Source organism: Silurus aristotelis (genome assembly GCF_946808225.1).
Source record: "Silurus aristotelis genome assembly, chromosome: 21".
Classification (NCBI taxonomy): Eukaryota; Metazoa; Chordata; class Actinopteri; order Siluriformes; family Siluridae; genus Silurus; species Silurus aristotelis.
The window spans coordinates 21,675,225-21,746,127 of NC_139594.1; positions in this window are offsets into that span (position 1 = coordinate 21,675,225).

Here is a 70,903-nt window from a genome sequence, read left to right on the forward strand (position 1 = left end):
ATCGGACTGACTGTCCGAATCCTCTTCCCTAAAAGGGGACCAATCGTTTGGTGGATCTGTCATGGTGGAAGTTGTTCTGGAAGATTTTGGTACTGGTTGGGTGGACAAATCTGGTAGGGAGTGTGCCTCGGCCTCAGCGTGCACAGAGACCTGCACCGCTATGGCACCGCCCGCTGTGTCAGGTGGTAGAGAAGAAGCAGCAAGGACATTTTGCGTCTCTGCTTCCTCTCTCGCTTCCTCCACCTCAGTAGTGGGTGTAGGGATCTTCCATTTGTCACCTATCAGTGTGTGAGCATCCTGTATTGATTTGTATCTCAGTCTTTTACCAATCCCACGTTTTGCCCATAACACAGCAGTGTTAAAGCATTCTTCCCAGCCCTGGGAAGGATAGTGCTGCAGCTTGGCCATTTCTTCCACCAATGTGTCCTCATAGTGGTTTTTAAGGATCAACATGGTGGTATAGGCCCAGTTTTTAGCATTGCCTTCTATAAGGGCTTGTGTTGTGGGATTTGGCAGAGCTGGTTTAATGACCTCGGATAGATTTTTCTCCATCTTGGTCAATGCAGGAGGTTGTTCATGGCTCACATTATTTTTGTGGTGTACCAGTTTAATTATTTTAAACAAGGTACGGGTTTTTGTAACAAAATCTGGGTCATCTGATTGCTTTTGAGCAACATTTTTTTGTCTCTGTTGTGTGCTCGTTTTTTGCTGTTGTGGACGAGTTGTCCATGATTGATTTGTTTTTTGTGGGATCCCTGTGACAGGTCCCCAACGGACCTGAGGTTCAAAAAATTGTGGTCTGAAAGACCGGTGATGTGATGCAGAACGGTAAGTATTTGGTGCCCTCGTGTGGCCTGAAAATTTAACTGCATCTGCATAGAAGAGGGCCCTTTGTTCCTGTGCATGACGTAGGTTCTGGTTATTGCCATATTTAACCACGTCTGCATAAGAGAATGGCCTCTCTCCTTGTGGATGGTGTCCCGTACGGTGGTGAGGACGGTGCATAGCTGTGTTTCGGACAGCACGCCTGCGTCCACGGGTGACAACCATCCAACCATCTCTGTCTGGCAGAATCATATTTTCCGAAAAGCTTTTCTTTTCTATTGCTTTTTAAACAAAATATTTATTTGGGATGTTTTTTGTGTATTGAAATAAAATAAAATACAGAACTGAAATCAAGAATCTTTTTTTTTTTTTAATTTTTCAAAAATAATTCTCTCTGAGAATTTGAAAATAAAATCAAGCAGTTGCCTGATTTTAAATAAAAATAATAAAATGTGCTTTTAAAGAAATATTTTCCTGAAAATAAATTCTCTCTGAGAGCTTGAAAATAAACTGAGCAGTTGCCTCAGTTTAAATGAGAAAAATAAAATTAAATAAAACAAAATAGAAATATTCTCAAAATATTTTTTTCAAAAGATTCAAAAGAAAATGGAACAAGCCGTTGCAACGTTTCGGTTCCCTTAGAACCTTCTTCAGGCAGGCTTGTTCAGAGTATTTGCAAAAAATATTCTTTCTTTGAAATTAAAATAGATTCAGGATCAAAATAAAGCTTGAGTGTGTCTCTAATCGAGCTGGAAGAAGTGGGGAAGATTCAGTCCTCTGAGCAGCCTCTTATATAGTGTAAAGAGGCGGGTCCAATTCAAATGAGCCAATGAGAACCATTTCCCAGCTCAATTTCAAAAAGAAATAGTTCTCAGCCAATAGAATACACCTGTATTTCAGTGTATTGAGAAAAGGCATTTTTTGAAATTTGATGAGGATTAATGAATTAAATGAATTATTTAATAATAATTAAATTAATAATTAATGATTTAAAGAATTTTGCATGACCCTAGGTTTTTAACAGGCATGAGGCACGGGCCGGTTAGGGTTGGGGTTAAGGTTAGCGGTTAGGTTTAGGGTTAAGGTTAGGGTTAGGGTTAGGGTTAGGGTTAGGGTTAAGGTTAGCGGTTAGGTTTAGGGTTAAGGTTAGGATTAAGGGTTAGGGATAGAAATTGGGGGTTAGGATTTAGGATTAGGGTTAGAAATTAGGGTTAGGGATAGAAATTAGGGTTAAGGTTAGGTTTTAGGTTTAGGGCTAGAAATTAGGGTTAGGGTTAGGATTTAGGGTTAGGATTAGGATTTATGGTTAGGGCTAGAAATTAGAGTTAGGGTTAGAGTTAAGGGTTAAGGTTAGGTTTTAGGGTTAGGGTTAGAAATTAGGGTTAGGATTAGGATTTAGGGTTAGGGATAGAAATTAGGGTTAAGGTTAGATTTAGGGTTAGGGATAGAAATTAGGGTTAGGGTTAGGGATGGAAATTAGGGTTAAGGTTAGGTTTTAGAGTTAGGGATAGAAATTAGGGTTAGGGTTGGGGTTAGGTTTTAGGGATAGGATTTAGGGTTAGGGCTAGAAATTAGGATTAGGGTTAGGGATAGAAATTAGGGTTAAGGTTAGGTTTTAGGGTTAGGGTTAGGGATAGAAATTAAGGTTAAGTTTAGGGTTAGGGTTGGGGTTAGGTTTTGGGGTTAGGGTTAGAAGTTAGGGTTAGGTTTTAGGGTTAGGCCTAGAAATTAGGGTTAGGGTTAGGGATAGAAATAAAGGTTAAGGTTAGGTTTTAGGGTTAGGGATAGAAATTAGGGTTAGGTTTAGGGTTAGGGTTGGGTTTAGGTTTTGGGGTTAGGATTAGGATGTAGGGTTATGGTTAGAAATTAGGGTTAGGGATAGAAATTAGGGTTAAGGTTAGGATTAGGTTAAGGTTAGGTTTGGGGTTAAGGTTAGCGGGTAGGGTTAGGATTTAGGGTTACGGTTAGGGTTAAGGTTAGGGTTGGGGTTAGGTTTAGGGTTAAGGTTAGGATTAAGGGTTAGGGATAGAAATTAGGGTTAGGATTTAGGGTTAGGGTTAAGGTTAGGGTTGGGGTTAGGTTTAGGGTTAAGGTTAGGATTAAGGGTTAGGGATAAAAATTAGGGTTAGGGTTAGGATTTAGGGTTAGGGTTAGAAATTAGGGTTAGGGATAGAAATTAGGGTTGAGGTTAGGTTTTAGGGTTAGGGTTAGGGATGGAAATTAGGGTAAAGGTTAGGTTTTAGGGTTAGGGATAGAGGTTAGGGTTAGGATTAGGATTTAGGGTTAGGGCTAGAAATTAGGGTTAGGGTTAGGGATAGGAATTAGGGTTAAGGTTAGCTTTTAGGGTTAGGGATAGAAGTTAGGGTTAGGGATAGAAATTAGGGTTAAGGTTAGGTTTTAGAGTAAGGGATAGAAATTAGGGTTAGGGTTGGGGTTAGGTTTTAGGGATAGGACTTAGGGTTAGGGCTAGAAATTAGGATTAGGGTTAGGGATAGAAATTAGGGTTAAGGTTAGGTTTTAGGGTTAGGGTTAGGGACAGAAATTAGGGTTAAGGTTAGGTTTTAGGGTTAGGGTTAGGGATAGAAATTAGGGTTAAGTTCAGGGTTAGGGTTGGGGTTAGGTTTTGGGGTTAGGGTTAGAAGTTAGGGTTAGGTTTTAGGGTTAGGCCTAGAAATTAGGGTTAGGGTTAGGGATAGAAATAAAGGTTAAGGTTAGGTTTTAGGGTTAGGGATAGAAATTAGGGTTAGGTTTAGGGTTAGGGTTGGGTTTAGGTTTTGGGGTTAGGATTAGGATGTAGGGTTATGGTTAGAAATTAGGGTTAGGGATAGAAATTAGGGTTAAGGTTAGGATTAGGTTAAGGTTAGGGTTAGGGTTGTGGTTAGGGATACAATTCAGGGTTAGGGTTAGGTTTTAGAATTAGGGTTAGGTTTAGGTTAAGGTTAGGGCTTAGGGTTAGGGATAGGAATTAGGGTTAGGATTTAGGGTTAGGGATAGAAATTAGGGTTAGGGTTAGGTTTAGAGTCAGAGGAAGGTGCTAACCTGTTTGCACAGGCCATCAATGCCCCCTAAGAATATTTTATTCACCTCTCATTGAGGCCTTGGGGATAAACAGTACTTAGTTTCTGAATCCAAATTCTCTCTGCTCTTTTCCTCAGGGGTACAGACCATTGTGGGTTTGCCTGTAGGACCATGACCCTGAGAGCTTCCCATCCATGCTCCCGGAAGTGTTTGACCAGGTAAGTATCCATTTGTTTTTCTTTTAATATGTTGTGTTTGTGTTGTGTCATCCTGATCAAGATGGTGTTGCCCGTCTCTCCAACATATTGGGCTCCACATTGATTACAGGAAATGAGGTAGACACAATTTTTGCTGTGCACTGTACTTGAGCGATGAGTGGTGAAGACTTCCTTGGTAAATTTGTTTTGAATATGTTGTTTTTGTTCCAGGTATTGTCCCTGATGTTTAGGTTTTCCCTGCTGAAGAGGATTAAGTTTGGCTCTGACCAAATAGTTTTGTAGGTTTTTGCTTTTCCTGAAAGCTGCAATGACTTTGTGGTCTCTGAATCTTGGTGTTTGTCCCAATATTTGTATAAAATTGGACCTTATCTCCCTGATGAGCTTCACAGAGACAGAGGAATATGTCAGGACGAGCGGCACGCTGGTGCCTTCCGCCCGAGTTCCTATTGTGAGGTAGGATTTAAAAATCCTCCTCAAAAAGGACCTTTTATATCCCCTGTTCCTGAGTGCTCTAAAGAGGATTCGTGTCGCTTCCATGAAGTCCCGTTCTCGGGTACATATGCGACGAAACCTCAGGAGTTGTGATTTGACCAGGCCAGAGTAAGTGTGTTTAGGGTGAAAGCTTTCCTTGTGTAGCAGAGCGTGTGTGTCTGTTTCCTTAAAGAAAACCTTGATGTCCAATTTTCGTGTGGAGCTGAAATCCGGGCCCTTGTAAGTCGTGGTGTCCAAAAAATCCACCGAGAGCTGGCCGATGGAGGATTTCAGTTTTATGGATGGGTTATGGTTGTTAAGTGTTGTTAAAAACTCATCAAACTCCCTCTCTGTGTGTGTCCAAACTCCCCATATATCATCAAGATATCTAAAATAATGAAGAGGCCGTTTATGGCACCGGGATAGGGCCGAGGTCTCCCATTCTGCCATAAATATGTTGGCGTAGGCCGGAGCAAACTTCTTCCCCATCGCTGTTCCCTTAATCTGAAGGAAGAATTCCCCATTGAACTCAAAGTCGTTCCTCTTTAGATTTATTTCTAACAACTGGATGAGTTCTTTATCAGGCCTGGATTTGTCCGGGTATTTTTGAAAAATATTTTTTACGGCCTGTATTCCTTCCTGGATGTCGATATTTGTGTAAAGGCTGTCAATGTCCATAGTGAACAGGACAGCCTCTTGGGGAATTTCAAGTGCTTTAACTTTTTGAATGAAGTCATATGTGTCTTTTAAATAGCTAGGGTGGCCCGTGGAAAGGGGATTTAAATAAAAGTCCAGGAATTCGGCCGTATAGTACGTTTCGCTTCCGCAATCCGATACTATAGGCCTTCCTGGAGGAATTTCGTGGGGTTTGCTCCATTTGGCCGGATCTTTATGTATTTTAGGGAGCATGTAGAATCTCCTGCTCCTGGGCTCTGTGTCCCCCAAGAGATAGGACTTCTGTTTGGCATTTATGTGCTTTTTTGTATACAGGATCTGAACTATTTCTTTGACTAGGGGTACGGTGTCTGGATAAATGGGTTTGTCTAATTTTTTATAATAAGTTCTATCCTGTAATTGTCTGTACCCTTCCCACAGATATTGCTCACGGTCCATAATAACCGTTGCACTGCCCTTGTCAGCTGGTTTGATGATAATGTTTTGGTTATTTTTTAGTTCTTCAAGAGCACTGATTTCCTCAGGAGTGAGGTTACGTTGTTCCCAATATGGTCTGCAGTGTCTCTTGAAGGATCTAAGGTCTGTATCAAACAATGTGAGAAGTTCAGTGGGCAGTTTATCCATGGGTGGGACCCAGTCCGATTTGGGTGTGAAAGGTGGGGGAGTTTGATCTGTGTCATTTTGAAAATAAGATGCCAATTTTAGTCTTCGGTGGTATTGTTGCAGATCATACCGCATTTGCCTCCCGCTATATTGTCTGTTAATTTTCCATGCTGGAATAAAAGTTAGGCCTCTATTAAGCAGGCTGAATTGTGGGTGAGTGATTTTGGTTTTCTTGGCCAAAACAACCACATTTTTGTTCCCCTCCTGTGCATGCAGGCTTATGGGGAGGTTTAATTTAAATATTGAAGCCAATGTTCCAGCATTTTTCCGGCTGTACTCCCTGTCCAGTGAATATTGTCACTCTCCGTGTGGAACTCTGATCTGGGCAGGGCCGGAATATGATTCAGGTTGGCAGTGATGTAACCACTCAGGATGTTTAATTGTGTTTGCTCTTTTGTTGGGAGCGTTCCTGAAAAGTTAAGTTCCGGAACCCAAATCCGAGCAAGCGGGAATTTTTCTTTCGCCGCTCTTACTGCCGCCTGCATTTGTTTAATGGCAGTGTCTTTGGCGTTTTGAGTCCGACTGTTAATGCCCAGCGCTAAAATAAGATGCTCTACATCATTCGAGACCAAGATTTTATTTATCACGGCCTCCATGTGTCTGAACGTGGCCCCAGGATAGCTTTCTATTTGGAGGTCTGGGTTCTTAAAGGGGGGAATCCTGGAGAGATTGGAATCCCCAATAATCAGCCATTTTTTTCGGACAGTTAGTTTCCACTCAATCATCTTTCTGGAAGTGTTTATGTGCCTGTTTGGAACACCCTCACTGGAGTCACATGGTGTTGCAGAAGGCACCCTGAGCTCCACGTTAATACGGGCCTGTGTGGCTGTTCTAAGGCTGCCGATTTTGTCTGGGCTTAGGGTCACCCTTTGTGAGCTGCCGTCATTATTCTGTTCGCACTCTCCCTGATCCTCGATAATAACGAGTTCCTCTTCCAATCTAACACAGGGATTGGAACTCGGGTGAGGAGTGCGTTGTGCTTTTGGGGAGGAGGGAGGATCTAGCGTGATATCGGACTGACTGTCCGAATCCTCTTCCCTAAAAGGGGACCAATCGTTTGGTGGATCTGTCATGGTGGAAGTTGTTCTGGAAGATTTTGGTACTGGTTGGGTGGACAAATCTGGTAGGGAGTGTGCCTCGGCCTCAGCGTGCACAGAGACCTGCACCGCTATGGCACCGCCCGCTGTGTCAGGTGGTAGAGAAGAAGCAGCAAGGACATTTTGCGTCTCTGCTTCCTCTCTCGCTTCCTCCACCTCAGTAGTGGGTGTAGGGATCTTCCATTTGTCACCTATCAGTGTGTGAGCATCCTGTATTGATTTGTATCTCAGTCTTTTACCAATCCCACGTTTTGCCCATAACACAGCAGTGTTAAAGCATTCTTCCCAGCCCTGGGAAGGATAGTGCTGCAGCTTGGCCATTTCTTCCACCAATGTGTCCTCATAGTGGTTTTTAAGGATCAACATGGTGGTATAGGCCCAGTTTTTAGCATTGCCTTCTATAAGGGCTTGTGTTGTGGGATTTGGCAGAGCTGGTTTAATGACCTCGGATAGATTTTTCTCCATCTTGGTCAATGCAGGAGGTTGTTCATGGCTCACATTATTTTTGTGGTGTACCAGTTTAATTATTTTAAACAAGGTACGGGTTTTTGTAACAAAATCTGGGTCATCTGATTGCTTTTGAGCAACATTTTTTTGTCTCTGTTGTGTGCTCGTTTTTTGCTGTTGTGGACGAGTTGTCCATGATTGATTTGTTTTTTGTGGGATCCCTGTGACAGGTCCCCAACGGACCTGAGGTTCAAAAAATTGTGGTCTGAAAGACCGGTGATGTGATGCAGAACGGTAAGTATTTGGTGCCCTCGTGTGGCCTGAAAATTTAACTGCATCTGCATAGAAGAGGGCCCTTTGTTCCTGTGCATGACGTAGGTTCTGGTTATTGCCATATTTAACCACGTCTGCATAAGAGAATGGCCTCTCTCCTTGTGGATGGTGTCCCGTACGGTGGTGAGGACGGTGCATAGCTGTGTTTCGGACAGCACGCCTGCGTCCACGGGTGACAACCATCCAACCATCTCTGTCTGGCAGAATCATATTTTCCGAAAAGCTTTTCTTTTCTATTGCTTTTTAAACAAAATATTTATTTGGGATGTTTTTTGTGTATTGAAATAAAATAAAATACAGAACTGAAATCAAGAATCTTTTTTTTTTTTTAATTTTTCAAAAATAATTCTCTCTGAGAATTTGAAAATAAAATCAAGCAGTTGCCTGATTTTAAATAAAAATAATAAAATGTGCTTTTAAAGAAATATTTTCCTGAAAATAAATTCTCTCTGAGAGCTTGAAAATAAACTGAGCAGTTGCCTCAGTTTAAATGAGAAAAATAAAATTAAATAAAACAAAATAGAAATATTCTCAAAATATTTTTTTCAAAAGATTCAAAAGAAAATGGAACAAGCCGTTGCAACGTTTCGGTTCCCTTAGAACCTTCTTCAGGCAGGCTTGTTCAGAGTATTTGCAAAAAATATTCTTTCTTTGAAAATAAAATAGATTCAGGATCAAAATAAAGCTTGAGTGTGTCTCTAATCGAGCTGGAAGAAGTGGGGAAGATTCAGTCCTCTGAGCAGCCTCTTATATAGTGTAAAGAGGCGGGTCCAATTCAAATGAGCCAATGAGAACCATTTCCCAGCTCAATTTCAAAAAGAAATAGTTCTCAGCCAATAGAATACACCTGTATTTCAGTGTATTGAGAAAAGGCATTTTTTGAAATTTGATGAGGATTAATGAATTAAATGAATTATTTAATAATAATTAAATTAATAATTAATGATTTAAAGAATTTTGCATGACCCTAGGTTTTTAACAGGCATGAGGCACGGGCCGGTTAGGGTTGGGGTTAAGGTTAGCGGTTAGGTTTAGGGTTAAGGTTAGGGTTAGGGTTAGGGTTAGGGTTAGGGTTAAGGTTAGCGGTTAGGTTTAGGGTTAAGGTTAGGATTAAGGGTTAGGGATAGAAATTGGGGGTTAGGATTTAGGATTAGGGTTAGAAATTAGGGTTAGGGATAGAAATTAGGGTTAAGGTTAGGTTTTAGGTTTAGGGCTAGAAATTAGGGTTAGGGTTAGGATTTAGGGTTAGGATTAGGATTTATGGTTAGGGCTAGAAATTAGAGTTAGGGTTAGAGTTAAGGGTTAAGGTTAGGTTTTAGGGTTAGGGTTAGAAATTAGGGTTAGGATTAGGATTTAGGGTTAGGGATAGAAATTAGGGTTAAGGTTAGATTTAGGGTTAGGGATAGAAATTAGGGTTAGGGTTAGGGATGGAAATTAGGGTTAAGGTTAGGTTTTAGAGTTAGGGATAGAAATTAGGGTTAGGGTTGGGGTTAGGTTTTAGGGATAGGATTTAGGGTTAGGGCTAGAAATTAGGATTAGGGTTAGGGATAGAAATTAGGGTTAAGGTTAGGTTTTAGGGTTAGGGTTAGGGATAGAAATTAAGGTTAAGTTTAGGGTTAGGGTTGGGGTTAGGTTTTGGGGTTAGGGTTAGAAGTTAGGGTTAGGTTTTAGGGTTAGGCCTAGAAATTAGGGTTAGGGTTAGGGATAGAAATAAAGGTTAAGGTTAGGTTTTAGGGTTAGGGATAGAAATTAGGGTTAGGTTTAGGGTTAGGGTTGGGTTTAGGTTTTGGGGTTAGGATTAGGATGTAGGGTTATGGTTAGAAATTAGGGTTAGGGATAGAAATTAGGGTTAAGGTTAGGATTAGGTTAAGGTTAGGGTTAGGGTTGTGGTTAGGGATACAGGGTTAGGGTTAGGGTTAGGGTTAGGGTTAAGGGTTAGGGTTAGGGTTAGGGTTAGGGTTAAGGGTTAGGGTTAGGGTTAGGTTTTAAAGTAAGGGATAGAAATTAGGGTTAGGGTTGGGGTTAGGTTTTAGGGATAGGACTTAGGGTTAGGGCTAGAAATTAGGATTAGGGTTAGGGATAGAAATTAGGGTTAAGGTTAGGTTTTAGGGTTAGGGTTAGGGACAGAAATTAGGGTTAAGGTTAGGTTTTAGGGTTAGGGTTAGGGATAGAAATTAGGGTTAAGTTCAGGGTTAGGGTTGGGGTTAGGTTTTGGGGTTAGGGTTAGAAGTTAGGGTTAGGTTTTAGGGTTAGGCCTAGAAATTAGGGTTAGGGTTAGGGATAGAAATAAAGGTTAAGGTTAGGTTTTAGGGTTAGGGATAGAAATTAGGGTTAGGTTTAGGGTTAGGGTTGGGTTTAGGTTTTGGGGTTAGGATTAGGATGTAGGGTTATGGTAAGAAATTAGGGTTAGGGATAGAAATTAGGGTTAAGGTTAGGATTAGGTTAAGGTTAGGGTTAGGGTTGTGGTTAGGGATACAATTCAGGGTTAGGGTTAGGTTTTAGAATTAGGGTTAGGTTTAGGTTTAGGTTAAGGTTAGGGCTTAGGGTTAGGGATAGGAATTAGGGTTAGGATTTAGGGTTAGGGATAGAAATTAGGGTTAGGGTTAGGTTTAGAGTCAGAGGAAGGTGCTAACCTGTTTGCACAGGCCATCAATGCCCCCTAAGAATATTTTATTCACCTCTCATTGAGGCCTTGGGGATAAACAGTACTTAGTTTCTGAATCCAAATTCTCTCTGCTCTTTTCCTCAGGGGTACAGACCATTGTGGGTTTGCCTGTAGGACCATGACCCTGAGAGCTTCCCATCCATGCTCCCGGAAGTGTTTGACCAGGTAAGTATCCATTTGTTTTTCTTTTAATATGTTGTGTTTGTGTTGTGTCATCCTGATCAAGATAGTGTTGCCCGTCTCTCCAACATATTGGGCTCCACATTGATTACAGGAAATGAGGTAGACACAATTTTTGCTGTGCACTGTACTTGAGCGATGAGTGGTGAAGACTTCCTTGGTAAATCTGTTTTGAATATGTTGTTTTTGTTCCAGGTATTGTCCCTGATGTTTAGGTTTTCCCTGCTGAAGAGGATTAAGTTTGGCTCTGACCAAATAGTTTTGTAGGTTTTTGCTTTTCCTGAAAGCTGCAATGACTTTGTGGTCTCTGAATCTTGGTGTTTGTCCCAATATTTGTATAAAATTGGACCTTATCTCCCTGATAAGCTTCACAGAGACAGAGGAATATGTCAGGACGAGCGGCACGCTGGTGCCTTCCGCCCGAGTTCCTATTGTGAGGTAGGATTTAAAAATCCTCCTCAAAAAGGACCTTTTATATCCCCTGTTCCTGAGTTCTCTAAAGAGGATTCGTGTCGCTTCCATGAAGTCCCGTTCTCGGGTACATATGCGACGAAACCTCAGGAGTTGTGATTTGACCAGGCCAGAGTAAGTGTGTTTAGGGTGAAAGCTTTCCTTGTGTAGCAGAGCGTGTGTGTCTGTTTCCTTAAAGAAAACCTTGATGTCCAATTTTCGTGTGGAGCTGAAATCCGGGCCCTTGTAAGTCGTGGTGTCCAAAAAATCCACCGAGAGCTGGCCGATGGAGGATTTCAGTTTTATGGATGGGTTATGGTTGTTAAGTGTTGTTAAAAACTCATCAAACTCCCTCTCTGTGTGTGTCCAAACTCCCCATATATCATCAAGATATCTAAAATAATAAAGAGGCCGTTTATGGCTTCGGGATAGGGCCGAGGTCTCCCATTCTGCCATAAATATGTTGGCGTAGGCCGGAGCAAACTTCTTCCCCATCGCTGTTCCCTTAATTTGAAGGAAGAATTCCCCATTGAACTCAAAGTCGTTCCTCTTTAGATTTATTTCTAACAACTGGATGAGTTCTTTATCAGGCCTGGATTTGTCTGGGTATTTTTGAAAAATATTTTTTACGGCCTGTATTCCTTCCTGGATGTCGATATTTGTGTAAAGGCTGTCAATGTCCATAGTGAACAGGACAGCCTCTTGGGGAATTTCAAGTGCTTTAACTTTTTGAATGAAGTCATATGTGTCTTTTAAATAGCTAGGGTGGCCCGTGGAAAGGGGATTTAAATAAAAGTCCAGGAATTCGGCCGTATAGTACGTTTCGCTTCCGCAATCCGATACTATAGGCCTTCCTGGAGGAATTTCGTGGGGTTTGCTCCATTTGGCCGGATCTTTATGTATTTTAGGGAGCATGTAGAATCTCCTGCTCCTGGGCTCTGTGTCCCCCAAGAGATAGGACTTCTGTTTGGCATTTATGTGCTTTTTTGTATACAGGATCTGAACTATTTCTTTGACTAGGGGTACGGTGTCTGGATAAATGGGTTTGTCTAATTTTTTATAATAAGTTCTATCCTGTAATTGTCTGTACCCTTCCCACAGATATTGCTCACGGTCCATAATAACCGTTGCACTGCCCTTGTCAGCTGGTTTGATGATAATGTTTTGGTTATTTTTTAGTTCTTCAAGAGCACTGATTTCCTCAGGAGTGAGGTTACGTTGTTCCCAATATGGTCTGCAGTGTCTCTTGAAGGATCTAAGGTCTGTATCAAACAATGTGAGAAGTTCAGTGGGCAGTTTATCCATGGGTGGGACCCAGTCCGATTTGGGTGTGAAAGGTGGGGGAGTTTGATCTGTGTCATTTTGAAAATAAGATGCCAATTTTAGTCTTCGGTGGTATTGTTGCAGATCATACCGCATTTGCCTCCCGCTATATTGTCTGTTAATTTTCCATGCTGGAATAAAAGTTAGGCCTCTATTAAGCAGGCTGAATTGTGGGTGAGTGATTTTGGTTTTCTTGGCCAAAACAACCACATTTTTGTTCCCCTCCTGTGCATGCAGGCTTATGGGGAGGTTTAATTTAAATATTGAAGCCAATGTTCCAGCATTTTTCCGGCTGTACTCCCTGTCCAGTGAATATTGTCACTCTCCGTGTGGAACTCTGATCTGGGCAGGGCCGGAATATGATTCAGGTTGGCAGTGATGTAACCACTCAGGATGTTTAATTGTGTTTGCTCTTTTGTTGGGAGCGTTCCTGAAAAGTTAAGTTCCGGAACCCAAATCCGAGCAAGCGGGAATTTTTCTTTCGCCGCTCTTACTGCCGCCTGCATTTGTTTAATGGCAGTGTCTTTGGCGTTTTGAGTCCGACTGTTAATGCCCAGCGCTAAAATAAGATGCTCTACATCATTCGAGACCAAGATTTTATTTATCACGGCCTCCATGTGTCTGAACGTGGCCCCAGGATAGCTTTCTATTTGGAGGTCTGGGTTCTTAAAGGGGGGAATCCTGGAGAGATTGGAATCCCCAATAATCAGCCATTTTTTTCGGACAGTTAGTTTCCACTCAATCATCTTTCTGGAAGTGTTTATGTGCCTGTTTGGAACACCCTCACTGGAGTCACATGGTGTTGCAGAAGGCACCCTGAGCTCCACGTTAATACGGGCCTGTGTGGCTGTTCTAAGGCTGCCGATTTTGTCTGGGCTTAGGGTCACCCTTTGTGAGCTGCCGTCATTATTCTGTTCGCACTCTCCCTGATCCTCGATAATAACGAGTTCCTCTTCCAATCTAACACAGGGATTGGAACTCGGGTGAGGAGTGCGTTGTGCTTTTGGGGAGGAGGGAGGATCTAGCGTGATATCGGACTGACTGTCCGAATCCTCTTCCCTAAAAGGGGACCAATCGTTTGGTGGATCTGTCATGGTGGAAGTTGTTCTGGAAGATTTTGGTACTGGTTGGGTGGACAAATCTGGTAGGGAGTGTGCCTCGGCCTCAGCGTGCACAGAGACCTGCACCGCTATGGCACCGCCCGCTGTGTCAGGTGGTAGAGAAGAAGCAGCAAGGACATTTTGCGTCTCTGCTTCCTCTCTCGCTTCCTCCACCTCAGTAGTGGGTGTAGGGATCTTCCATTTGTCACCTATCAGTGTGTGAGCATCCTGTATTGATTTGTATCTCAGTCTTTTACCAATCCCACGTTTTGCCCATAACACAGCAGTGTTAAAGCATTCTTCCCAGCCCTGGGAAGGATAGTGCTGCAGCTTGGCCATTTCTTCCACCAATGTGTCCTCATAGTGGTTTTTAAGGATCAACATGGTGGTATAGGCCCAGTTTTTAGCATTGCCTTCTATAAGGGCTTGTGTTGTGGGATTTGGCAGAGCTGGTTTAATGACCTCGGATAGATTTTTCTCCATCTTGGTCAATGCAGGAGGTTGTTCATGGCTCACATTATTTTTGTGGTGTACCAGTTTAATTATTTTAAACAAGGTACGGGTTTTTGTAACAAAATCTGGGTCATCTGATTGCTTTTGAGCAACATTTTTTTGTCTCTGTTGTGTGCTCGTTTTTTGCTGTTGTGGACGAGTTGTCCATGATTGATTTGTTTTTTGTGGGATCCCTGTGACAGGTCCCCAACGGACCTGAGGTTCAAAAAATTGTGGTCTGAAAGACCGGTGATGTGATGCAGAACGGTAAGTATTTGGTGCCCTCGTGTGGCCTGAAAATTTAACTGCATCTGCATAGAAGAGGGCCCTTTGTTCCTGTGCATGACGTAGGTTCTGGTTATTGCCATATTTAACCACGTCTGCATAAGAGAATGGCCTCTCTCCTTGTGGATGGTGTCCCGTACGGTGGTGAGGACGGTGCATAGCTGTGTTTCGGACAGCACGCCTGCGTCCACGGGTGACAACCATCCAACCATCTCTGTCTGGCAGAATCATATTTTCCGAAAAGCTTTTCTTTTCTATTGCTTTTTAAACAAAATATTTATTTGGGATGTTTTTTGTGTATTGAAATAAAATAAAATACAGAACTGAAATCAAGAATCTTTGTTTTTTTTTAATTTTTCAAAAATAATTCTCTCTGAGAATTTGAAAATAAAATCAAGCAGTTGCCTGATTTTAAATAAAAATAATAAAATGTGCTTTTAAAGAAATATTTTCCTGAAAATAAATTCTCTCTGAGAGCTTGAAAATAAACTGAGCAGTTGCCTCAGTTTAAATGAGAAAAATAAAATTAAATAAAACAAAATAGAAATATTCTCAAAATATTTTTTTCAAAAGATTCAAAAGAAAATGGAACAAGCCGTTGCAACGTTTCGGTTCCCTTAGAACCTTCTTCAGGCAGGCTTGTTCAGAGTATTTGCAAAAAATATTCTTTCTTTGAAAATAAAATAGATTCAGGATCAAAATAAAGCTTGAGTGTGTCTCTAATCGAGCTGGAAGAAGTGGGGAAGATTCAGTCCTCTGAGCAGCCTCTTATATAGTGTAAAGAGGCGGGTCCAATTCAAATGAGCCAATGAGAACCATTTCCCAGCTCAATTTCAAAAAGAAATAGTTCTCAGCCAATAGAATACACCTGTATTTCAGTGTATTGAGAAAAGGCATTTTTTGAAATTTGATGAGGATTAATGAATTAAATGAATTATTTAATAATAATTAAATTAATAATTAATGATTTAAAGAATTTTGCATGACCCTAGGTTTTTAACAGGCATGAGGCACGGGCCGGTTAGGGTTGGGGTTAAGGTTAGCGGTTAGGTTTAGGGTTAAGGTTAGGGTTAGGGTTAGGGTTAGGGTTAAGGTTAGCGGTTAGGTTTAGGGTTAAGGTTAGGATTAAGGGTTAGGGATAGAAATTGGGGGTTAGGATTTAGGATTAGGGTTAGAAATTAGGGTTAGGGATAGAAATTAGGGTTAAGGTTAGGTTTTAGGTTTAGGGCTAGAAATTAGGGTTAGGGTTAGGATTTAGGGTTAGGATTAGGATTTATGGTTAGGGCTAGAAATTAGAGTTAGGGTTAGAGTTAAGGGTTAAGGTTAGGTTTTAGGGTTAGGGTTAGAAATTAGGGTTAGGATTAGGATTTAGGGTTAGGGATAGAAATTAGGGTTAAGGTTAGATTTAGGGTTAGGGATAGAAATTAGGGTTAGGGTTAGGGATGGAAATTAGGGTTAAGGTTAGGTTTTAGAGTTAGGGATAGAAATTAGGGTTAGGGTTGGGGTTAGGTTTTAGGGATAGGATTTAGGGTTAGGGCTAGAAATTAGGATTAGGGTTAGGGATAGAAATTAGGGTTAAGGTTAGGTTTTAGGGTTAGGGTTAGGGATAGAAATTAAGGTTAAGTTTAGGGTTAGGGTTGGGGTTAGGTTTTGGGGTTAGGGTTAGAAGTTAGGGTTAGGTTTTAGGGTTAGGCCTAGAAATTAGGGTTAGGGTTAGGGATAGAAATAAAGGTTAAGGTTAGGTTTTAGGGTTAGGGATAGAAATTAGGGTTAGGTTTAGGGTTAGGGTTGGGTTTAGGTTTTGGGGTTAGGATTAGGATGTAGGGTTATGGTTAGAAATTAGGGTTAGGGATAGAAATTAGGGTTAAGGTTAGGATTAGGTTAAGGTTAGGTTTGGGGTTAAGGTTAGCGGGTAGGGTTAGGATTTAGGGTTACGGTTAGGGTTAAGGTTAGGGTTGGGGTTAGGTTTAGGGTTAAGGTTAGGATTAAGGGTTAGGGATAGAAATTAGGGTTAGGATTTAGGGTTAGGGTTAAGGTTAGGGTTGGGGTTAGGTTTAGGGTTAAGGTTAGGATTAAGGGTTAGGGATAAAAATTAGGGTTAGGGTTAGGATTTAGGGTTAGGGTTAGAAATTAGGGTTAGGGATAGAAATTAGGGTTGAGGTTAGGTTTTAGGGTTAGGGTTAGGGATGGAAATTAGGGTAAAGGTTAGGTTTTAGGGTTAGGGATAGAGGTTAGGGTTAGGATTAGGATTTAGGGTTAGGGCTAGAAATTAGGGTTAGGGTTAGGGATAGGAATTAGGGTTAAGGTTAGCTTTTAGGGTTAGGGATAGAAGTTAGGGTTAGGGATAGAAATTAGGGTTAAGGTTAGGTTTTAGAGTAAGGGATAGAAATTAGGGTTAGGGTTGGGGTTAGGTTTTAGGGATAGGACTTAGGGTTAGGGCTAGAAATTAGGATTAGGGTTAGGGATAGAAATTAGGGTTAAGGTTAGGTTTTAGGGTTAGGGTTAGGGACAGAAATTAGGGTTAAGGTTAGGTTTTAGGGTTAGGGTTAGGGATAGAAATTAGGGTTAAGTTTAGGGTTAGGGTTGGGGTTAGGTTTTGGGGTTAGGGTTAGAAGTTAGGGTTAGGTTTTAGGGTTAGGCCTAGAAATTAGGGTTAGGGTTAGGGATAGAAATAAAGGTTAAGGTTAGGTTTTAGGGTTAGGGATAGAAATTAGGGTTAGGTTTAGGGTTAGGGTTGGGTTTAGGTTTTGGGGTTAGGATTAGGATGTAGGGTTATGGTTAGAAATTAGGGTTAGGGATAGAAATTAGGGTTAAGGTTAGGATTAGGTTAAGGTTAGGGTTAGGGTTGTGGTTAGGGATACAATTCAGGGTTAGGGTTAGGTTTTAGAATTAGGGTTAGGTTTAGGTTAAGGTTAGGGCTTAGGGTTAGGGATAGGAATTAGGGTTAGGATTTAGGGTTAGGGATAGAAATTAGGGTTAGGGTTAGGTTTAGAGTCAGAGGAAGGTGCTAACCTGTTTGCACAGGCCATCAATGCCCCCTAAGAATATTTTATTCACCTCTCATTGAGGCCTTGGGGATAAACAGTACTTAGTTTCTGAATCCAAATTCTCTCTGCTCTTTTCCTCAGGGGTACAGACCATTGTGGGTTTGCCTGTAGGACCATGACCCTGAGAGCTTCCCATCCATGCTCCCGGAAGTGTTTGACCAGGTAAGTATCCATTTGTTTTTCTTTTAATATGTTGTGTTTGTGTTGTGTCATCCTGATCAAGATGGTGTTGCCCGTCTCTCCAACATATTGGGCTCCACATTGATTACAGGAAATGAGGTAGACACAATTTTTGCTGTGCACTGTACTTGAGCGATGAGTGGTGAAGACTTCCTTGGTAAATTTGTTTTGAATATGTTGTTTTTGTTCCAGGTATTGTCCCTGATGTTTAGGTTTTCCCTGCTGAAGAGGATTAAGTTTGGCTCTGACCAAATAGTTTTGTAGGTTTTTGCTTTTCCTGAAAGCTGCAATGACTTTGTGGTCTCTGAATCTTGGTGTTTGTCCCAATATTTGTATAAAATTGGACCTTATCTCCCTGATGAGCTTCACAGAGACAGAGGAATATGTCAGGACGAGCGGCACGCTGGTGCCTTCCGCCCGAGTTCCTATTGTGAGGTAGGATTTAAAAATCCTCCTCAAAAAGGACCTTTTATATCCCCTGTTCCTGAGTGCTCTAAAGAGGATTCGTGTCGCTTCCATGAAGTCCCGTTCTCGGGTACATATGCGACGAAACCTCAGGAGTTGTGATTTGACCAGGCCAGAGTAAGTGTGTTTAGGGTGAAAGCTTTCCTTGTGTAGCAGAGCGTGTGTGTCTGTTTCCTTAAAGAAAACCTTGATGTCCAATTTTCGTGTGGAGCTGAAATCCGGGCCCTTGTAAGTCGTGGTGTCCAAAAAATCCACCGAGAGCTGGCCGATGGAGGATTTCAGTTTTATGGATGGGTTATGGTTGTTAAGTGTTGTTAAAAACTCATCAAACTCCCTCTCTGTGTGTGTCCAAACTCCCCATATATCATCAAGATATCTAAAATAATGAAGAGGCCGTTTATGGCACCGGGATAGGGCCGAGGTCTCCCATTCTGCCATAAATATGTTGGCGTAGGCCGGAGCAAACTTCTTCCCCATCGCTGTTCCCTTAATCTGAAGGAAGAATTCCCCATTGAACTCAAAGTCGTTCCTCTTTAGATTTATTTCTAACAACTGGATGAGTTCTTTATCAGGCCTGGATTTGTCCGGGTATTTTTGAAAAATATTTTTTACGGCCTGTATTCCTTCCTGGATGTCGATATTTGTGTAAAGGCTGTCAATGTCCATAGTGAACAGGACAGCCTCTTGGGGAATTTCAAGTGCTTTAACTTTTTGAATGAAGTCATATGTGTCTTTTAAATAGCTAGGGTGGCCCGTGGAAAGGGGATTTAAATAAAAGTCCAGGAATTCGGCCGTATAGTACGTTTCGCTTCCGCAATCCGATACTATAGGCCTTCCTGGAGGAATTTCGTGGGGTTTGCTCCATTTGGCCGGATCTTTATGTATTTTAGGGAGCATGTAGAATCTCCTGCTCCTGGGCTCTGTGTCCCCCAAGAGATAGGACTTCTGTTTGGCATTTATGTGCTTTTTTGTATACAGGATCTGAACTATTTCTTTGACTAGGGGTACGGTGTCTGGATAAATGGGTTTGTCTAATTTTTTATAATAAGTTCTATCCTGTAATTGTCTGTACCCTTCCCACAGATATTGCTCACGGTCCATAATAACCGTTGCACTGCCCTTGTCAGCTGGTTTGATGATAATGTTTTGGTTATTTTTTAGTTCTTCAAGAGCACTGATTTCCTCAGGAGTGAGGTTACGTTGTTCCCAATATGGTCTGCAGTGTCTCTTGAAGGATCTAAGGTCTGTATCAAACAATGTGAGAAGTTCAGTGGGCAGTTTATCCATGGGTGGGACCCAGTCCGATTTGGGTGTGAAAGGTGGGGGAGTTTGATCTGTGTCATTTTGAAAATAAGATGCCAATTTTAGTCTTCGGTGGTATTGTTGCAGATCATACCGCATTTGCCTCCCGCTATATTGTCTGTTAATTTTCCATGCTGGAATAAAAGTTAGGCCTCTATTAAGCAGGCTGAATTGTGGGTGAGTGATTTTGGTTTTCTTGGCCAAAACAACCACATTTTTGTTCCCCTCCTGTGCATGCAGGCTTATGGGGAGGTTTAATTTAAATATTGAAGCCAATGTTCCAGCATTTTTCCGGCTGTACTCCCTGTCCAGTGAATATTGTCACTCTCCGTGTGGAACTCTGATCTGGGCAGGGCCGGAATATGATTCAGGTTGGCAGTGATGTAACCACTCAGGATGTTTAATTGTGTTTGCTCTTTTGTTGGGAGCGTTCCTGAAAAGTTAAGTTCCGGAACCCAAATCCGAGCAAGCGGGAATTTTTCTTTCGCCGCTCTTACTGCCGCCTGCATTTGTTTAATGGCAGTGTCTTTGGCGTTTTGAGTCCGACTGTTAATGCCCAGCGCTAAAATAAGATGCTCTACATCATTCGAGACCAAGATTTTATTTATCACGGCCTCCATGTGTCTGAACGTGGCCCCAGGATAGCTTTCTATTTGGAGGTCTGGGTTCTTAAAGGGGGGAATCCTGGAGAGGTTGGAATCCCCAATAACTAGGCATTTCTTACGGACAGTTAGTTTCCACTCAATCATCTTTCTGGAAGTGTTTATGTGCCTGTTTGGAACACCCTCACTGGAGTCACATGGTGTTGCAGAAGGCACCCTGAGCTCCACGTTAATACGGGCCTGTGTGGCTGTTCTAAGGCTGCCGATTTTGTCTGGGCTTAGGGTCACCCTTTGTGAGCTGCCGTCATTATTCTGTTCGCACTCTCCCTGATCCTCGATAATAACGAGTTCCTCTTCCAATCTAACACAGGGATTGGAACTCGGGTGAGGAGTGCGTTGTGCTTTTGGGGAGGAGGGAGGATCTAGCGTGATATCGGACTGACTGTCCGAATCCTCTTCCCTAAAAGGGGACCAATCGTTTGGTGGATCTGTCATGGTGGAAGTTGTTCTGGAAGATTTTGGTACTGGTTGGGTGGACAAATCTGGTAGGGAGTGTGCCTCGGCCTCAGCGTGCACAGAGACCTGCACCGCTATGGCACCGCCCGCTGTGTCAGGTGGTAGAGAAGAAGCAGCAAGGACATTTTGCGTCTCTGCTTCCTCTCTCGCTTCCTCCACCTCAGTAGTGGGTGTAGGGATCTTCCATTTGTCACCTATCAGTGTGTGAGCATCCTGTATTGATTTGTATCTCAGTCTTTTACCAATCCCACGTTTTGCCCATAACACAGCAGTGTTAAAGCATTCTTCCCAGCCCTGGGAAGGATAGTGCTGCAGCTTGGCCATTTCTTCCACCAATGTGTCCTCATAGTGGTTTTTAAGGATCAACATGGTGGTATAGGCCCAGTTTTTAGCATTGCCTTCTATAAGGGCTTGTGTTGTGGGATTTGGCAGAGCTGGTTTAATGACCTCGGATAGATTTTTCTCCATCTTGGTCAATGCAGGAGGTTGTTCATGGCTCACATTATTTTTGTGGTGTACCAGTTTAATTATTTTAAACAAGGTACGGGTTTTTGTAACAAAATCTGGGTCATCTGATTGCTTTTGAGCAACATTTTTTTGTCTCTGTTGTGTGCTCGTTTTTTGCTGTTGTGGACGAGTTGTCCATGATTGATTTGTTTTTTGTGGGATCCCTGTGACAGGTCCCCAACGGACCTGAGGTTCAAAAAATTGTGGTCTGAAAGACCGGTGATGTGATGCAGAACGGTAAGTATTTGGTGCCCTCGTGTGGCCTGAAAATTTAACTGCATCTGCATAGAAGAGGGCCCTTTGTTCCTGTGCATGACGTAGGTTCTGGTTATTGCCATATTTAACCACGTCTGCATAAGAGAATGGCCTCTCTCCTTGTGGATGGTGTCCCGTACGGTGGTGAGGACGGTGCATAGCTGTGTTTCGGACAGCACGCCTGCGTCCACGGGTGACAACCATCCAACCATCTCTGTCTGGCAGAATCATATTTTCCGAAAAGCTTTTCTTTTCTATTGCTTTTTAAACAAAATATTTATTTGGGATGTTTTTTGTGTATTGAAATAAAATAAAATACAGAACTGAAATCAAGAATCTTTTTTTTTTTTTAATTTTTCAAAAATAATTCTCTCTGAGAATTTGAAAATAAAATCAAGCAGTTGCCTGATTTTAAATAAAAATAATAAAATGTGCTTTTAAAGAAATATTTTCCTGAAAATAAATTCTCTCTGAGAGCTTGAAAATAAACTGAGCAGTTGCCTCAGTTTAAATGAGAAAAATAAAATTAAATAAAACAAAATAGAAATATTCTCAAAATATTTTTTTCAAAAGATTCAAAAGAAAATGGAACAAGCCGTTGCAACGTTTCGGTTCCCTTAGAACCTTCTTCAGGCAGGCTTGTTCAGAGTATTTGCAAAAAATATTCTTTCTTTGAAAATAAAATAGATTCAGGATCAAAATAAAGCTTGAGTGTGTCTCTAATCGAGCTGGAAGAAGTGGGGAAGATTCAGTCCTCTGAGCAGCCTCTTATATAGTGTAAAGAGGCGGGTCCAATTCAAATGAGCCAATGAGAACCATTTCCCAGCTCAATTTCAAAAAGAAATAGTTCTCAGCCAATAGAATACACCTGTATTTCAGTGTATTGAGAAAAGGCATTTTTTGAAATTTGATGAGGATTAATGAATTAAATGAATTATTTAATAATAATTAAATTAATAATTAATGATTTAAAGAATTTTGCATGACCCTAGGTTTTTAACAGGCATGAGGCACGGGCCGGTTAGGGTTGGGGTTAAGGTTAGCGGTTAGGTTTAGGGTTAAGGTTAGGGTTAGGGTTAGGGTTAGGGTTAAGGTTAGCGGTTAGGTTTAGGGTTAAGGTTAGGATTAAGGGTTAGGGATAGAAATTGGGGGTTAGGATTTAGGATTAGGGTTAGAAATTAGGGTTAGGGATAGAAATTAGGGTTAAGGTTAGGTTTTAGGTTTAGGGCTAGAAATTAGGGTTAGGGTTAGGATTTAGGGTTAGGATTAGGATTTATGGTTAGGGCTAGAAATTAGAGTTAGGGTTAGAGTTAAGGGTTAAGGTTAGGTTTTAGGGTTAGGGTTAGAAATTAGGGTTAGGATTAGGATTTAGGGTTAGGGATAGAAATTAGGGTTAAGGTTAGATTTAGGGTTAGGGATAGAAATTAGGGTTAGGGTTAGGGATGGAAATTAGGGTTAAGGTTAGGTTTTAGAGTTAGGGATAGAAATTAGGGTTAGGGTTGGGGTTAGGTTTTAGGGATAGGATTTAGGGTTAGGGCTAGAAATTAGGATTAGGGTTAGGGATAGAAATTAGGGTTAAGGTTAGGTTTTAGGGTTAGGGTTAGGGATAGAAATTAAGGTTAAGTTTAGGGTTAGGGTTGGGGTTAGGTTTTGGGGTTAGGGTTAGAAGTTAGGGTTAGGTTTTAGGGTTAGGCCTAGAAATTAGGGTTAGGGTTAGGGATAGAAATAAAGGTTAAGGTTAGGTTTTAGGGTTAGGGATAGAAATTAGGGTTAGGTTTAGGGTTAGGGTTGGGTTTAGGTTTTGGGGTTAGGATTAGGATGTAGGGTTATGGTTAGAAATTAGGGTTAGGGATAGAAATTAGGGTTAAGGTTAGGATTAGGTTAAGGTTAGGTTTGGGGTTAAGGTTAGCGGGTAGGGTTAGGATTTAGGGTTACGGTTAGGGTTAAGGTTAGGGTTGGGGTTAGGTTTAGGGTTAAGGTTAGGATTAAGGGTTAGGGATAGAAATTAGGGTTAGGATTTAGGGTTAGGGTTAAGGTTAGGGTTGGGGTTAGGTTTAGGGTTAAGGTTAGGATTAAGGGTTAGGGATAAAAATTAGGGTTAGGGTTAGGATTTAGGGTTAGGGTTAGAAATTAGGGTTAGGGATAGAAATTAGGGTTGAGGTTAGGTTTTAGGGTTAGGGTTAGGGATGGAAATTAGGGTAAAGGTTAGGTTTTAGGGTTAGGGATAGAGGTTAGGGTTAGGATTAGGATTTAGGGTTAGGGCTAGAAATTAGGGTTAGGGTTAGGGATAGGAATTAGGGTTAAGGTTAGCTTTTAGGGTTAGGGATAGAAGTTAGGGTTAGGGATAGAAATTAGGGTTAAGGTTAGGTTTTAGAGTAAGGGATAGAAATTAGGGTTAGGGTTGGGGTTAGGTTTTAGGGATAGGACTTAGGGTTAGGGCTAGAAATTAGGATTAGGGTTAGGGATAGAAATTAGGGTTAAGGTTAGGTTTTAGGGTTAGGGTTAGGGACAGAAATTAGGGTTAAGGTTAGGTTTTAGGGTTAGGGTTAGGGATAGAAATTAGGGTTAAGTTTAGGGTTAGGGTTGGGGTTAGGTTTTGGGGTTAGGGTTAGAAGTTAGGGTTAGGTTTTAGGGTTAGGCCTAGAAATTAGGGTTAGGGTTAGGGATAGAAATAAAGGTTAAGGTTAGGTTTTAGGGTTAGGGATAGAAATTAGGGTTAGGTTTAGGGTTAGGGTTGGGTTTAGGTTTTGGGGTTAGGATTAGGATGTAGGGTTATGGTTAGAAATTAGGGTTAGGGATAGAAATTAGGGTTAAGGTTAGGATTAGGTTAAGGTTAGGGTTAGGGTTGTGGTTAGGGATACAATTCAGGGTTAGGGTTAGGTTTTAGAATTAGGGTTAGGTTTAGGTTAAGGTTAGGGCTTAGGGTTAGGGATAGGAATTAGGGTTAGGATTTAGGGTTAGGGATAGAAATTAGGGTTAGGGTTAGGTTTAGAGTCAGAGGAAGGTGCTAACCTGTTTGCACAGGCCATCAATGCCCCCTAAGAATATTTTATTCACCTCTCATTGAGGCCTTGGGGATAAACAGTACTTAGTTTCTGAATCCAAATTCTCTCTGCTCTTTTCCTCAGGGGTACAGACCATTGTGGGTTTGCCTGTAGGACCATGACCCTGAGAGCTTCCCATCCATGCTCCCGGAAGTGTTTGACCAGGTAAGTATCCATTTGTTTTTCTTTTAATATGTTGTGTTTGTGTTGTGTCATCCTGATCAAGATGGTGTTGCCCGTCTCTCCAACATATTGGGCTCCACATTGATTACAGGAAATGAGGTAGACACAATTTTTGCTGTGCACTGTACTTGAGCGATGAGTGGTGAAGACTTCCTTGGTAAATTTGTTTTGAATATGTTGTTTTTGTTCCAGGTATTGTCCCTGATGTTTAGGTTTTCCCTGCTGAAGAGGATTAAGTTTGGCTCTGACCAAATAGTTTTGTAGGTTTTTGCTTTTCCTGAAAGCTGCAATGACTTTGTGGTCTCTGAATCTTGGTGTTTGTCCCAATATTTGTATAAAATTGGACCTTATCTCCCTGATGAGCTTCACAGAGACAGAGGAATATGTCAGGACGAGCGGCACGCTGGTGCCTTCCGCCCGAGTTCCTATTGTGAGGTAGGATTTAAAAATCCTCCTCAAAAAGGACCTTTTATATCCCCTGTTCCTGAGTGCTCTAAAGAGGATTCGTGTCGCTTCCATGAAGTCCCGTTCTCGGGTACATATGCGACGAAACCTCAGGAGTTGTGATTTGACCAGGCCAGAGTAAGTGTGTTTAGGGTGAAAGCTTTCCTTGTGTAGCAGAGCGTGTGTGTCTGTTTCCTTAAAGAAAACCTTGATGTCCAATTTTCGTGTGGAGCTGAAATCCGGGCCCTTGTAAGTCGTGGTGTCCAAAAAATCCACCGAGAGCTGGCCGATGGAGGATTTCAGTTTTATGGATGGGTTATGGTTGTTAAGTGTTGTTAAAAACTCATCAAACTCCCTCTCTGTGTGTGTCCAAACTCCCCATATATCATCAAGATATCTAAAATAATGAAGAGGCCGTTTATGGCACCGGGATAGGGCCGAGGTCTCCCATTCTGCCATAAATATGTTGGCGTAGGCCGGAGCAAACTTCTTCCCCATCGCTGTTCCCTTAATCTGAAGGAAGAATTCCCCATTGAACTCAAAGTCGTTCCTCTTTAGATTTATTTCTAACAACTGGATGAGTTCTTTATCAGGCCTGGATTTGTCCGGGTATTTTTGAAAAATATTTTTTACGGCCTGTATTCCTTCCTGGATGTCGATATTTGTGTAAAGGCTGTCAATGTCCATAGTGAACAGGACAGCCTCTTGGGGAATTTCAAGTGCTTTAACTTTTTGAATGAAGTCATATGTGTCTTTTAAATAGCTAGGGTGGCCCGTGGAAAGGGGATTTAAATAAAAGTCCAGGAATTCGGCCGTATAGTACGTTTCGCTTCCGCAATCCGATACTATAGGCCTTCCTGGAGGAATTTCGTGGGGTTTGCTCCATTTGGCCGGATCTTTATGTATTTTAGGGAGCATGTAGAATCTCCTGCTCCTGGGCTCTGTGTCCCCCAAGAGATAGGACTTCTGTTTGGCATTTATGTGCTTTTTTGTATACAGGATCTGAACTATTTCTTTGACTAGGGGTACGGTGTCTGGATAAATGGGTTTGTCTAATTTTTTATAATAAGTTCTATCCTGTAATTGTCTGTACCCTTCCCACAGATATTGCTCACGGTCCATAATAACCGTTGCACTGCCCTTGTCAGCTGGTTTGATGATAATGTTTTGGTTATTTTTTAGTTCTTCAAGAGCACTGATTTCCTCAGGAGTGAGGTTACGTTGTTCCCAATATGGTCTGCAGTGTCTCTTGAAGGATCTAAGGTCTGTATCAAACAATGTGAGAAGTTCAGTGGGCAGTTTATCCATGGGTGGGACCCAGTCCGATTTGGGTGTGAAAGGTGGGGGAGTTTGATCTGTGTCATTTTGAAAATAAGATGCCAATTTTAGTCTTCGGTGGTATTGTTGCAGATCATACCGCATTTGCCTCCCGCTATATTGTCTGTTAATTTTCCATGCTGGAATAAAAGTTAGGCCTCTATTAAGCAGGCTGAATTGTGGGTGAGTGATTTTGGTTTTCTTGGCCAAAACAACCACATTTTTGTTCCCCTCCTGTGCATGCAGGCTTATGGGGAGGTTTAATTTAAATATTGAAGCCAATGTTCCAGCATTTTTCCGGCTGTACTCCCTGTCCAGTGAATATTGTCACTCTCCGTGTGGAACTCTGATCTGGGCAGGGCCGGAATATGATTCAGGTTGGCAGTGATGTAACCACTCAGGATGTTTAATTGTGTTTGCTCTTTTGTTGGGAGCGTTCCTGAAAAGTTAAGTTCCGGAACCCAAATCCGAGCAAGCGGGAATTTTTCTTTCGCCGCTCTTACTGCCGCCTGCATTTGTTTAATGGCAGTGTCTTTGGCGTTTTGAGTCCGACTGTTAATGCCCAGCGCTAAAATAAGATGCTCTACATCATTCGAGACCAAGATTTTATTTATCACGGCCTCCATGTGTCTGAACGTGGCCCCAGGATAGCTTTCTATTTGGAGGTCTGGGTTCTTAAAGGGGGGAATCCTGGAGAGGTTGGAATCCCCAATAACTAGGCATTTCTTACGGACAGTTAGTTTCCACTCAATCATCTTTCTGGAAGTGTTTATGTGCCTGTTTGGAACACCCTCACTGGAGTCACATGGTGTTGCAGAAGGCACCCTGAGCTCCACGTTAATACGGGCCTGTGTGGCTGTTCTAAGGCTGCCGATTTTGTCTGGGCTTAGGGTCACCCTTTGTGAGCTGCCGTCATTATTCTGTTCGCACTCTCCCTGATCCTCGATAATAACGAGTTCCTCTTCCAATCTAACACAGGAATTGGAACTCGGGTGAGGAGTGCGTTGTGCTTTTGGGGAGGAGGGAGGATCTAGCGTGATATCGGACTGACTGTCCGAATCCTCTTCCCTAAAAGGGGACCAATCGTTTGGTGGATCTGTCATGGTGGAAGTTGTTCTGGAAGATTTTGGTACTGGTTGGGTGGACAAATCTGGTAGGGAGTGTGCCTCGGCCTCAGCGTGCACAGAGACCTGCACCGCTATGGCACCGCCCGCTGTGTCAGGTGGTAGAGAAGAAGCAGCAAGGACATTTTGCGTCTCTGCTTCCTCTCTCGCTTCCTCCACCTCAGTAGTGGGTGTAGGGATCTTCCATTTGTCACCTATCAGTGTGTGAGCATCCTGTATTGATTTGTATCTCAGTCTTTTACCAATCCCACGTTTTGCCCATAACACAGCAGTGTTAAAGCATTCTTCCCAGCCCTGGGAAGGATAGTGCTGCAGCTTGGCCATTTCTTCCACCAATGTGTCCTCATAGTGGTTTTTAAGGATCAACATGGTGGTATAGGCCCAGTTTTTAGCATTGCCTTCTATAAGGGCTTGTGTTGTGGGATTTGGCAGAGCTGGTTTAATGACCTCGGATAGATTTTTCTCCATCTTGGTCAATGCAGGAGGTTGTTCATGGCTCACATTATTTTTGTGGTGTACCAGTTTAATTATTTTAAACAAGGTACGGGTTTTTGTAACAAAATCTGGGTCATCTGATTGCTTTTGAGCAACATTTTTTTGTCTCTGTTGTGTGCTCGTTTTTTGCTGTTGTGGACGAGTTGTCCATGATTGATTTGTTTTTTGTGGGATCCCTGTGACAGGTCCCCAACGGACCTGAGGTTCAAAAAATTGTGGTCTGAAAGACCGGTGATGTGATGCAGAACGGTAAGTATTTGGTGCCCTCGTGTGGCCTGAAAATTTAACTGCATCTGCATAGAAGAGGGCCCTTTGTTCCTGTGCATGACGTAGGTTCTGGTTATTGCCATATTTAACCACGTCTGCATAAGAGAATGGCCTCTCTCCTTGTGGATGGTGTCCCGTACGGTGGTGAGGACGGTGCATAGCTGTGTTTCGGACAGCACGCCTGCGTCCACGGGTGACAACCATCCAACCATCTCTGTCTGGCAGAATCATATTTTCCGAAAAGCTTTTCTTTTCTATTGCTTTTTAAACAAAATATTTATTTGGGATGTTTTTTGTGTATTGAAATAAAATAAAATACAGAACTGAAATCAAGAATCTTTGTTTTTTTTTAATTTTTCAAAAATAATTCTCTCTGAGAATTTGAAAATAAAATCAAGCAGTTGCCTGATTTTAAATAAAAATAATAAAATGTGCTTTTAAAGAAATATTTTCCTGAAAATAAATTCTCTCTGAGAGCTTGAAAATAAACTGAGCAGTTGCCTCAGTTTAAATGAGAAAAATAAAATTAAATAAAACAAAATAGAAATATTCTCAAAATATTTTTTTCAAAAGATTCAAAAGAAAATGGAACAAGCCGTTGCAACGTTTCGGTTCCCTTAGAACCTTCTTCAGGCAGGCTTGTTCAGAGTATTTGCAAAAAATATTCTTTCTTTGAAAATAAAATAGATTCAGGATCAAAATAAAGCTTGAGTGTGTCTCTAATCGAGCTGGAAGAAGTGGGGAAGATTCAGTCCTCTGAGCAGCCTCTTATATAGTGTAAAGAGGCGGGTCCAATTCAAATGAGCCAATGAGAACCATTTCCCAGCTCAATTTCAAAAAGAAATAGTTCTCAGCCAATAGAATACACCTGTATTTCAGTGTATTGAGAAAAGGCATTTTTTGAAATTTGATGAGGATTAATGAATTAAATGAATTATTTAATAATAATTAAATTAATAATTAATGATTTAAAGAATTTTGCATGACCCTAGGTTTTTAACAGGCATGAGGCACGGGCCGGTTAGGGTTGGGGTTAAGGTTAGCGGTTAGGTTTAGGGTTAAGGTTAGGGTTAGGGTTAGGGTTAGGGTTAGGGTTAAGGTTAGCGGTTAGGTTTAGGGTTAAGGTTAGGATTAAGGGTTAGGGATAGAAATTGGGGGTTAGGATTTAGGATTAGGGTTAGAAATTAGGGTTAGGGATAGAAATTAGGGTTAAGGTTAGGTTTTAGGTTTAGGGCTAGAAATTAGGGTTAGGGTTAGGATTTAGGGTTAGGATTAGGATTTATGGTTAGGGCTAGAAATTAGAGTTAGGGTTAGAGTTAAGGGTTAAGGTTAGGTTTTAGGGTTAGGGTTAGAAATTAGGGTTAGGATTAGGATTTAGGGTTAGGGATAGAAATTAGGGTTAAGGTTAGATTTAGGGTTAGGGATAGAAATTAGGGTTAGGGTTAGGGATGGAAATTAGGGTTAAGGTTAGGTTTTAGAGTTAGGGATAGAAATTAGGGTTAGGGTTGGGGTTAGGTTTTAGGGATAGGATTTAGGGTTAGGGCTAGAAATTAGGATTAGGGTTAGGGATAGAAATTAGGGTTAAGGTTAGGTTTTAGGGTTAGGGTTAGGGATAGAAATTAAGGTTAAGTTTAGGGTTAGGGTTGGGGTTAGGTTTTGGGGTTAGGGTTAGAAGTTAGGGTTAGGTTTTAGGGTTAGGCCTAGAAATTAGGGTTAGGGTTAGGGATAGAAATAAAGGTTAAGGTTAGGTTTTAGGGTTAGGGATAGAAATTAGGGTTAGGTTTAGGGTTAGGGTTGGGTTTAGGTTTTGGGGTTAGGATTAGGATGTAGGGTTATGGTTAGAAATTAGGGTTAGGGATAGAAATTAGGGTTAAGGTTAGGATTAGGTTAAGGTTAGGGTTAGGGTTGTGGTTAGGGATACAGGGTTAGGGTTAGGGTTAGGGTTAGGGTTAAGGGTTAGGGTTAGGGTTAGGGTTAGGGTTAAGGGTTAGGGTTAGGGTTAGGTTTTAAAGTAAGGGATAGAAATTAGGGTTAGGGTTGGGGTTAGGTTTTAGGGATAGGACTTAGGGTTAGGGCTAGAAATTAGGATTAGGGTTAGGGATAGAAATTAGGGTTAAGGTTAGGTTTTAGGGTTAGGGTTAGGGACAGAAATTAGGGTTAAGGTTAGGTTTTAGGGTTAGGGTTAGGGATAGAAATTAGGGTTAAGTTCAGGGTTAGGGTTGGGGTTAGGTTTTGGGGTTAGGGTTAGAAGTTAGGGTTAGGTTTTAGGGTTAGGCCTAGAAATTAGGGTTAGGGTTAGGGATAGAAATAAAGGTTAAGGTTAGGTTTTAGGGTTAGGGATAGAAATTAGGGTTAGGTTTAGGGTTAGGGTTGGGTTTAGGTTTTGGGGTTAGGATTAGGATGTAGGGTTATGGTAAGAAATTAGGGTTAGGGATAGAAATTAGGGTTAAGGTTAGGATTAGGTTAAGGTTAGGGTTAGGGTTGTGGTTAGGGATACAATTCAGGGTTAGGGTTAGGTTTTAGAATTAGGGTTAGGTTTAGGTTTAGGTTAAGGTTAGGGCTTAGGGTTAGGGATAGGAATTAGGGTTAGGATTTAGGGTTAGGGATAGAAATTAGGGTTAGGGTTAGGTTTAGAGTCAGAGGAAGGTGCTAACCTGTTTGCACAGGCCATCAATGCCCCCTAAGAATATTTTATTCACCTCTCATTGAGGCCTTGGGGATAAACAGTACTTAGTTTCTGAATCCAAATTCTCTCTGCTCTTTTCCTCAGGGGTACAGACCATTGTGGGTTTGCCTGTAGGACCATGACCCTGAGAGCTTCCCATCCATGCTCCCGGAAGTGTTTGACCAGGTAAGTATCCATTTGTTTTTCTTTTAATATGTTGTGTTTGTGTTGTGTCATCCTGATCAAGATAGTGTTGCCCGTCTCTCCAACATATTGGGCTCCACATTGATTACAGGAAATGAGGTAGACACAATTTTTGCTGTGCACTGTACTTGAGCGATGAGTGGTGAAGACTTCCTTGGTAAATCTGTTTTGAATATGTTGTTTTTGTTCCAGGTATTGTCCCTGATGTTTAGGTTTTCCCTGCTGAAGAGGATTAAGTTTGGCTCTGACCAAATAGTTTTGTAGGTTTTTGCTTTTCCTGAAAGCTGCAATGACTTTGTGGTCTCTGAATCTTGGTGTTTGTCCCAATATTTGTATAAAATTGGACCTTATCTCCCTGATAAGCTTCACAGAGACAGAGGAATATGTCAGGACGAGCGGCACGCTGGTGCCTTCCGCCCGAGTTCCTATTGTGAGGTAGGATTTAAAAATCCTCCTCAAAAAGGACCTTTTATATCCCCTGTTCCTGAGTTCTCTAAAGAGGATTCGTGTCGCTTCCATGAAGTCCCGTTCTCGGGTACATATGCGACGAAACCTCAGGAGTTGTGATTTGACCAGGCCAGAGTAAGTGTGTTTAGGGTGAAAGCTTTCCTTGTGTAGCAGAGCGTGTGTGTCTGTTTCCTTAAAGAAAACCTTGATGTCCAATTTTCGTGTGGAGCTGAAATCCGGGCCCTTGTAAGTCGTGGTGTCCAAAAAATCCACCGAGAGCTGGCCGATGGAGGATTTCAGTTTTATGGATGGGTTATGGTTGTTAAGTGTTGTTAAAAACTCATCAAACTCCCTCTCTGTGTGTGTCCAAACTCCCCATATATCATCAAGATATCTAAAATAATAAAGAGGCCGTTTATGGCTTCGGGATAGGGCCGAGGTCTCCCATTCTGCCATAAATATGTTGGCGTAGGCCGGAGCAAACTTCTTCCCCATCGCTGTTCCCTTAATTTGAAGGAAGAATTCCCCATTGAACTCAAAGTCGTTCCTCTTTAGATTTATTTCTAACAACTGGATGAGTTCTTTATCAGGCCTGGATTTGTCTGGGTATTTTTGAAAAATATTTTTTACGGCCTGTATTCCTTCCTGGATGTCGATATTTGTGTAAAGGCTGTCAATGTCCATAGTGAACAGGACAGCCTCTTGGGGAATTTCAAGTGCTTTAACTTTTTGAATGAAGTCATATGTGTCTTTTAAATAGCTAGGGTGGCCCGTGGAAAGGGGATTTAAATAAAAGTCCAGGAATTCGGCCGTATAGTACGTTTCGCTTCCGCAATCCGATACTATAGGCCTTCCTGGAGGAATTTCGTGGGGTTTGCTCCATTTGGCCGGATCTTTATGTATTTTAGGGAGCATGTAGAATCTCCTGCTCCTGGGCTCTGTGTCCCCCAAGAGATAGGACTTCTGTTTGGCATTTATGTGCTTTTTTGTATACAGGATCTGAACTATTTCTTTGACTAGGGGTACGGTGTCTGGATAAATGGGTTTGTCTAATTTTTTATAATAAGTTCTATCCTGTAATTGTCTGTACCCTTCCCACAGATATTGCTCACGGTCCATAATAACCGTTGCACTGCCCTTGTCAGCTGGTTTGATGATAATGTTTTGGTTATTTTTTAGTTCTTCAAGAGCACTGATTTCCTCAGGAGTGAGGTTACGTTGTTCCCAATATGGTCTGCAGTGTCTCTTGAAGGATCTAAGGTCTGTATCAAACAATGTGAGAAGTTCAGTGGGCAGTTTATCCATGGGTGGGACCCAGTCCGATTTGGGTGTGAAAGGTGGGGGAGTTTGATCTGTGTCATTTTGAAAATAAGATGCCAATTTTAGTCTTCGGTGGTATTGTTGCAGATCATACCGCATTTGCCTCCCGCTATATTGTCTGTTAATTTTCCATGCTGGAATAAAAGTTAGGCCTCTATTAAGCAGGCTGAATTGTGGGTGAGTGATTTTGGTTTTCTTGGCCAAAACAACCACATTTTTGTTCCCCTCCTGTGCATGCAGGCTTATGGGGAGGTTTAATTTAAATATTGAAGCCAATGTTCCAGCATTTTTCCGGCTGTACTCCCTGTCCAGTGAATATTGTCACTCTCCGTGTGGAACTCTGATCTGGGCAGGGCCGGAATATGATTCAGGTTGGCAGTGATGTAACCACTCAGGATGTTTAATTGTGTTTGCTCTTTTGTTGGGAGCGTTCCTGAAAAGTTAAGTTCCGGAACCCAAATCCGAGCAAGCGGGAATTTTTCTTTCGCCGCTCTTACTGCCGCCTGCATTTGTTTAATGGCAGTGTCTTTGGCGTTTTGAGTCCGACTGTTAATGCCCAGCGCTAAAATAAGATGCTCTACATCATTCGAGACCAAGATTTTATTTATCACGGCCTCCATGTGTCTGAACGTGGCCCCAGGATAGCTTTCTATTTGGAGGTCTGGGTTCTTAAAGGGGGGAATCCTGGAGAGATTGGAATCCCCAATAATCAGCCATTTTTTTCGGACAGTTAGTTTCCACTCAATCATCTTTCTGGAAGTGTTTATGTGCCTGTTTGGAACACCCTCACTGGAGTCACATGGTGTTGCAGAAGGCACCCTGAGCTCCACGTTAATACGGGCCTGTGTGGCTGTTCTAAGGCTGCCGATTTTGTCTGGGCTTAGGGTCACCCTTTGTGAGCTGCCGTCATTATTCTGTTCGCACTCTCCCTGATCCTCGATAATAACGAGTTCCTCTTCCAATCTAACACAGGGATTGGAACTCGGGTGAGGAGTGCGTTGTGCTTTTGGGGAGGAGGGAGGATCTAGCGTGATATCGGACTGACTGTCCGAATCCTCTTCCCTAAAAGGGGACCAATCGTTTGGTGGATCTGTCATGGTGGAAGTTGTTCTGGAAGATTTTGGTACTGGTTGGGTGGACAAATCTGGTAGGGAGTGTGCCTCGGCCTCAGCGTGCACAGAGACCTGCACCGCTATGGCACCGCCCGCTGTGTCAGGTGGTAGAGAAGAAGCAGCAAGGACATTTTGCGTCTCTGCTTCCTCTCTCGCTTCCTCCACCTCAGTAGTGGGTGTAGGGATCTTCCATTTGTCACCTATCAGTGTGTGAGCATCCTGTATTGATTTGTATCTCAGTCTTTTACCAATCCCACGTTTTGCCCATAACACAGCAGTGTTAAAGCATTCTTCCCAGCCCTGGGAAGGATAGTGCTGCAGCTTGGCCATTTCTTCCACCAATGTGTCCTCATAGTGGTTTTTAAGGATCAACATGGTGGTATAGGCCCAGTTTTTAGCATTGCCTTCTATAAGGGCTTGTGTTGTGGGATTTGGCAGAGCTGGTTTAATGACCTCGGATAGATTTTTCTCCATCTTGGTCAATGCAGGAGGTTGTTCATGGCTCACATTATTTTTGTGGTGTACCAGTTTAATTATTTTAAACAAGGTACGGGTTTTTGTAACAAAATCTGGGTCATCTGATTGCTTTTGAGCAACATTTTTTTGTCTCTGTTGTGTGCTCGTTTTTTGCTGTTGTGGACGAGTTGTCCATGATTGATTTGTTTTTTGTGGGATCCCTGTGACAGGTCCCCAACGGACCTGAGGTTCAAAAAATTGTGGTCTGAAAGACCGGTGATGTGATGCAGAACGGTAAGTATTTGGTGCCCTCGTGTGGCCTGAAAATTTAACTGCATCTGCATAGAAGAGGGCCCTTTGTTCCTGTGCATGACGTAGGTTCTGGTTATTGCCATATTTAACCACGTCTGCATAAGAGAATGGCCTCTCTCCTTGTGGATGGTGTCCCGTACGGTGGTGAGGACGGTGCATAGCTGTGTTTCGGACAGCACGCCTGCGTCCACGGGTGACAACCATCCAACCATCTCTGTCTGGCAGAATCATATTTTCCGAAAAGCTTTTCTTTTCTATTGCTTTTTAAACAAAATATTTATTTGGGATGTTTTTTGTGTATTGAAATAAAATAAAATACAGAACTGAAATCAAGAATCTTTGTTTTTTTTTAATTTTTCAAAAATAATTCTCTCTGAGAATTTGAAAATAAAATCAAGCAGTTGCCTGATTTTAAATAAAAATAATAAAATGTGCTTTTAAAGAAATATTTTCCTGAAAATAAATTCTCTCTGAGAGCTTGAAAATAAACTGAGCAGTTGCCTCAGTTTAAATGAGAAAAATAAAATTAAATAAAACAAAATAGAAATATTCTCAAAATATTTTTTTCAAAAGATTCAAAAGAAAATGGAACAAGCCGTTGCAACGTTTCGGTTCCCTTAGAACCTTCTTCAGGCAGGCTTGTTCAGAGTATTTGCAAAAAATATTCTTTCTTTGAAAATAAAATAGATTCAGGATCAAAATAAAGCTTGAGTGTGTCTCTAATCGAGCTGGAAGAAGTGGGGAAGATTCAGTCCTCTGAGCAGCCTCTTATATAGTGTAAAGAGGCGGGTCCAATTCAAATGAGCCAATGAGAACCATTTCCCAGCTCAATTTCAAAAAGAAATAGTTCTCAGCCAATAGAATACACCTGTATTTCAGTGTATTGAGAAAAGGCATTTTTTGAAATTTGATGAGGATTAATGAATTAAATGAATTATTTAATAATAATTAAATTAATAATTAATGATTTAAAGAATTTTGCATGACCCTAGGTTTTTAACAGGCATGAGGCACGGGCCGGTTAGGGTTGGGGTTAAGGTTAGCGGTTAGGTTTAGGGTTAAGGTTAGGGTTAGGGTTAGGGTTAGGGTTAGGGTTAAGGTTAGCGGTTAGGTTTAGGGTTAAGGTTAGGATTAAGGGTTAGGGATAGAAATTGGGGGTTAGGATTTAGGATTAGGGTTAGAAATTAGGGTTAGGGATAGAAATTAGGGTTAAGGTTAGGTTTTAGGTTTAGGGCTAGAAATTAGGGTTAGGGTTAGGATTTAGGGTTAGGATTAGGATTTATGGTTAGGGCTAGAAATTAGAGTTAGGGTTAGAGTTAAGGGTTAAGGTTAGGTTTTAGGGTTAGGGTTAGAAATTAGGGTTAGGATTAGGATTTAGGGTTAGGGATAGAAATTAGGGTTAAGGTTAGATTTAGGGTTAGGGATAGAAATTAGGGTTAGGGTTAGGGATGGAAATTAGGGTTAAGGTTAGGTTTTAGAGTTAGGGATAGAAATTAGGGTTAGGGTTGGGGTTAGGTTTTAGGGATAGGATTTAGGGTTAGGGCTAGAAATTAGGATTAGGGTTAGGGATAGAAATTAGGGTTAAGGTTAGGTTTTAGGGTTAGGGTTAGGGATAGAAATTAAGGTTAAGTTTAGGGTTAGGGTTGGGGTTAGGTTTTGGGGTTAGGGTTAGAAGTTAGGGTTAGGTTTTAGGGTTAGGCCTAGAAATTAGGGTTAGGGTTAGGGATAGAAATAAAGGTTAAGGTTAGGTTTTAGGGTTAGGGATAGAAATTAGGGTTAGGTTTAGGGTTAGGGTTGGGTTTAGGTTTTGGGGTTAGGATTAGGATGTAGGGTTATGGTTAGAAATTAGGGTTAGGGATAGAAATTAGGGTTAAGGTTAGGATTAGGTTAAGGTTAGGGTTAGGGTTGTGGTTAGGGATACAGGGTTAGGGTTAGGGTTAGGGTTAGGGTTAAGGGTTAGGGTTAGGGTTAGGGTTAGGGTTAAGGGTTAGGGTTAGGGTTAGGTTTTAAAGTAAGGGATAGAAATTAGGGTTAGGGTTGGGGTTAGGTTTTAGGGATAGGACTTAGGGTTAGGGCTAGAAATTAGGATTAGGGTTAGGGATAGAAATTAGGGTTAAGGTTAGGTTTTAGGGTTAGGGTTAGGGACAGAAATTAGGGTTAAGGTTAGGTTTTAGGGTTAGGGTTAGGGATAGAAATTAGGGTTAAGTTCAGGGTTAGGGTTGGGGTTAGGTTTTGGGGTTAGGGTTAGAAGTTAGGGTTAGGTTTTAGGGTTAGGCCTAGAAATTAGGGTTAGGGTTAGGGATAGAAATAAAGGTTAAGGTTAGGTTTTAGGGTTAGGGATAGAAATTAGGGTTAGGTTTAGGGTTAGGGTTGGGTTTAGGTTTTGGGGTTAGGATTAGGATGTAGGGTTATGGTAAGAAATTAGGGTTAGGGATAGAAATTAGGGTTAAGGTTAGGATTAGGTTAAGGTTAGGGTTAGGGTTGTGGTTAGGGATACAATTCAGGGTTAGGGTTAGGTTTTAGAATTAGGGTTAGGTTTAGGTTTAGGTTAAGGTTAGGGCTTAGGGTTAGGGATAGGAATTAGGGTTAGGATTTAGGGTTAGGGATAGAAATTAGGGTTAGGGTTAGGTTTAGAGTCAGAGGAAGGTGCTAACCTGTTTGCACAGGCCATCAATGCCCCCTAAGAATATTTTATTCACCTCTCATTGAGGCCTTGGGGATAAACAGTACTTAGTTTCTGAATCCAAATTCTCTCTGCTCTTTTCCTCAGGGGTACAGACCATTGTGGGTTTGCCTGTAGGACCATGACCCTGAGAGCTTCCCATCCATGCTCCCGGAAGTGTTTGACCAGGTAAGTATCCATTTGTTTTTCTTTTAATATGTTGTGTTTGTGTTGTGTCATCCTGATCAAGATAGTGTTGCCCGTCTCTCCAACATATTGGGCTCCACATTGATTACAGGAAATGAGGTAGACACAATTTTTGCTGTGCACTGTACTTGAGCGATGAGTGGTGAAGACTTCCTTGGTAAATCTGTTTTGAATATGTTGTTTTTGTTCCAGGTATTGTCCCTGATGTTTAGGTTTTCCCTGCTGAAGAGGATTAAGTTTGGCTCTGACCAAATAGTTTTGTAGGTTTTTGCTTTTCCTGAAAGCTGCAATGACTTTGTGGTCTCTGAATCTTGGTGTTTGTCCCAATATTTGTATAAAATTGGACCTTATCTCCCTGATAAGCTTCACAGAGACAGAGGAATATGTCAGGACGAGCGGCACGCTGGTGCCTTCCGCCCGAGTTCCTATTGTGAGGTAGGATTTAAAAATCCTCCTCAAAAAGGACCTTTTATATCCCCTGTTCCTGAGTTCTCTAAAGAGGATTCGTGTCGCTTCCATGAAGTCCCGTTCTCGGGTACATATGCGACGAAACCTCAGGAGTTGTGATTTGACCAGGCCAGAGTAAGTGTGTTTAGGGTGAAAGCTTTCCTTGTGTAGCAGAGCGTGTGTGTCTGTTTCCTTAAAGAAAACCTTGATGTCCAATTTTCGTGTGGAGCTGAAATCCGGGCCCTTGTAAGTCGTGGTGTCCAAAAAATCCACCGAGAGCTGGCCGATGGAGGATTTCAGTTTTATGGATGGGTTATGGTTGTTAAGTGTTGTTAAAAACTCATCAAACTCCCTCTCTGTGTGTGTCCAAACTCCCCATATATCATCAAGATATCTAAAATAATAAAGAGGCCGTTTATGGCTTCGGGATAGGGCCGAGGTCTCCCATTCTGCCATAAATATGTTGGCGTAGGCCGGAGCAAACTTCTTCCCCATCGCTGTTCCCTTAATTTGAAGGAAGAATTCCCCATTGAACTCAAAGTCGTTCCTCTTTAGATTTATTTCTAACAACTGGATGAGTTCTTTATCAGGCCTGGATTTGTCTGGGTATTTTTGAAAAATATTTTTTACGGCCTGTATTCCTTCCTGGATGTCGATATTTGTGTAAAGGCTGTCAATGTCCATAGTGAACAGGACAGCCTCTTGGGGAATTTCAAGTGCTTTAACTTTTTGAATGAAGTCATATGTGTCTTTTAAATAGCTAGGGTGGCCCGTGGAAAGGGGATTTAAATAAAAGTCCAGGAATTCGGCCGTATAGTACGTTTCGCTTCCGCAATCCGATACTATAGGCCTTCCTGGAGGAATTTCGTGGGGTTTGCTCCATTTGGCCGGATCTTTATGTATTTTAGGGAGCATGTAGAATCTCCTGCTCCTGGGCTCTGTGTCCCCCAAGAGATAGGACTTCTGTTTGGCATTTATGTGCTTTTTTGTATACAGGATCTGAACTATTTCTTTGACTAGGGGTACGGTGTCTGGATAAATGGGTTTGTCTAATTTTTTATAATAAGTTCTATCCTGTAATTGTCTGTACCCTTCCCACAGATATTGCTCACGGTCCATAATAACCGTTGCACTGCCCTTGTCAGCTGGTTTGATGATAATGTTTTGGTTATTTTTTAGTTCTTCAAGAGCACTGATTTCCTCAGGAGTGAGGTTACGTTGTTCCCAATATGGTCTGCAGTGTCTCTTGAAGGATCTAAGGTCTGTATCAAACAATGTGAGAAGTTCAGTGGGCAGTTTATCCATGGGTGGGACCCAGTCCGATTTGGGTGTGAAAGGTGGGGGAGTTTGATCTGTGTCATTTTGAAAATAAGATGCCAATTTTAGTCTTCGGTGGTATTGTTGCAGATCATACCGCATTTGCCTCCCGCTATATTGTCTGTTAATTTTCCATGCTGGAATAAAAGTTAGGCCTCTATTAAGCAGGCTGAATTGTGGGTGAGTGATTTTGGTTTTCTTGGCCAAAACAACCACATTTTTGTTCCCCTCCTGTGCATGCAGGCTTATGGGGAGGTTTAATTTAAATATTGAAGCCAATGTTCCAGCATTTTTCCGGCTGTACTCCCTGTCCAGTGAATATTGTCACTCTCCGTGTGGAACTCTGATCTGGGCAGGGCCGGAATATGATTCAGGTTGGCAGTGATGTAACCACTCAGGATGTTTAATTGTGTTTGCTCTTTTGTTGGGAGCGTTCCTGAAAAGTTAAGTTCCGGAACCCAAATCCGAGCAAGCGGGAATTTTTCTTTCGCCGCTCTTACTGCCGCCTGCATTTGTTTAATGGCAGTGTCTTTGGCGTTTTGAGTCCGACTGTTAATGCCCAGCGCTAAAATAAGATGCTCTACATCATTCGAGACCAAGATTTTATTTATCACGGCCTCCATGTGTCTGAACGTGGCCCCAGGATAGCTTTCTATTTGGAGGTCTGGGTTCTTAAAGGGGGGAATCCTGGAGAGATTGGAATCCCCAATAATCAGCCATTTTTTTCGGACAGTTAGTTTCCACTCAATCATCTTTCTGGAAGTGTTTATGTGCCTGTTTGGAACACCCTCACTGGAGTCACATGGTGTTGCAGAAGGCACCCTGAGCTCCACGTTAATACGGGCCTGTGTGGCTGTTCTAAGGCTGCCGATTTTGTCTGGGCTTAGGGTCACCCTTTGTGAGCTGCCGTCATTATTCTGTTCGCACTCTCCCTGATCCTCGATAATAACGAGTTCCTCTTCCAATCTAACACAGGGATTGGAACTCGGGTGAGGAGTGCGTTGTGCTTTTGGGGAGGAGGGAGGATCTAGCGTGATATCGGACTGACTGTCCGAATCCTCTTCCCTAAAAGGGGACCAATCGTTTGGTGGATCTGTCATGGTGGAAGTTGTTCTGGAAGATTTTGGTACTGGTTGGGTGGACAAATCTGGTAGGGAGTGTGCCTCGGCCTCAGCGTGCACAGAGACCTGCACCGCTATGGCACCGCCCGCTGTGTCAGGTGGTAGAGAAGAAGCAGCAAGGACATTTTGCGTCTCTGCTTCCTCTCTCGCTTCCTCCACCTCAGTAGTGGGTGTAGGGATCTTCCATTTGTCACCTATCAGTGTGTGAGCATCCTGTATTGATTTGTATCTCAGTCTTTTACCAATCCCACGTTTTGCCCATAACACAGCAGTGTTAAAGCATTCTTCCCAGCCCTGGGAAGGATAGTGCTGCAGCTTGGCCATTTCTTCCACCAATGTGTCCTCATAGTGGTTTTTAAGGATCAACATGGTGGTATAGGCCCAGTTTTTAGCATTGCCTTCTATAAGGGCTTGTGTTGTGGGATTTGGCAGAGCTGGTTTAATGACCTCGGATAGATTTTTCTCCATCTTGGTCAATGCAGGAGGTTGTTCATGGCTCACATTATTTTTGTGGTGTACCAGTTTAATTATTTTAAACAAGGTACGGGTTTTTGTAACAAAATCTGGGTCATCTGATTGCTTTTGAGCAACATTTTTTTGTCTCTGTTGTGTGCTCGTTTTTTGCTGTTGTGGACGAGTTGTCCATGATTGATTTGTTTTTTGTGGGATCCCTGTGACAGGTCCCCAACGGACCTGAGGTTCAAAAAATTGTGGTCTGAAAGACCGGTGATGTGATGCAGAACGGTAAGTATTTGGTGCCCTCGTGTGGCCTGAAAATTTAACTGCATCTGCATAGAAGAGGGCCCTTTGTTCCTGTGCATGACGTAGGTTCTGGTTATTGCCATATTTAACCACGTCTGCATAAGAGAATGGCCTCTCTCCTTGTGGATGGTGTCCCGTACGGTGGTGAGGACGGTGCATAGCTGTGTTTCGGACAGCACGCCTGCGTCCACGGGTGACAACCATCCAACCATCTCTGTCTGGCAGAATCATATTTTCCGAAAAGCTTTTCTTTTCTATTGCTTTTTAAACAAAATATTTATTTGGGATGTTTTTTGTGTATTGAAATAAAATAAAATACAGAACTGAAATCAAGAATCTTTGTTTTTTTTTAATTTTTCAAAAATAATTCTCTCTGAGAATTTGAAAATAAAATCAAGCAGTTGCCTGATTTTAAATAAAAATAATAAAATGTGCTTTTAAAGAAATATTTTCCTGAAAATAAATTCTCTCTGAGAGCTTGAAAATAAACTGAGCAGTTGCCTCAGTTTAAATGAGAAAAATAAAATTAAATAAAACAAAATAGAAATATTCTCAAAATATTTTTTTCAAAAGATTCAAAAGAAAATGGAACAAGCCGTTGCAACGTTTCGGTTCCCTTAGAACCTTCTTCAGGCAGGCTTGTTCAGAGCATTTGCAAAAAATATTCTTTCTTTGAAAATAAAATAGATTCAGGATCAAAATAAAGCTTGAGTGTGTCTCTAATCGAGCTGGAAGAAGTGGGGAAGATTCAGTCCTCTGAGCAGCCTCTTATATAGTGTAAAGAGGCGGGTCCAATTCAAATGAGCCAATGAGAACCATTTCCCAGCTCAATTTCAAAAAGAAATAGTTCTCAGCCAATAGAATACACCTGTATTTCAGTGTATTGAGAAAAGGCATTTTTTGAAATTTGATGAGGATTAATGAATTAAATGAATTATTTAATAATAATTAAATTAATAATTAATGATTTAAAGAATTTTGCATGACCCTAGGTTTTTAACAGGCATGAGGCACGGGCCGGTTAGGGTTGGGGTTAAGGTTAGCGGTTAGGTTTAGGGTTAAGGTTAGGGTTAGGGTTAGGGTTAGGGTTAGGGTTAAGGTTAGCGGTTAGGTTTAGGGTTAAGGTTAGGATTAAGGGTTAGGGATAGAAATTGGGGGTTAGGATTTAGGATTAGGGTTAGAAATTAGGGTTAGGGATAGAAATTAGGGTTAAGGTTAGGTTTTAGGTTTAGGGCTAGAAATTAGGGTTAGGGTTAGGATTTAGGGTTAGGATTAGGATTTATGGTTAGGGCTAGAAATTAGAGTTAGGGTTAGAGTTAAGGGTTAAGGTTAGGTTTTAGGGTTAGGGTTAGAAATTAGGGTTAGGATTAGGATTTAGGGTTAGGGATAGAAATTAGGGTTAAGGTTAGATTTAGGGTTAGGGATAGAAATTAGGGTTAGGGTTAGGGATGGAAATTAGGGTTAAGGTTAGGTTTTAGAGTTAGGGATAGAAATTAGGGTTAGGGTTGGGGTTAGGTTTTAGGGATAGGATTTAGGGTTAGGGCTAGAAATTAGGATTAGGGTTAGGGATAGAAATTAGGGTTAAGGTTAGGTTTTAGGGTTAGGGTTAGGGATAGAAATTAAGGTTAAGTTTAGGGTTAGGGTTGGGGTTAGGTTTTGGGGTTAGGGTTAGAAGTTAGGGTTAGGTTTTAGGGTTAGGCCTAGAAATTAGGGTTAGGGTTAGGGATAGAAATAAAGGTTAAGGTTAGGTTTTAGGGTTAGGGATAGAAATTAGGGTTAGGTTTAGGGTTAGGGTTGGGTTTAGGTTTTGGGGTTAGGATTAGGATGTAGGGTTATGGTTAGAAATTAGGGTTAGGGATAGAAATTAGGGTTAAGGTTAGGATTAGGTTAAGGTTAGGGTTAGGGTTGTGGTTAGGGATACAGGGTTAGGGTTAGGGTTAGGGTTAGGGTTAAGGGTTAGGGTTAGGGTTAGGGTTAGGGTTAGGGTTAAGGGTTAGGGTTAGGGTTAGGTTTTAAAGTAAGGGATAGAAATTAGGGTTAGGGTTGGGGTTAGGTTTTAGGGATAGGACTTAGGGTTAGGGCTAGAAATTAGGATTAGGGTTAGGGATAGAAATTAGGGTTAAGGTTAGGTTTTAGGGTTAGGGTTAGGGACAGAAATTAGGGTTAAGGTTAGGTTTTAGGGTTAGGGTTAGGGATAGAAATTAGGGTTAAGTTCAGGGTTAGGGTTGGGGTTAGGTTTTGGGGTTAGGGTTAGAAGTTAGGGTTAGGTTTTAGGGTTAGGCCTAGAAATTAGGGTTAGGGTTAGGGATAGAAATAAAGGTTAAGGTTAGGTTTTAGGGTTAGGGATAGAAATTAGGGTTAGGTTTAGGGTTAGGGTTGGGTTTAGGTTTTGGGGTTAGGATTAGGATGTAGGGTTATGGTAAGAAATTAGGGTTAGGGATAGAAATTAGGGTTAAGGTTAGGATTAGGTTAAGGTTAGGGTTAGGGTTGTGGTTAGGGATACAATTCAGGGTTAGGGTTAGGTTTTAGAATTAGGGTTAGGTTTAGGTTTAGGTTAAGGTTAGGGCTTAGGGTTAGGGATAGGAATTAGGGTTAGGATTTAGGGTTAGGGATAGAAATTAGGGTTAGGGTTAGGTTTAGAGTCAGAGGAAGGTGCTAACCTGTTTGCACAGGCCATCAATGCCCCCTAAGAATATTTTATTCACCTCTCATTGAGGCCTTGGGGATAAACAGTACTTAGTTTCTGAATCCAAATTCTCTCTGCTCTTTTCCTCAGGGGTACAGACCATTGTGGGTTTGCCTGTAGGACCATGACCCTGAGAGCTTCCCATCCATGCTCCCGGAAGTGTTTGACCAGGTAAGTATCCATTTGTTTTTCTTTTAATATGTTGTGTTTGTGTTGTGTCATCCTGATCAAGATAGTGTTGCCCGTCTCTCCAACATATTGGGCTCCACATTGATTACAGGAAATGAGGTAGACACAATTTTTGCTGTGCACTGTACTTGAGCGATGAGTGGTGAAGACTTCCTTGGTAAATCTGTTTTGAATATGTTGTTTTTGTTCCAGGTATTGTCCCTGATGTTTAGGTTTTCCCTGCTGAAGAGGATTAAGTTTGGCTCTGACCAAATAGTTTTGTAGGTTTTTGCTTTTCCTGAAAGCTGCAATGACTTTGTGGTCTCTGAATCTTGGTGTTTGTCCCAATATTTGTATAAAATTGGACCTTATCTCCCTGATAAGCTTCACAGAGACAGAGGAATATGTCAGGACGAGCGGCACGCTGGTGCCTTCCGCCCGAGTTCCTATTGTGAGGTAGGATTTAAAAATCCTCCTCAAAAAGGACCTTTTATATCCCCTGTTCCTGAGTTCTCTAAAGAGGATTCGTGTCGCTTCCATGAAGTCCCGTTCTCGGGTACATATGCGACGAAACCTCAGGAGTTGTGATTTGACCAGGCCAGAGTAAGTGTGTTTAGGGTGAAAGCTTTCCTTGTGTAGCAGAGCGTGTGTGTCTGTTTCCTTAAAGAAAACCTTGATGTCCAATTTTCGTGTGGAGCTGAAATCCGGGCCCTTGTAAGTCGTGGTGTCCAAAAAATCCACCGAGAGCTGGCCGATGGAGGATTTCAGTTTTATGGATGGGTTATGGTTGTTAAGTGTTGTTAAAAACTCATCAAACTCCCTCTCTGTGTGTGTCCAAACTCCCCATATATCATCAAGATATCTAAAATAATAAAGAGGCCGTTTATGGCTTCGGGATAGGGCCGAGGTCTCCCATTCTGCCATAAATATGTTGGCGTAGGCCGGAGCAAACTTCTTCCCCATCGCTGTTCCCTTAATTTGAAGGAAGAATTCCCCATTGAACTCAAAGTCGTTCCTCTTTAGATTTATTTCTAACAACTGGATGAGTTCTTTATCAGGCCTGGATTTGTCTGGGTATTTTTGAAAAATATTTTTTACGGCCTGTATTCCTTCCTGGATGTCGATATTTGTGTAAAGGCTGTCAATGTCCATAGTGAACAGGACAGCCTCTTGGGGAATTTCAAGTGCTTTAACTTTTTGAATGAAGTCATATGTGTCTTTTAAATAGCTAGGGTGGCCCGTGGAAAGGGGATTTAAATAAAAGTCCAGGAATTCGGCCGTATAGTACGTTTCGCTTCCGCAATCCGATACTATAGGCCTTCCTGGAGGAATTTCGTGGGGTTTGCTCCATTTGGCCGGATCTTTATGTATTTTAGGGAGCATGTAGAATCTCCTGCTCCTGGGCTCTGTGTCCCCCAAGAGATAGGACTTCTGTTTGGCATTTATGTGCTTTTTTGTATACAGGATCTGAACTATTTCTTTGACTAGGGGTACGGTGTCTGGATAAATGGGTTTGTCTAATTTTTTATAATAAGTTCTATCCTGTAATTGTCTGTACCCTTCCCACAGATATTGCTCACGGTCCATAATAACCGTTGCACTGCCCTTGTCAGCTGGTTTGATGATAATGTTTTGGTTATTTTTTAGTTCTTCAAGAGCACTGATTTCCTCAGGAGTGAGGTTACGTTGTTCCCAATATGGTCTGCAGTGTCTCTTGAAGGATCTAAGGTCTGTATCAAACAATGTGAGAAGTTCAGTGGGCAGTTTATCCATGGGTGGGACCCAGTCCGATTTGGGTGTGAAAGGTGGGGGAGTTTGATCTGTGTCATTTTGAAAATAAGATGCCAATTTTAGTCTTCGGTGGTATTGTTGCAGATCATACCGCATTTGCCTCCCGCTATATTGTCTGTTAATTTTCCATGCTGGAATAAAAGTTAGGCCTCTATTAAGCAGGCTGAATTGTGGGTGAGTGATTTTGGTTTTCTTGGCCAAAACAACCACATTTTTGTTCCCCTCCTGTGCATGCAGGCTTATGGGGAGGTTTAATTTAAATATTGAAGCCAATGTTCCAGCATTTTTCCGGCTGTACTCCCTGTCCAGTGAATATTGTCACTCTCCGTGTGGAACTCTGATCTGGGCAGGGCCGGAATATGATTCAGGTTGGCAGTGATGTAACCACTCAGGATGTTTAATTGTGTTTGCTCTTTTGTTGGGAGCGTTCCTGAAAAGTTAAGTTCCGGAACCCAAATCCGAGCAAGCGGGAATTTTTCTTTCGCCGCTCTTACTGCCGCCTGCATTTGTTTAATGGCAGTGTCTTTGGCGTTTTGAGTCCGACTGTTAATGCCCAGCGCTAAAATAAGATGCTCTACATCATTCGAGACCAAGATTTTATTTATCACGGCCTCCATGTGTCTGAACGTGGCCCCAGGATAGCTTTCTATTTGGAGGTCTGGGTTCTTAAAGGGGGGAATCCTGGAGAGATTGGAATCCCCAATAATCAGCCATTTTTTTCGGACAGTTAGTTTCCACTCAATCATCTTTCTGGAAGTGTTTATGTGCCTGTTTGGAACACCCTCACTGGAGTCACATGGTGTTGCAGAAGGCACCCTGAGCTCCACGTTAATACGGGCCTGTGTGGCTGTTCTAAGGCTGCCGATTTTGTCTGGGCTTAGGGTCACCCTTTGTGAGCTGCCGTCATTATTCTGTTCGCACTCTCCCTGATCCTCGATAATAACGAGTTCCTCTTCCAATCTAACACAGGGATTGGAACTCGGGTGAGGAGTGCGTTGTGCTTTTGGGGAGGAGGGAGGATCTAGCGTGATATCGGACTGACTGTCCGAATCCTCTTCCCTAAAAGGGGACCAATCGTTTGGTGGATCTGTCATGGTGGAAGTTGTTCTGGAAGATTTTGGTACTGGTTGGGTGGACAAATCTGGTAGGGAGTGTGCCTCGGCCTCAGCGTGCACAGAGACCTGCACCGCTATGGCACCGCCCGCTGTGTCAGGTGGTAGAGAAGAAGCAGCAAGGACATTTTGCGTCTCTGCTTCCTCTCTCGCTTCCTCCACCTCAGTAGTGGGTGTAGGGATCTTCCATTTGTCACCTATCAGTGTGTGAGCATCCTGTATTGATTTGTATCTCAGTCTTTTACCAATCCCACGTTTTGCCCATAACACAGCAGTGTTAAAGCATTCTTCCCAGCCCTGGGAAGGATAGTGCTGCAGCTTGGCCATTTCTTCCACCAATGTGTCCTCATAGTGGTTTTTAAGGATCAACATGGTGGTATAGGCCCAGTTTTTAGCATTGCCTTCTATAAGGGCTTGTGTTGTGGGATTTGGCAGAGCTGGTTTAATGACCTCGGATAGATTTTTCTCCATCTTGGTCAATGCAGGAGGTTGTTCATGGCTCACATTATTTTTGTGGTGTACCAGTTTAATTATTTTAAACAAGGTACGGGTTTTTGTAACAAAATCTGGGTCATCTGATTGCTTTTGAGCAACATTTTTTTGTCTCTGTTGTGTGCTCGTTTTTTGCTGTTGTGGACGAGTTGTCCATGATTGATTTGTTTTTTGTGGGATCCCTGTGACAGGTCCCCAACGGACCTGAGGTTCAAAAAATTGTGGTCTGAAAGACCGGTGATGTGATGCAGAACGGTAAGTATTTGGTGCCCTCGTGTGGCCTGAAAATTTAACTGCATCTGCATAGAAGAGGGCCCTTTGTTCCTGTGCATGACGTAGGTTCTGGTTATTGCCATATTTAACCACGTCTGCATAAGAGAATGGCCTCTCTCCTTGTGGATGGTGTCCCGTACGGTGGTGAGGACGGTGCATAGCTGTGTTTCGGACAGCACGCCTGCGTCCACGGGTGACAACCATCCAACCATCTCTGTCTGGCAGAATCATATTTTCCGAAAAGCTTTTCTTTTCTATTGCTTTTTAAACAAAATATTTATTTGGGATGTTTTTTGTGTATTGAAATAAAATAAAATACAGAACTGAAATCAAGAATCTTTGTTTTTTTTTAATTTTTCAAAAATAATTCTCTCTGAGAATTTGAAAATAAAATCAAGCAGTTGCCTGATTTTAAATAAAAATAATAAAATGTGCTTTTAAAGAAATATTTTCCTGAAAATAAATTCTCTCTGAGAGCTTGAAAATAAACTGAGCAGTTGCCTCAGTTTAAATGAGAAAAATAAAATTAAATAAAACAAAATAGAAATATTCTCAAAATATTTTTTTCAAAAGATTCAAAAGAAAATGGAACAAGCCGTTGCAACGTTTCGGTTCCCTTAGAACCTTCTTCAGGCAGGCTTGTTCAGAGCATTTGCAAAAAATATTCTTTCTTTGAAAATAAAATAGATTCAGGATCAAAATAAAGCTTGAGTGTGTCTCTAATCGAGCTGGAAGAAGTGGGGAAGATTCAGTCCTCTGAGCAGCCTCTTATATAGTGTAAAGAGGCGGGTCCAATTCAAATGAGCCAATGAGAACCATTTCCCAGCTCAATTTCAAAAAGAAATAGTTCTCAGCCAATAGAATACACCTGTATTTCAGTGTATTGAGAAAAGGCATTTTTTGAAATTTGATGAGGATTAATGAATTAAATGAATTATTTAATAATAATTAAATTAATAATTAATGATTTAAAGAATTTTGCATGACCCTAGGTTTTTAACAGGCATGAGGCACGGGCCGGTTAGGGTTGGGGTTAAGGTTAGCGGTTAGGTTTAGGGTTAAGGTTAGGGTTAGGGTTAGGGTTAGGGTTAGGGTTAAGGTTAGCGGTTAGGTTTAGGGTTAAGGTTAGGATTAAGGGTTAGGGATAGAAATTGGGGGTTAGGATTTAGGATTAGGGTTAGAAATTAGGGTTAGGGATAGAAATTAGGGTTAAGGTTAGGTTTTAGGTTTAGGGCTAGAAATTAGGGTTAGGGTTAGGATTTAGGGTTAGGATTAGGATTTATGGTTAGGGCTAGAAATTAGAGTTAGGGTTAGAGTTAAGGGTTAAGGTTAGGTTTTAGGGTTAGGGTTAGAAATTAGGGTTAGGATTAGGATTTAGGGTTAGGGATAGAAATTAGGGTTAAGGTTAGATTTAGGGTTAGGGATAGAAATTAGGGTTAGGGTTAGGGATGGAAATTAGGGTTAAGGTTAGGTTTTAGAGTTAGGGATAGAAATTAGGGTTAGGGTTGGGGTTAGGTTTTAGGGATAGGATTTAGGGTTAGGGCTAGAAATTAGGATTAGGGTTAGGGATAGAAATTAGGGTTAAGGTTAGGTTTTAGGGTTAGGGTTAGGGATAGAAATTAAGGTTAAGTTTAGGGTTAGGGTTGGGGTTAGGTTTTGGGGTTAGGGTTAGAAGTTAGGGTTAGGTTTTAGGGTTAGGCCTAGAAATTAGGGTTAGGGTTAGGGATAGAAATAAAGGTTAAGGTTAGGTTTTAGGGTTAGGGATAGAAATTAGGGTTAGGTTTAGGGTTAGGGTTGGGTTTAGGTTTTGGGGTTAGGATTAGGATGTAGGGTTATGGTTAGAAATTAGGGTTAGGGATAGAAATTAGGGTTAAGGTTAGGATTAGGTTAAGGTTAGGGTTAGGGTTGTGGTTAGGGATACAGGGTTAGGGTTAGGGTTAGGGTTAGGGTTAAGGGTTAGGGTTAGGGTTAGGGTTAGGGTTAGGGTTAAGGGTTAGGGTTAGGGTTAGGTTTTAAAGTAAGGGATAGAAATTAGGGTTAGGGTTGGGGTTAGGTTTTAGGGATAGGACTTAGGGTTAGGGCTAGAAATTAGGATTAGGGTTAGGGATAGAAATTAGGGTTAAGGTTAGGTTTTAGGGTTAGGGTTAGGGACAGAAATTAGGGTTAAGGTTAGGTTTTAGGGTTAGGGTTAGGGATAGAAATTAGGGTTAAGTTCAGGGTTAGGGTTGGGGTTAGGTTTTGGGGTTAGGGTTAGAAGTTAGGGTTAGGTTTTAGGGTTAGGCCTAGAAATTAGGGTTAGGGTTAGGGATAGAAATAAAGGTTAAGGTTAGGTTTTAGGGTTAGGGATAGAAATTAGGGTTAGGTTTAGGGTTAGGGTTGGGTTTAGGTTTTGGGGTTAGGATTAGGATGTAGGGTTATGGTAAGAAATTAGGGTTAGGGATAGAAATTAGGGTTAAGGTTAGGATTAGGTTAAGGTTAGGGTTAGGGTTGTGGTTAGGGATACAATTCAGGGTTAGGGTTAGGTTTTAGAATTAGGGTTAGGTTTAGGTTTAGGTTAAGGTTAGGGCTTAGGGTTAGGGATAGGAATTAGGGTTAGGATTTAGGGTTAGGGATAGAAATTAGGGTTAGGGTTAGGTTTAGAGTCAGAGGAAGGTGCTAACCTGTTTGCACAGGCCATCAATGCCCCCTAAGAATATTTTATTCACCTCTCATTGAGGCCTTGGGGATAAACAGTACTTAGTTTCTGAATCCAAATTCTCTCTGCTCTTTTCCTCAGGGGTACAGACCATTGTGGGTTTGCCTGTAGGACCATGACCCTGAGAGCTTCCCATCCATGCTCCCGGAAGTGTTTGACCAGGTAAGTATCCATTTGTTTTTCTTTTAATATGTTGTGTTTGTGTTGTGTCATCCTGATCAAGATAGTGTTGCCCGTCTCTCCAACATATTGGGCTCCACATTGATTACAGGAAATGAGGTAGACACAATTTTTGCTGTGCACTGTACTTGAGCGATGAGTGGTGAAGACTTCCTTGGTAAATCTGTTTTGAATATGTTGTTTTTGTTCCAGGTATTGTCCCTGATGTTTAGGTTTTCCCTGCTGAAGAGGATTAAGTTTGGCTCTGACCAAATAGTTTTGTAGGTTTTTGCTTTTCCTGAAAGCTGCAATGACTTTGTGGTCTCTGAATCTTGGTGTTTGTCCCAATATTTGTATAAAATTGGACCTTATCTCCCTGATAAGCTTCACAGAGACAGAGGAATATGTCAGGACGAGCGGCACGCTGGTGCCTTCCGCCCGAGTTCCTATTGTGAGGTAGGATTTAAAAATCCTCCTCAAAAAGGACCTTTTATATCCCCTGTTCCTGAGTTCTCTAAAGAGGATTCGTGTCGCTTCCATGAAGTCCCGTTCTCGGGTACATATGCGACGAAACCTCAGGAGTTGTGATTTGACCAGGCCAGAGTAAGTGTGTTTAGGGTGAAAGCTTTCCTTGTGTAGCAGAGCGTGTGTGTCTGTTTCCTTAAAGAAAACCTTGATGTCCAATTTTCGTGTGGAGCTGAAATCCGGGCCCTTGTAAGTCGTGGTGTCCAAAAAATCCACCGAGAGCTGGCCGATGGAGGATTTCAGTTTTATGGATGGGTTATGGTTGTTAAGTGTTGTTAAAAACTCATCAAACTCCCTCTCTGTGTGTGTCCAAACTCCCCATATATCATCAAGATATCTAAAATAATAAAGAGGCCGTTTATGGCTTCGGGATAGGGCCGAGGTCTCCCATTCTGCCATAAATATGTTGGCGTAGGCCGGAGCAAACTTCTTCCCCATCGCTGTTCCCTTAATTTGAAGGAAGAATTCCCCATTGAACTCAAAGTCGTTCCTCTTTAGATTTATTTCTAACAACTGGATGAGTTCTTTATCAGGCCTGGATTTGTCTGGGTATTTTTGAAAAATATTTTTTACGGCCTGTATTCCTTCCTGGATGTCGATATTTGTGTAAAGGCTGTCAATGTCCATAGTGAACAGGACAGCCTCTTGGGGAATTTCAAGTGCTTTAACTTTTTGAATGAAGTCATATGTGTCTTTTAAATAGCTAGGGTGGCCCGTGGAAAGGGGATTTAAATAAAAGTCCAGGAATTCGGCCGTATAGTACGTTTCGCTTCCGCAATCCGATACTATAGGCCTTCCTGGAGGAATTTCGTGGGGTTTGCTCCATTTGGCCGGATCTTTATGTATTTTAGGGAGCATGTAGAATCTCCTGCTCCTGGGCTCTGTGTCCCCCAAGAGATAGGACTTCTGTTTGGCATTTATGTGCTTTTTTGTATACAGGATCTGAACTATTTCTTTGACTAGGGGTACGGTGTCTGGATAAATGGGTTTGTCTAATTTTTTATAATAAGTTCTATCCTGTAATTGTCTGTACCCTTCCCACAGATATTGCTCACGGTCCATAATAACCGTTGCACTGCCCTTGTCAGCTGGTTTGATGATAATGTTTTGGTTATTTTTTAGTTCTTCAAGAGCACTGATTTCCTCAGGAGTGAGGTTACGTTGTTCCCAATATGGTCTGCAGTGTCTCTTGAAGGATCTAAGGTCTGTATCAAACAATGTGAGAAGTTCAGTGGGCAGTTTATCCATGGGTGGGACCCAGTCCGATTTGGGTGTGAAAGGTGGGGGAGTTTGATCTGTGTCATTTTGAAAATAAGATGCCAATTTTAGTCTTCGGTGGTATTGTTGCAGATCATACCGCATTTGCCTCCCGCTATATTGTCTGTTAATTTTCCATGCTGGAATAAAAGTTAGGCCTCTATTAAGCAGGCTGAATTGTGGGTGAGTGATTTTGGTTTTCTTGGCCAAAACAACCACATTTTTGTTCCCCTCCTGTGCATGCAGGCTTATGGGGAGGTTTAATTTAAATATTGAAGCCAATGTTCCAGCATTTTTCCGGCTGTACTCCCTGTCCAGTGAATATTGTCACTCTCCGTGTGGAACTCTGATCTGGGCAGGGCCGGAATATGATTCAGGTTGGCAGTGATGTAACCACTCAGGATGTTTAATTGTGTTTGCTCTTTTGTTGGGAGCGTTCCTGAAAAGTTAAGTTCCGGAACCCAAATCCGAGCAAGCGGGAATTTTTCTTTCGCCGCTCTTACTGCCGCCTGCATTTGTTTAATGGCAGTGTCTTTGGCGTTTTGAGTCCGACTGTTAATGCCCAGCGCTAAAATAAGATGCTCTACATCATTCGAGACCAAGATTTTATTTATCACGGCCTCCATGTGTCTGAACGTGGCCCCAGGATAGCTTTCTATTTGGAGGTCTGGGTTCTTAAAGGGGGGAATCCTGGAGAGATTGGAATCCCCAATAATCAGCCATTTTTTTCGGACAGTTAGTTTCCACTCAATCATCTTTCTGGAAGTGTTTATGTGCCTGTTTGGAACACCCTCACTGGAGTCACATGGTGTTGCAGAAGGCACCCTGAGCTCCACGTTAATACGGGCCTGTGTGGCTGTTCTAAGGCTGCCGATTTTGTCTGGGCTTAGGGTCACCCTTTGTGAGCTGCCGTCATTATTCTGTTCGCACTCTCCCTGATCCTCGATAATAACGAGTTCCTCTTCCAATCTAACACAGGGATTGGAACTCGGGTGAGGAGTGCGTTGTGCTTTTGGGGAGGAGGGAGGATCTAGCGTGATATCGGACTGACTGTCCGAATCCTCTTCCCTAAAAGGGGACCAATCGTTTGGTGGATCTGTCATGGTGGAAGTTGTTCTGGAAGATTTTGGTACTGGTTGGGTGGACAAATCTGGTAGGGAGTGTGCCTCGGCCTCAGCGTGCACAGAGACCTGCACCGCTATGGCACCGCCCGCTGTGTCAGGTGGTAGAGAAGAAGCAGCAAGGACATTTTGCGTCTCTGCTTCCTCTCTCGCTTCCTCCACCTCAGTAGTGGGTGTAGGGATCTTCCATTTGTCACCTATCAGTGTGTGAGCATCCTGTATTGATTTGTATCTCAGTCTTTTACCAATCCCACGTTTTGCCCATAACACAGCAGTGTTAAAGCATTCTTCCCAGCCCTGGGAAGGATAGTGCTGCAGCTTGGCCATTTCTTCCACCAATGTGTCCTCATAGTGGTTTTTAAGGATCAACATGGTGGTATAGGCCCAGTTTTTAGCATTGCCTTCTATAAGGGCTTGTGTTGTGGGATTTGGCAGAGCTGGTTTAATGACCTCGGATAGATTTTTCTCCATCTTGGTCAATGCAGGAGGTTGTTCATGGCTCACATTATTTTTGTGGTGTACCAGTTTAATTATTTTAAACAAGGTACGGGTTTTTGTAACAAAATCTGGGTCATCTGATTGCTTTTGAGCAACATTTTTTTGTCTCTGTTGTGTGCTCGTTTTTTGCTGTTGTGGACGAGTTGTCCATGATTGATTTGTTTTTTGTGGGATCCCTGTGACAGGTCCCCAACGGACCTGAGGTTCAAAAAATTGTGGTCTGAAAGACCGGTGATGTGATGCAGAACGGTAAGTATTTGGTGCCCTCGTGTGGCCTGAAAATTTAACTGCATCTGCATAGAAGAGGGCCCTTTGTTCCTGTGCATGACGTAGGTTCTGGTTATTGCCATATTTAACCACGTCTGCATAAGAGAATGGCCTCTCTCCTTGTGGATGGTGTCCCGTACGGTGGTGAGGACGGTGCATAGCTGTGTTTCGGACAGCACGCCTGCGTCCACGGGTGACAACCATCCAACCATCTCTGTCTGGCAGAATCATATTTTCCGAAAAGCTTTTCTTTTCTATTGCTTTTTAAACAAAATATTTATTTGGGATGTTTTTTGTGTATTGAAATAAAATAAAATACAGAACTGAAATCAAGAATCTTTGTTTTTTTTTAATTTTTCAAAAATAATTCTCTCTGAGAATTTGAAAATAAAATCAAGCAGTTGCCTGATTTTAAATAAAAATAATAAAATGTGCTTTTAAAGAAATATTTTCCTGAAAATAAATTCTCTCTGAGAGCTTGAAAATAAACTGAGCAGTTGCCTCAGTTTAAATGAGAAAAATAAAATTAAATAAAACAAAATAGAAATATTCTCAAAATATTTTTTTCAAAAGATTCAAAAGAAAATGGAACAAGCCGTTGCAACGTTTCGGTTCCCTTAGAACCTTCTTCAGGCAGGCTTGTTCAGAGCATTTGCAAAAAATATTCTTTCTTTGAAAATAAAATAGATTCAGGATCAAAATAAAGCTTGAGTGTGTCTCTAATCGAGCTGGAAGAAGTGGGGAAGATTCAGTCCTCTGAGCAGCCTCTTATATAGTGTAAAGAGGCGGGTCCAATTCAAATGAGCCAATGAGAACCATTTCCCAGCTCAATTTCAAAAAGAAATAGTTCTCAGCCAATAGAATACACCTGTATTTCAGTGTATTGAGAAAAGGCATTTTTTGAAATTTGATGAGGATTAATGAATTAAATGAATTATTTAATAATAATTAAATTAATAATTAATGATTTAAAGAATTTTGCATGACCCTAGGTTTTTAACAGGCATGAGGCACGGGCCGGTTAGGGTTGGGGTTAAGGTTAGCGGTTAGGTTTAGGGTTAAGGTTAGGGTTAGGGTTAGGGTTAGGGTTAGGGTTAAGGTTAGCGGTTAGGTTTAGGGTTAAGGTTAGGATTAAGGGTTAGGGATAGAAATTGGGGGTTAGGATTTAGGATTAGGGTTAGAAATTAGGGTTAGGGATAGAAATTAGGGTTAAGGTTAGGTTTTAGGTTTAGGGCTAGAAATTAGGGTTAGGGTTAGGATTTAGGGTTAGGATTAGGATTTATGGTTAGGGCTAGAAATTAGAGTTAGGGTTAGAGTTAAGGGTTAAGGTTAGGTTTTAGGGTTAGGGTTAGAAATTAGGGTTAGGATTAGGATTTAGGGTTAGGGATAGAAATTAGGGTTAAGGTTAGATTTAGGGTTAGGGATAGAAATTAGGGTTAGGGTTAGGGATGGAAATTAGGGTTAAGGTTAGGTTTTAGAGTTAGGGATAGAAATTAGGGTTAGGGTTGGGGTTAGGTTTTAGGGATAGGATTTAGGGTTAGGGCTAGAAATTAGGATTAGGGTTAGGGATAGAAATTAGGGTTAAGGTTAGGTTTTAGGGTTAGGGTTAGGGATAGAAATTAAGGTTAAGTTTAGGGTTAGGGTTGGGGTTAGGTTTTGGGGTTAGGGTTAGAAGTTAGGGTTAGGTTTTAGGGTTAGGCCTAGAAATTAGGGTTAGGGTTAGGGATAGAAATAAAGGTTAAGGTTAGGTTTTAGGGTTAGGGATAGAAATTAGGGTTAGGTTTAGGGTTAGGGTTGGGTTTAGGTTTTGGGGTTAGGATTAGGATGTAGGGTTATGGTTAGAAATTAGGGTTAGGGATAGAAATTAGGGTTAAGGTTAGGATTAGGTTAAGGTTAGGGTTAGGGTTGTGGTTAGGGATACAGGGTTAGGGTTAGGGTTAGGGTTAGGGTTAAGGGTTAGGGTTAGGGTTAGGGTTAGGGTTAGGGTTAAGGGTTAGGGTTAGGGTTAGGTTTTAAAGTAAGGGATAGAAATTAGGGTTAGGGTTGGGGTTAGGTTTTAGGGATAGGACTTAGGGTTAGGGCTAGAAATTAGGATTAGGGTTAGGGATAGAAATTAGGGTTAAGGTTAGGTTTTAGGGTTAGGGTTAGGGACAGAAATTAGGGTTAAGGTTAGGTTTTAGGGTTAGGGTTAGGGATAGAAATTAGGGTTAAGTTCAGGGTTAGGGTTGGGGTTAGGTTTTGGGGTTAGGGTTAGAAGTTAGGGTTAGGTTTTAGGGTTAGGCCTAGAAATTAGGGTTAGGGTTAGGGATAGAAATAAAGGTTAAGGTTAGGTTTTAGGGTTAGGGATAGAAATTAGGGTTAGGTTTAGGGTTAGGGTTGGGTTTAGGTTTTGGGGTTAGGATTAGGATGTAGGGTTATGGTAAGAAATTAGGGTTAGGGATAGAAATTAGGGTTAAGGTTAGGATTAGGTTAAGGTTAGGGTTAGGGTTGTGGTTAGGGATACAATTCAGGGTTAGGGTTAGGTTTTAGAATTAGGGTTAGGTTTAGGTTTAGGTTAAGGTTAGGGCTTAGGGTTAGGGATAGGAATTAGGGTTAGGATTTAGGGTTAGGGATAGAAATTAGGGTTAGGGTTAGGTTTAGAGTCAGAGGAAGGTGCTAACCTGTTTGCACAGGCCATCAATGCCCCCTAAGAATATTTTATTCACCTCTCATTGAGGCCTTGGGGATAAACAGTACTTAGTTTCTGAATCCAAATTCTCTCTGCTCTTTTCCTCAGGGGTACAGACCATTGTGGGTTTGCCTGTAGGACCATGACCCTGAGAGCTTCCCATCCATGCTCCCGGAAGTGTTTGACCAGGTAAGTATCCATTTGTTTTTCTTTTAATATGTTGTGTTTGTGTTGTGTCATCCTGATCAAGATAGTGTTGCCCGTCTCTCCAACATATTGGGCTCCACATTGATTACAGGAAATGAGGTAGACACAATTTTTGCTGTGCACTGTACTTGAGCGATGAGTGGTGAAGACTTCCTTGGTAAATCTGTTTTGAATATGTTGTTTTTGTTCCAGGTATTGTCCCTGATGTTTAGGTTTTCCCTGCTGAAGAGGATTAAGTTTGGCTCTGACCAAATAGTTTTGTAGGTTTTTGCTTTTCCTGAAAGCTGCAATGACTTTGTGGTCTCTGAATCTTGGTGTTTGTCCCAATATTTGTATAAAATTGGACCTTATCTCCCTGATAAGCTTCACAGAGACAGAGGAATATGTCAGGACGAGCGGCACGCTGGTGCCTTCCGCCCGAGTTCCTATTGTGAGGTAGGATTTAAAAATCCTCCTCAAAAAGGACCTTTTATATCCCCTGTTCCTGAGTTCTCTAAAGAGGATTCGTGTCGCTTCCATGAAGTCCCGTTCTCGGGTACATATGCGACGAAACCTCAGGAGTTGTGATTTGACCAGGCCAGAGTAAGTGTGTTTAGGGTGAAAGCTTTCCTTGTGTAGCAGAGCGTGTGTGTCTGTTTCCTTAAAGAAAACCTTGATGTCCAATTTTCGTGTGGAGCTGAAATCCGGGCCCTTGTAAGTCGTGGTGTCCAAAAAATCCACCGAGAGCTGGCCGATGGAGGATTTCAGTTTTATGGATGGGTTATGGTTGTTAAGTGTTGTTAAAAACTCATCAAACTCCCTCTCTGTGTGTGTCCAAACTCCCCATATATCATCAAGATATCTAAAATAATAAAGAGGCCGTTTATGGCTTCGGGATAGGGCCGAGGTCTCCCATTCTGCCATAAATATGTTGGCGTAGGCCGGAGCAAACTTCTTCCCCATCGCTGTTCCCTTAATTTGAAGGAAGAATTCCCCATTGAACTCAAAGTCGTTCCTCTTTAGATTTATTTCTAACAACTGGATGAGTTCTTTATCAGGCCTGGATTTGTCTGGGTATTTTTGAAAAATATTTTTTACGGCCTGTATTCCTTCCTGGATGTCGATATTTGTGTAAAGGCTGTCAATGTCCATAGTGAACAGGACAGCCTCTTGGGGAATTTCAAGTGCTTTAACTTTTTGAATGAAGTCATATGTGTCTTTTAAATAGCTAGGGTGGCCCGTGGAAAGGGGATTTAAATAAAAGTCCAGGAATTCGGCCGTATAGTACGTTTCGCTTCCGCAATCCGATACTATAGGCCTTCCTGGAGGAATTTCGTGGGGTTTGCTCCATTTGGCCGGATCTTTATGTATTTTAGGGAGCATGTAGAATCTCCTGCTCCTGGGCTCTGTGTCCCCCAAGAGATAGGACTTCTGTTTGGCATTTATGTGCTTTTTTGTATACAGGATCTGAACTATTTCTTTGACTAGGGGTACGGTGTCTGGATAAATGGGTTTGTCTAATTTTTTATAATAAGTTCTATCCTGTAATTGTCTGTACCCTTCCCACAGATATTGCTCACGGTCCATAATAACCGTTGCACTGCCCTTGTCAGCTGGTTTGATGATAATGTTTTGGTTATTTTTTAGTTCTTCAAGAGCACTGATTTCCTCAGGAGTGAGGTTACGTTGTTCCCAATATGGTCTGCAGTGTCTCTTGAAGGATCTAAGGTCTGTATCAAACAATGTGAGAAGTTCAGTGGGCAGTTTATCCATGGGTGGGACCCAGTCCGATTTGGGTGTGAAAGGTGGGGGAGTTTGATCTGTGTCATTTTGAAAATAAGATGCCAATTTTAGTCTTCGGTGGTATTGTTGCAGATCATACCGCATTTGCCTCCCGCTATATTGTCTGTTAATTTTCCATGCTGGAATAAAAGTTAGGCCTCTATTAAGCAGGCTGAATTGTGGGTGAGTGATTTTGGTTTTCTTGGCCAAAACAACCACATTTTTGTTCCCCTCCTGTGCATGCAGGCTTATGGGGAGGTTTAATTTAAATATTGAAGCCAATGTTCCAGCATTTTTCCGGCTGTACTCCCTGTCCAGTGAATATTGTCACTCTCCGTGTGGAACTCTGATCTGGGCAGGGCCGGAATATGATTCAGGTTGGCAGTGATGTAACCACTCAGGATGTTTAATTGTGTTTGCTCTTTTGTTGGGAGCGTTCCTGAAAAGTTAAGTTCCGGAACCCAAATCCGAGCAAGCGGGAATTTTTCTTTCGCCGCTCTTACTGCCGCCTGCATTTGTTTAATGGCAGTGTCTTTGGCGTTTTGAGTCCGACTGTTAATGCCCAGCGCTAAAATAAGATGCTCTACATCATTCGAGACCAAGATTTTATTTATCACGGCCTCCATGTGTCTGAACGTGGCCCCAGGATAGCTTTCTATTTGGAGGTCTGGGTTCTTAAAGGGGGGAATCCTGGAGAGATTGGAATCCCCAATAATCAGCCATTTTTTTCGGACAGTTAGTTTCCACTCAATCATCTTTCTGGAAGTGTTTATGTGCCTGTTTGGAACACCCTCACTGGAGTCACATGGTGTTGCAGAAGGCACCCTGAGCTCCACGTTAATACGGGCCTGTGTGGCTGTTCTAAGGCTGCCGATTTTGTCTGGGCTTAGGGTCACCCTTTGTGAGCTGCCGTCATTATTCTGTTCGCACTCTCCCTGATCCTCGATAATAACGAGTTCCTCTTCCAATCTAACACAGGGATTGGAACTCGGGTGAGGAGTGCGTTGTGCTTTTGGGGAGGAGGGAGGATCTAGCGTGATATCGGACTGACTGTCCGAATCCTCTTCCCTAAAAGGGGACCAATCGTTTGGTGGATCTGTCATGGTGGAAGTTGTTCTGGAAGATTTTGGTACTGGTTGGGTGGACAAATCTGGTAGGGAGTGTGCCTCGGCCTCAGCGTGCACAGAGACCTGCACCGCTATGGCACCGCCCGCTGTGTCAGGTGGTAGAGAAGAAGCAGCAAGGACATTTTGCGTCTCTGCTTCCTCTCTCGCTTCCTCCACCTCAGTAGTGGGTGTAGGGATCTTCCATTTGTCACCTATCAGTGTGTGAGCATCCTGTATTGATTTGTATCTCAGTCTTTTACCAATCCCACGTTTTGCCCATAACACAGCAGTGTTAAAGCATTCTTCCCAGCCCTGGGAAGGATAGTGCTGCAGCTTGGCCATTTCTTCCACCAATGTGTCCTCATAGTGGTTTTTAAGGATCAACATGGTGGTATAGGCCCAGTTTTTAGCATTGCCTTCTATAAGGGCTTGTGTTGTGGGATTTGGCAGAGCTGGTTTAATGACCTCGGATAGATTTTTCTCCATCTTGGTCAATGCAGGAGGTTGTTCATGGCTCACATTATTTTTGTGGTGTACCAGTTTAATTATTTTAAACAAGGTACGGGTTTTTGTAACAAAATCTGGGTCATCTGATTGCTTTTGAGCAACATTTTTTTGTCTCTGTTGTGTGCTCGTTTTTTGCTGTTGTGGACGAGTTGTCCATGATTGATTTGTTTTTTGTGGGATCCCTGTGACAGGTCCCCAACGGACCTGAGGTTCAAAAAATTGTGGTCTGAAAGACCGGTGATGTGATGCAGAACGGTAAGTATTTGGTGCCCTCGTGTGGCCTGAAAATTTAACTGCATCTGCATAGAAGAGGGCCCTTTGTTCCTGTGCATGACGTAGGTTCTGGTTATTGCCATATTTAACCACGTCTGCATAAGAGAATGGCCTCTCTCCTTGTGGATGGTGTCCCGTACGGTGGTGAGGACGGTGCATAGCTGTGTTTCGGACAGCACGCCTGCGTCCACGGGTGACAACCATCCAACCATCTCTGTCTGGCAGAATCATATTTTCCGAAAAGCTTTTCTTTTCTATTGCTTTTTAAACAAAATATTTATTTGGGATGTTTTTTGTGTATTGAAATAAAATAAAATACAGAACTGAAATCAAGAATCTTTGTTTTTTTTTAATTTTTCAAAAATAATTCTCTCTGAGAATTTGAAAATAAAATCAAGCAGTTGCCTGATTTTAAATAAAAATAATAAAATGTGCTTTTAAAGAAATATTTTCCTGAAAATAAATTCTCTCTGAGAGCTTGAAAATAAACTGAGCAGTTGCCTCAGTTTAAATGAGAAAAATAAAATTAAATAAAACAAAATAGAAATATTCTCAAAATATTTTTTTCAAAAGATTCAAAAGAAAATGGAACAAGCCGTTGCAACGTTTCGGTTCCCTTAGAACCTTCTTCAGGCAGGCTTGTTCAGAGTATTTGCAAAAAATATTCTTTCTTTGAAAATAAAATAGATTCAGGATCAAAATAAAGCTTGAGTGTGTCTCTAATCGAGCTGGAAGAAGTGGGGAAGATTCAGTCCTCTGAGCAGCCTCTTATATAGTGTAAAGAGGCGGGTCCAATTCAAATGAGCCAATGAGAACCATTTCCCAGCTCAATTTCAAAAAGAAATAGTTCTCAGCCAATAGAATACACCTGTATTTCAGTGTATTGAGAAAAGGCATTTTTTGAAATTTGATGAGGATTAATGAATTAAATGAATTATTTAATAATAATTAAATTAATAATTAATGATTTAAAGAATTTTGCATGACCCTAGGTTTTTAACAGGCATGAGGCACGGGCCGGTTAGGGTTGGGGTTAAGGTTAGCGGTTAGGTTTAGGGTTAAGGTTAGGGTTAGGGTTAGGGTTAGGGTTAAGGTTAGCGGTTAGGTTTAGGGTTAAGGTTAGGATTAAGGGTTAGGGATAGAAATTGGGGGTTAGGATTTAGGATTAGGGTTAGAAATTAGGGTTAGGGATAGAAATTAGGGTTAAGGTTAGGTTTTAGGTTTAGGGCTAGAAATTAGGGTTAGGGTTAGGATTTAGGGTTAGGATTAGGATTTATGGTTAGGGCTAGAAATTAGAGTTAGGGTTAGAGTTAAGGGTTAAGGTTAGGTTTTAGGGTTAGGGTTAGAAATTAGGGTTAGGATTAGGATTTAGGGTTAGGGATAGAAATTAGGGTTAAGGTTAGATTTAGGGTTAGGGATAGAAATTAGGGTTAGGGTTAGGGATGGAAATTAGGGTTAAGGTTAGGTTTTAGAGTTAGGGATAGAAATTAGGGTTAGGGTTGGGGTTAGGTTTTAAGGATAGGATTTAGGGTTAGGGCTAGAAATTAGGATTAGGGTTAGGGATAGAAATTAGGGTTAAGGTTAGGTTTTAGGGTTAGGGTTAGGGATAGAAATTAAGGTTAAGTTTAGGGTTAGGGTTGGGGTTAGGTTTTGGGGTTAGGGTTAGAAGTTAGGGTTAGGTTTTAGGGTTAGGCCTAGAAATTAGGGTTAGGGTTAGGGATAGAAATAAAGGTTAAGGTTAGGTTTTAGGGTTAGGGATAGAAATTAGGGTTAGGTTTAGGGTTAGGGTTGGGTTTAGGTTTTGGGGTTAGGATTAGGATGTAGGGTTATGGTTAGAAATTAGGGTTAGGGATAGAAATTAGGGTTAAGGTTAGGATTAGGTTAAGGTTAGGGTTAGGGTTGTGGTTAGGGATACAGGGTTAGGGTTAGGGTTAGGGTTAGGGTTAAGGGTTAGGGTTAGGGTTAGGGTTAGGGTTAGGGTTAAGGGTTAGGGTTAGGGTTAGGTTTTAAAGTAAGGGATAGAAATTAGGGTTAGGGTTGGGGTTAGGTTTTAGGGATAGGACTTAGGGTTAGGGCTAGAAATTAGGATTAGGGTTAGGGATAGAAATTAGGGTTAAGGTTAGGTTTTAGGGTTAGGGTTAGGGACAGAAATTAGGGTTAAGGTTAGGTTTTAGGGTTAGGGTTAGGGATAGAAATTAGGGTTAAGTTCAGGGTTAGGGTTGGGGTTAGGTTTTGGGGTTAGGGTTAGAAGTTAGGGTTAGGTTTTAGGGTTAGGCCTAGAAATTAGGGTTAGGGTTAGGGATAGAAATAAAGGTTAAGGTTAGGTTTTAGGGTTAGGGATAGAAATTAGGGTTAGGTTTAGGGTTAGGGTTGGGTTTAGGTTTTGGGGTTAGGATTAGGATGTAGGGTTATGGTAAGAAATTAGGGTTAGGGATAGAAATTAGGGTTAAGGTTAGGATTAGGTTAAGGTTAGGGTTAGGGTTGTGGTTAGGGATACAATTCAGGGTTAGGGTTAGGTTTTAGAATTAGGGTTAGGTTTAGGTTTAGGTTAAGGTTAGGGCTTAGGGTTAGGGATAGGAATTAGGGTTAGGATTTAGGGTTAGGGATAGAAATTAGGGTTAGGGTTAGGTTTAGAGTCAGAGGAAGGTGCTAACCTGTTTGCACAGGCCATCAATGCCCCCTAAGAATATTTTATTCACCTCTCATTGAGGCCTTGGGGATAAACAGTACTTAGTTTCTGAATCCAAATTCTCTCTGCTCTTTTCCTCAGGGGTACAGACCATTGTGGGTTTGCCTGTAGGACCATGACCCTGAGAGCTTCCCATCCATGCTCCCGGAAGTGTTTGACCAGGTAAGTATCCATTTGTTTTTCTTTTAATATGTTGTGTTTGTGTTGTGTCATCCTGATCAAGATAGTGTTGCCCGTCTCTCCAACATATTGGGCTCCACATTGATTACAGGAAATGAGGTAGACACAATTTTTGCTGTGCACTGTACTTGAGCGATGAGTGGTGAAGACTTCCTTGGTAAATCTGTTTTGAATATGTTGTTTTTGTTCCAGGTATTGTCCCTGATGTTTAGGTTTTCCCTGCTGAAGAGGATTAAGTTTGGCTCTGACCAAATAGTTTTGTAGGTTTTTGCTTTTCCTGAAAGCTGCAATGACTTTGTGGTCTCTGAATCTTGGTGTTTGTCCCAATATTTGTATAAAATTGGACCTTATCTCCCTGATAAGCTTCACAGAGACAGAGGAATATGTCAGGACGAGCGGCACGCTGGTGCCTTCCGCCCGAGTTCCTATTGTGAGGTAGGATTTAAAAATCCTCCTCAAAAAGGACCTTTTATATCCCCTGTTCCTGAGTTCTCTAAAGAGGATTCGTGTCGCTTCCATGAAGTCCCGTTCTCGGGTACATATGCGACGAAACCTCAGGAGTTGTGATTTGACCAGGCCAGAGTAAGTGTGTTTAGGGTGAAAGCTTTCCTTGTGTAGCAGAGCGTGTGTGTCTGTTTCCTTAAAGAAAACCTTGATGTCCAATTTTCGTGTGGAGCTGAAATCCGGGCCCTTGTAAGTCGTGGTGTCCAAAAAATCCACCGAGAGCTGGCCGATGGAGGATTTCAGTTTTATGGATGGGTTATGGTTGTTAAGTGTTGTTAAAAACTCATCAAACTCCCTCTCTGTGTGTGTCCAAACTCCCCATATATCATCAAGATATCTAAAATAATAAAGAGGCCGTTTATGGCTTCGGGATAGGGCCGAGGTCTCCCATTCTGCCATAAATATGTTGGCGTAGGCCGGAGCAAACTTCTTCCCCATCGCTGTTCCCTTAATTTGAAGGAAGAATTCCCCATTGAACTCAAAGTCGTTCCTCTTTAGATTTATTTCTAACAACTGGATGAGTTCTTTATCAGGCCTGGATTTGTCTGGGTATTTTTGAAAAATATTTTTTACGGCCTGTATTCCTTCCTGGATGTCGATATTTGTGTAAAGGCTGTCAATGTCCATAGTGAACAGGACAGCCTCTTGGGGAATTTCAAGTGCTTTAACTTTTTGAATGAAGTCATATGTGTCTTTTAAATAGCTAGGGTGGCCCGTGGAAAGGGGATTTAAATAAAAGTCCAGGAATTCGGCCGTATAGTACGTTTCGCTTCCGCAATCCGATACTATAGGCCTTCCTGGAGGAATTTCGTGGGGTTTGCTCCATTTGGCCGGATCTTTATGTATTTTAGGGAGCATGTAGAATCTCCTGCTCCTGGGCTCTGTGTCCCCCAAGAGATAGGACTTCTGTTTGGCATTTATGTGCTTTTTTGTATACAGGATCTGAACTATTTCTTTGACTAGGGGTACGGTGTCTGGATAAATGGGTTTGTCTAATTTTTTATAATAAGTTCTATCCTGTAATTGTCTGTACCCTTCCCACAGATATTGCTCACGGTCCATAATAACCGTTGCACTGCCCTTGTCAGCTGGTTTGATGATAATGTTTTGGTTATTTTTTAGTTCTTCAAGAGCACTGATTTCCTCAGGAGTGAGGTTACGTTGTTCCCAATATGGTCTGCAGTGTCTCTTGAAGGATCTAAGGTCTGTATCAAACAATGTGAGAAGTTCAGTGGGCAGTTTATCCATGGGTGGGACCCAGTCCGATTTAGGTGTGAAAGGTGGGGGAGTTTGATCTGTGTCATTTTGAAAATAAGATGCCAATTTTAGTCTTCGGTGGTATTGTTGCAGATCATACCGCATTTGCCTCCCGCTATATTGTCTGTTAATTTTCCATGCTGGAATAAAAGTTAGGCCTCTATTAAGCAGGCTGAATTGTGGGTGAGTGATTTTGGTTTTCTTGGCCAAAACAACCACATTTTTGTTCCCCTCCTGTGCATGCAGGCTTATGGGGAGGTTTAATTTAAATATTGAAGCCAATGTTCCAGCATTTTTCCGGCTGTACTCCCTGTCCAGTGAATATTGTCACTCTCCGTGTGGAACTCTGATCTGGGCAGGGCCGGAATATGATTCAGGTTGGCAGTGATGTAACCACTCAGGATGTTTAATTGTGTTTGCTCTTTTGTTGGGAGCGTTCCTGAAAAGTTAAGTTCCGGAACCCAAATCCGAGCAAGCGGGAATTTTTCTTTCGCCGCTCTTACTGCCGCCTGCATTTGTTTAATGGCAGTGTCTTTGGCGTTTTGAGTCCGACTGTTAATGCCCAGCGCTAAAATAAGATGCTCTACATCATTCGAGACCAAGATTTTATTTATCACGGCCTCCATGTGTCTGAACGTGGCCCCAGGATAGCTTTCTATTTGGAGGTCTGGGTTCTTAAAGGGGGGAATCCTGGAGAGATTGGAATCCCCAATAATCAGCCATTTTTTTCGGACAGTTAGTTTCCACTCAATCATCTTTCTGGAAGTGTTTATGTGCCTGTTTGGAACACCCTCACTGGAGTCACATGGTGTTGCAGAAGGCACCCTGAGCTCCACGTTAATACGGGCCTGTGTGGCTGTTCTAAGGCTGCCGATTTTGTCTGGGCTTAGGGTCACCCTTTGTGAGCTGCCGTCATTATTCTGTTCGCACTCTCCCTGATCCTCGATAATAACGAGTTCCTCTTCCAATCTAACACAGGGATTGGAACTCGGGTGAGGAGTGCGTTGTGCTTTTGGGGAGGAGGGAGGATCTAGCGTGATATCGGACTGACTGTCCGAATCCTCTTCCCTAAAAGGGGACCAATCGTTTGGTGGATCTGTCATGGTGGAAGTTGTTCTGGAAGATTTTGGTACTGGTTGGGTGGACAAATCTGGTAGGGAGTGTGCCTCGGCCTCAGCGTGCACAGAGACCTGCACCGCTATGGCACCGCCCGCTGTGTCAGGTGGTAGAGAAGAAGCAGCAAGGACATTTTGCGTCTCTGCTTCCTCTCTCGCTTCCTCCACCTCAGTAGTGGGTGTAGGGATCTTCCATTTGTCACCTATCAGTGTGTGAGCATCCTGTATTGATTTGTATCTCAGTCTTTTACCAATCCCACGTTTTGCCCATAACACAGCAGTGTTAAAGCATTCTTCCCAGCCCTGGGAAGGATAGTGCTGCAGCTTGGCCATTTCTTCCACCAATGTGTCCTCATAGTGGTTTTTAAGGATCAACATGGTGGTATAGGCCCAGTTTTTAGCATTGCCTTCTATAAGGGCTTGTGTTGTGGGATTTGGCAGAGCTGGTTTAATGACCTCGGATAGATTTTTCTCCATCTTGGTCAATGCAGGAGGTTGTTCATGGCTCACATTATTTTTGTGGTGTACCAGTTTAATTATTTTAAACAAGGTACGGGTTTTTGTAACAAAATCTGGGTCATCTGATTGCTTTTGAGCAACATTTTTTTGTCTCTGTTGTGTGCTCGTTTTTTGCTGTTGTGGACGAGTTGTCCATGATTGATTTGTTTTTTGTGGGATCCCTGTGACAGGTCCCCAACGGACCTGAGGTTCAAAAAATTGTGGTCTGAAAGACCGCTGATGTGATGCAGTACGGTAAGTATTTGGTGCCCTCGTGTGGCCTGAAAATTTAACTGCATTTGCATAGAAGAGGGCCCTTTGTTCCTGTGCATGACGTAGGTTCTGGTTATTGCCATATTTAACCACGTCTGCATAAGAGAATGGCCTCTCTCCTTGTGGATGGTGTCCCGTACGGTGGTGAGGACGGTGCATAGCTGTGTTTCGGACAGCACGCCTGCGTCCACGGGTGACAACCATCCAACCATCTCTGTCTGGCAGAATCATATTTTCCGAAAAGCTTTTCTTTTCTATTGCTTTTTAAACAAAATATTTATTTGGGATGTTTTTTGTGTATTGAAATAAAATAAAATACAGAACTGAAATCAAGAATCTTTGTTTTTTTTTTTTAATTTTTCAAAAATAATTCTCTCTGAGAATTTGAAAATAAAATCAAGCAGTTGCCTGATTTTAAATAAAAATAATAAAATGTGCTTTTAAAGAAATATTTTCCTGAAAATAAATTCTCTCTGAGAGCTTGAAAATAAACTGAGCAGTTGCCTCAGTTTAAATGAGAAAAATAAAATTAAATAAAACAAAATAGAAATATTCTCAAAATATTTTTTTCAAAAGATTCAAAAGAAAATGGAACAAGCCGTTGCAACGTTTCGGTTCCTTTAGAACCTTCTTCAGGCAGGCTTGTTCAGAGTATTTGCAAAAAATATTCTTTCTTTGAAAATAAAATAGATTCAGGATCAAAATAAAGCTTGAGTGTGTCTCTAATCGAGCTGGAAGAAGTGGGGAAGATTCAGTCCTCTGAGCAGCCTCTTATATAGTGTAAAGAGGCGGGTCCAATTCAAATGAGCCAATGAGAACCATTTCCCAGCTCAATTTCAAAAAGAAATAGTTCTCAGCCAATAGAATACACCTGTATTTCAGTGTATTGAGAAAAGGCATTTTTTGAAATTTGATGAGGATTAATGAATTAAATGAATTATTTAATAATAATTAAATTAATAATTAATGATTTAAAGAATTTTGCATGACCCTAGGTTTTTAACAGGCATGAGGCACGGGCCGGTTAGGGTTGGGGTTAAGGTTAGCGGTTAGGTTTAGGGTTAAGGTTAGGGTTAGGGTTAGGGTTAGGGTTAAGGTTAGCGGTTAGGTTTAGGGTTAAGGTTAGGATTAAGGGTTAGGGATAGAAATTGGGGGTTAGGATTTAGGATTAGGGTTAGAAATTAGGGTTAGGGATAGAAATTAGGGTTAAGGTTAGGTTTTAGGTTTAGGGCTAGAAATTAGGGTTAGGGTTAGGATTTAGGGTTAGGATTAGGATTTATGGTTAGGGCTAGAAATTAGAGTTAGGGTTAGAGTTAAGGGTTAAGGTTAGGTTTTAGGGTTAGGGTTAGAAATTAGGGTTAGGATTAGGATTTAGGGTTAGGGATAGAAAGTAGGGTTAAGGTTAGATTTAGGGTTAGGGATGGAAATTAGGGTTAGGGTTAGGGATGGAAATTAGGGTTAAGGTTAGGTTTTAGAGTTAGGGATAGAAATTAGGGTTAGGGTTGGGGTTAGGTTTTAGGGATAGGATTTAGGGTTAGGGCTAGAAATTAGGATTAGGGTTAGGGATAGAAATTAGGGTTAAGGTTAGGTTTTAGGGTTAGGGTTAGGGATAGAAATTAGGGTTAAGTTTAGGGTTAGGGTTGGGGTTAGGTTTTGGGGTTAGGGTTAGAAGTTAGGGTTAGGTTTTAGGGTTAGGCCTAGAAATTAGGGTTAGGGTTAGGGATAGAAATAAAGGTTAAGGTTAGGTTTTAGGGTTAGGGATAGAAATTAGGGTTAGGTTTAGGGTTAGGGTTGGGTTTAGGTTTTGGGGTTAGGATTAGGATGTAGGGTTATGGTTAGAAATTAGGGTTAGGGATAGAAATTAGGGTTAAGGTTAGGATTAGGTTAAGGTTAGGGTTAGGGTTGTGGTTAGGGATACAGGGTTAGGGTTAGGGTTAGGGTTAGGGTTAAGGGTTAGGGTTAGGGATAGAAATTAGGGTTAAGGTTAGGTTTTAAAGTAAGGGATAGAAATTAGGGTTAGGGTTGGGGTTAGGTTTTAGGGATAGGACTTAGGGTTAGGGCTAGAAATTAGGATTAGGGTTAGGGATAGAAATTAGGGTTAAGGTTAGGTTTTAGGGTTAGGGACAGAAATTAGGGTTAAGGGTAGGTTTTAAGGTTAGGGTTAGGGATAGAAATTAGGGTTAAGTTCAGGGTTAGGGTTGGGGTTAGGTTTTGGGGTTAGGGTTAGAAGTTAGGGTTAGGTTTTAGGGTTAGGCCTAGAAATTAGGGTTAGGGTTAGGGATAGAAATAAAGGTTAAGGTTAGGTTTTAGGGTTAGGGATAGAAATTAGGGTTAGGTTTAGGGTTAGGGTTGGGTTTAGGTTTTGGGGTTAGGATTAGGATGTAGGGTTATGGTAAGAAATTAGGGTTAGGGATAGAAATTAGGGTTAAGGTTAGGATTAGGTTAAGGTTAGGGTTAGGGTTGTGTTTAGGGATACAATTCAGGGTTAGGGTTAGGTTTTAGAATTAGGGTTAGGTTTAGGTTTAGGTTAAGGTTAGGGCTTAGGGTTAGGGATAGGAATTAGGGTTAGGATTTAGGGTTAGGGATAGAAATTAGGGTTAGGGTTAGGTTTAGAGTCAGAGGAAGGTGCTAACCTGTTTGCACAGGCCATCAATGCCCCCTAAGAATATTTTATTCACCTCTCATTGAGGCCTTGGGGATAAACAGTACTTAGTTTCTGAATCCAAATTCTCTCTGCTCTTTTCCTCAGGGGTACAGACCATTGTGGGTTTGCCTGTAGGACCATGACCCTGAGAGCTTCCCATCCATGCTCCCGGAAGTGTTTGACCAGGTAAGTATCCATTTGTTTTTCTTTTAATATGTTGTGTTTGTGTTGTGTCATCCTGATCAAGATAGTGTTGCCCGTCTCTCCAACATATTGGGCTCCACATTGATTACAGGAAATGAGGTAGACACAATTTTTGCTGTGCACTGTACTTGAGCGATGAGTGGTGAAGACTTCCTTGGTAAATCTGTTTTGAATATGTTGTTTTTGTTCCAGGTATTGTCCCTGATGTTTAGGTTTTCCCTGCTGAAGAGGATTAAGTTTGGCTCTGACCAAATAGTTTTGTAGGTTTTTGCTTTTCCTGAAAGCTGCAATGACTTTGTGGTCTCTGAATCTTGGTGTTTGTCCCAATATTTGTATAAAATTGGACCTTATCTCCCTGATAAGCTTCACAGAGACAGAGGAATATGTCAGGACGAGCGGCACGCTGGTGCCTTCCGCCCGAGTTCCTATTGTGAGGTAGGATTTAAAAATCCTCCTCAAAAAGGACCTTTTATATCCCCTGTTCCTGAGTTCTCTAAAGAGGATTCGTGTCGCTTCCATGAAGTCCCGTTCTCGGGTACATATGCGACGAAACCTCAGGAGTTGTGATTTGACCAGGCCAGAGTAAGTGTGTTTAGGGTGAAAGCTTTCCTTGTGTAGCAGAGCGTGTGTGTCTGTTTCCTTAAAGAAAACCTTGATGTCCAATTTTCGTGTGGAGCTGAAATCCGGGCCCTTGTAAGTCGTGGTGTCCAAAAAATCCACCGAGAGCTGGCCGATGGAGGATTTCAGTTTTATGGATGGGTTATGGTTGTTAAGTGTTGTTAAAAACTCATCAAACTCCCTCTCTGTGTGTGTCCAAACTCCCCATATATCATCAAGATATCTAAAATAATAAAGAGGCCGTTTATGGCTTCGGGATAGGGCCGAGGTCTCCCATTCTGCCATAAATATGTTGGCGTAGGCCGGAGCAAACTTCTTCCCCATCGCTGTTCC